The sequence below is a fragment of the Ceratotherium simum genome, chromosome 2 (assembly GCF_057802395.1).
Source record: "Ceratotherium simum simum isolate JZ-2026a chromosome 2, ASM5780239v1, whole genome shotgun sequence".
In the NCBI taxonomy this organism is placed as follows: domain Eukaryota; kingdom Metazoa; phylum Chordata; class Mammalia; order Perissodactyla; family Rhinocerotidae; genus Ceratotherium; species Ceratotherium simum.
Window position 1 is genome coordinate 39459050 of NC_141901.1, and position 62706 is coordinate 39521755.

General features: G+C 42.2%; 1 protein-coding gene across 2 annotated transcripts; it reads right to left on the minus strand.

Annotated features, from left to right (window-relative positions):
• Window positions 1-9981: 9981 nt before the first annotated feature.
• LOC147917915 (SLAM family member 9-like) lies at window positions 9982-28693 on the minus strand. Of its 2 annotated transcripts, none has more exons than XM_087441315.1 (5): window positions 28589-28693; window positions 22793-23176; window positions 16027-16323; window positions 13714-13805; window positions 9982-13448 (listed from the first exon to the last, which is right to left on the minus strand). In XM_087441315.1, exons 1-5 carry the CDS (start codon window positions 28659-28661, stop codon window positions 13356-13358), a joined length of 939 nt encoding a protein of 312 aa, XP_087297441.1. In that variant the 5' UTR covers window positions 28662-28693; the 3' UTR covers window positions 9982-13355. The 2 variants fall into 2 exon arrangements, with proteins under 2 accessions (XP_087297441.1, XP_087297449.1); XM_087441323.1 differs by lacking the exon at window positions 13714-13805 and adding an exon at window positions 14007-14141 and having other exon boundaries at window positions 9982-13415.
• Between the last annotated feature and the right edge of the window lie 34013 nt (window positions 28694-62706).

A 62706-nucleotide genomic window follows, 5' to 3' on the forward strand; every position in this document is an offset into this window, starting at 1 on the left:
AATAAACATAAAACTATATATAAATGTGCCATGCTTATAGCTTTTATACTATAAACCAAAAAATGTTATAGAGTAAATAAAAACAAAACAGTAAAACAATAACGCAACGGTTATTCAAACTAATATTCAAACTTACAACTTTGGTGTAGTGGGTGTGTTTGTTTTGCTGAAACTAAATCATTAATGTTGGGATTATAGGGAAAAAATGTAAGTTCACATCAGGCTCGATATTTAATTTATTTTTTTTACTTTAATACAAAGAATGCTAGTGCATATACATTTATTGTACAACACTTGATTAACGTCTTTGTTCACCAGTTCAAGATAGTCAACTTCGTTCTTAACCAAAACTCTGCCAGGTGACAATTGATAGATCTGTAAAATTGTTTTCTTCACCTGAAAAAAAACTAACATTACAGTATTAAGGAAATCTTCATTGAACGTATCTATCTACTTACTACTGAAATCCTAGATCAAAAAAATTTTTCATTGGGAATTTGCTACCATGGTGGGTATTTACCACATTATCACTAATGAAGCTTTGTAAGTTGTTACTACAAAGCTAGAATCCCATATCTTAGCTTGCAAGTCAGATATGCCCCTGACAGCTACACAGCAGGAACTTTTGAGCTTGAAGTGCCTGTTTGAGAAGCGCTGAGGGCCAATTCAGTGAATGGTCAAGTCATCAAAATGATCAAGTCTATCCATTAACCATTAACTTCTTTCTTTTAACTATGTATAAATCTTAAAGCAATTCATATTGGATAGAACAATTTAACAGCTTTTGAAGATTCTGTTATTTTCCTTGACAGGTTTTCATTATATCCTCCTAAAAGCCCCTAAAACAATGTTTGATTTTTCTCTACTCAGCTCCTTGCTAGGAGAAAGAAAGAGAAGTCAGTTCATAAGACAGCCTGAATTGGCGATGCCTGCAAGGGGGAGATTGGGGGCCAGAGAGATGAAGAGACTGACAGAGAGAGAGAAGGGGAGACTGAGGGCCAGGGAGTCTGAAGCCAGAACCCTGGAGTCATTGGTCCACAAACATCTCATAGGCCCTGTTATCCCATCTGATTCAAATAGTTATAAACTTTATCCATAATTGATAGAAATAAATATTTTATCAATTTAGCAAATTCAGCAAATTGATCGTTGAGTGATTTGTTCATTTAGAAAAGGAATCTTCTGTAAACTGTTTTTGAGAAAAGTAGTTTTAGATGAACTGACCTTAGGGCAAATTGATGTGAGCATTACTGCTTAAAGGGTAAGAAATTTGGCTCTGTGTCCAAGCTGCCTGCGTTAAGCCCTCACTCCACTTTCTGGTTGTATACTCTTGAGCAGGGACTTGACGTCCCAGTGCCTCAGTCTCCCATCTATAAAAGGGGAGTAATAAAAGACTTCCCTCACAGAGTTGTTGGAAGAGTCAGTGAGTTAACACACTCACAGCACTCAGAGCAGCGCAGGCATCGCCAGCACTCAGTGCATGTTACTACTGTCCTTCTGCCCTGCCCCACCTGATGACCCATCCGCCCACCTGTCTCCTCTACGTGAACCACGCACTGGGTAGTCCCCATCAGGGCCACACTCTGTGTCATCATCTGGTCCTTCTGTGAAGATGCTTTAACACAAAAGCAAGCAGAGGCCTGAAAATGCCTTTGTTATAATGTGGTCACTTACAGTATCGAGAATGTGCACATGTTAATGTTCAGATTCTTATCAAAATGAAAACATTGAATATAAAAATTCTAATGGAACACTTGCAGGCCCCTGAGACTGCCAAGCACACCAAATTGGGAAACACCATTCTAGGAGCAAAAGACCCAGACAGGAAAGGCAGCAGACAAAAGAACAGGAGGGGCGGAGGTTGGGGGAAGCCTATGAAACACAGGGATGTCACACCACATAGCTGGCCCAGGCTGATGGGAGGAGGGGAAAAGGAATGGAATCCCACAGGGCATTCCTCGTGGAACAGGAAGACCCCACTCAGTGGAGACTGTTTCTATGTGGTTTTCACAGAACTGGAGCAGATGGAGCAGCCAGGGTTCTTGACTCCTATTGCCAGTCCATGCTCCTCCTACCCTGCCCAGGCCACTATGAGACCAAACAAAGAATATAAGCCACTATATCTAGTTCTCTGACTCCTGTGCTAAGAGTTCAGTGTCCTCACACAAAGCAAATTCAAAAGGAATCCAAATACATGTTTGTTGAGGCAAACAGCAAAACAAATAGAAAGACCTCAATCAAAGATGAAAAAGGAGAAAAGCAAAAACCAATATGAGACCTACACAAATAATTGGTCCTCCAAAATAAAGGAAAGGAACAACAAAAGACAGATGAAACCAGAGCTGAAAGATGAACTAAGATATCAGAATGTGAGTGGGGGGAGGAGCTAAGAAAATAATGGAGGGGAAAAGCAAATCTTTTGCAGAATTTAAAAATGCAAAGTGATGGGGGCCGGCCCTGTGGTGTAGCCTTTAAGTTCACAGGCTCCGCTTTGGCAGCCCGGGGTTCACGGGTTCAGATCCTGGGCATGGACCTACACACTGTTTATCAAGCCATGCTGTGACAGTGTCCCATATAAGTAAAGGAAGATGGGCACGGATGTTAGCCCAGGGCCAATCTTCCTGAGCAAAAGAAAGAGGAGGATTGGCAACAGATGTTAGCTCATGGCTAATCTTCCTCACCAAAAAGAAAAAAAAAAGCAAAGTGATGAATAAATGACAAGCAATAGGATGGATCAGAGTACATGAGGAAAAGATGTGGTTTAAAATTAATTTGGCCTGACCGTTTTTTTCTAGAAAGGCCTGACATGGCCTCTTGAACATGCTTTGTACATCTTCTTTAACCATTTACAATGTCCCAAAGCCAAGAATGATGCCCTTAAAGATAGGGAGCTGGATACTAATCAACACTACAGGAAATCATGTCAGTGATGTGGAAGACAGGATGAGAAAATAATATAAAAAACAAGAGGGAAGCAATTAGAACCAAGTAGAGCAATGTAGACTGACAATGGAGATCAAATATATAGATGACTAGTGTCCTCCAAGAAGAGATAAAAGGAATGGAGAGGGACAAATAGTGTGATCAACACTATTGATTTCCAACCCCCAGGCCATTACTAACAGAAGACTACATGGTTCAGCTGTCAAAAGCCAGTATCAGGGATAGGGTGGGGAGATTCCCATGATCTCATGGCAAGTCCAGGAGCCAGGCATTTTCTTCTCAGACATCAACAAAGGACAGCTCTTCTAAAACCACAATCAAAACCAAAAAACCCTGAATGCACTGTCTGGAGAGAACTCAGCAGCTTGTGTGGGTATAGGCGCCTCAGGAAAGCCCTCCTCATTTTGACATTTAGGGGTTCCCCAGCATAAAAGCCAGCTCTCTACCCCCACCCTAAGGTGGATCCTGATTGCCCACAGAGCTACTTGGCTCATTTATAAATATAAGAGGAAAACCAAGGACACCAGGAACAGCCACCTGTACCTGGCCCCTGGTTGTGAGGCTGCCCCTGAGCCAGCCAAACATCAGCCTCACCTGTGTGGTCAGCAACCATGTGGACCACAAAACTGCCACCAGTAACATTGGGGAAGTCTATTGGGATAAAGTGCCATCAGGGTAAATGTGCCCAGCTCCTGAGACTCCTTTCCCAAGAGATGGGGGTTGCAGGAATTTGGTGCTCACCATCCCCAGGGAATGCGATATCCAACATCCCCAGCCCTTGGGACAATACCAGAGGAGATGAATCAGAGACAGTAAAGGTTGGCATGTGACCCTGGAAACTGTGGGAGATGGTGGAATCAGGGCTTTTAGGAAGAGCAAAGAACAGGTATGCCAGGCACTGGTGTTTCTCTCTGCTCTGCTCTAAATCCCAATTGAAGGGCCGTTGAATGGACAAGGAGTCATATTGGTAATAAGTGACCTCAAGATGGAAGCTTGAAGATAAAGAAAGGGAGGATTTGACTCAATATTAGAGGAGAGTTTTCTGTAGTTAGAGTCATCCAAAAAAGGAATAGAAGCTTTGGGACACAGTGAGGTCCCTGTCACTGGTGGAATGTAACCACAGGCAAAGTCACCTGGTGGGTTGTTATAAAATGTAGGATGGAATAGGACTCCACAGTGAGTTTGCTTCCAACATGGATATTCTCAGATTCTAGGAAACTCTCTGTGGCAAAATCAAATAGGATTATTCCAAACCCCAGAGTCTCAGTTTCCCTGGAACCATCAGGTGGAATAGAGTGTCTGCACTGAGCCAGCCCACTGCAGAGAGTGTGGCCAGTCCCAGGATCCATCACCCTGAAGCCTCTCACTCTCTGTTCTGTTTCTGACCCAACTGTGACGAGAACGCTATTCTTATCCCCAGTACTGTGGACAAGACTGGCAAAAGGCCTTTGCTTCTCAGGATCCTTGAGAAGCTGGGAGTTCAGCTCACAAACAGGGTTTCCAGAAGAAGAAGGGAAGTGAAAGGTGCCCAAGAAACTGAGACAACTGGACTGGGACCTTATTTCTTTTCTTCTGCTTTGTCAAGTTTTCTAAATCATAAATGGATACTTTCTATACTCTGCCAAGTTGTAAAACATGTTTGTTAGCACAAAAATTTTTTATTTTTTAAGGTTTGCAGGAATCCACCTAAGATAATGTGGTCTTTATGCCCTTAAGGAGAAAATACTTACGTAAGTTTTACAATATTTTCTGTGTTGATTTTTTGAGGTTTATACACACATGTAAATCAATTTTAGCAATTCACACTCTTCTAGAAATTATCCGTTTCATGAAGATTTTTAAATTGAATAGATGTTAATTACGTATTACATTCTCTTAGAGTTTTTCTAGTTGTTGTTGTTGTTTTGCTGCTTTAAATAGGAGAGGATCTTACTGGAAGGCTAAGTTATAAATTAAGTGATGATTCTGGCCCTGAGAGCTATGGAATCTCATTATTCAGTTCACGGCTTCTCTTCTTGGGTCTGTTTGCAAAAGCAGGTTGGTGGTTCAGCTGGTGGAATGTGGTGTATTGAAGGGGTGTCCCCTCCCTCAATTATGACTTGGAAAAAGGAGATGTGTGGGTATTTCTTTATTTATTTGGTTTTTGGAGATCAAATAAAACATCACATACCTGGATCACAGGAGAGGTATAGAGATTCCAGATCAGAGACTAAGGCAGGGCTTAATCTCACAAATGAACATGACCAAAGGAAAATATGTCAATCCAAAGGAGGCTAACATGAAATGGAGCATAAAGAGAGCTGAGGGACAGAGACAAGTGAAGTTCTGTCAGGCTGGCAGGAGAATCCCACACCCCACGCCAATAAATCCAACGTGGAGATGAAGAGCTCAGATGAGAAAGCCATTGGCATCCACACCAGCACCGTCTACTCACCTGCCCTGACTCAGGCTCCCCAAGCAGCCTAGTGACACCTTGTTTCCCGTGTGGCCTGTCTCTGGGAGACGACACACTGGCCAGGCTCATGGGACTATCCATCCCAGTTAGCAAGTGTGCTTCTTACTGTAAATTAATAAAGCAGCATTCTGGTTTTGCCTTTCAGTGTCTTTTGACATTTGGTGGTAAGATTTTGCATCCCCAAGGCAAATCACACAGGGCAATGGGTGAAATGGGGCATCTGGGCTCAGGCTCAGAGTCTACGTGTCAGGCTCTGAACCTTGGTGAACACACGAAAGTAATTCCGACCTGTGGGGTCTTGTCATTCACTCGTTGTTTCACTCAACCAACATTTCCTGCACTGTGTGCTGAGCACACACTGAGAACCCTCTTGGAGATAAACACTCAGTCTCTCCTTGCCATGTACATTCCCATTTGAATGTTATGAAGACTCCACGTAGAACCAAAGGTCTCAGTTCTCAACCATGATCATACATCAGAATCACCTATTGGGTTTTTAAAATACAGATGATACCAAGTTTGGGTGAGAGATTTTCACATATTGAGGTATATGGGGTAACTATTTGGGTTCAAAACTGATTCAGCTTGAACCAAAAAGCCTGACTTATGGCATATCAAACATGTATTTTACATCTGCTTAACCATTAAAGAATACACTCTCAAGATAAGAATGCATACTTCCCCTCCTACCCTCTGTTGGTAACGTCCTATTTGTAACACCTGGATTAGTCCCTGTCTCGACATCATGGTCACTTTGACCTGCTAATTTGCAATGGAATACCTCTTTGAAATTTTGATACAAATGCATCCTGGGTGTGTTTAATGTATGTTCTTTGTTCTAAAAAGATATAGGACTGTACTGAAAAACATGTTTCTCCAGAACGCTTTCTAAGGCCTTCCCGGGATATAATCCTCACTCTGGCTCAAGTAAACTCACCTTGTTTCTCTTGCATATAGAATGGTTATTGGTTATTTTGCATTGACCTGGGGATAGGGTCCGAGTTTCTGTTCTTAAAAGTTCTCCAGTTGATCTGATGAACAGCCAGGGTTGTGACCTGGGTCATGGGAAGACTCCATATGAATCAATTAGACCAAAATTTTCACTTTGCCTGTACTGTGCAGACAGATCCAGAGATATCTGGGATTATTTCAATAAAGATTCTTAAGGCATCAATTCAACACAACAGAAAGTGAAAATGAGCATAAATACTTTAACGAGTTTCTAAGATGATAAGCTTCCTGTTGGCATATATTTGACTTTATCTTTTCAAAACACTGCTCTGTTCATGTCACTACTCTCCTCAAAAACTTTAGTAGCTTGGGCCGGCTCCGTGGCTTAGCGGTTAAGTGCGCGCGCTCTGATGCTGGCGGCCCGGGTTCGGATCCCGGGCGCGCCCCGAGGCACCACTTCTCCGTCCAACCCGGGGCCGAGTCCCACGTACAGCAACTAGAAGGATGCGGACCTATGACGTACAACTATCTACTGGGGCTTTGGGGGGAAAAAAATGAATAAATAAAATCTTTAAAAAAAAAAAAAAAAAAAACTTTAGTAGCTAATATTTTTTCTTATAAGTGTTACAGAGAATCTGATGATCCAGAAAAAGAGACATCTTCCAAAAGATATTCACTGTTCCAGAAGATAATAACTTCTTGACATATCAGCTTTTTGTCTTCCTTTATGCCGACATAAACACATGCTTATATATATTTATAATACAGGATAATACTATACATACCATCCAATAATTCATTTAATATTTCAGGTACAATTTCCCACTTAAATGTATACAGATGTAATTTACCCTTCTTATTACATCTATAGTATTCCATCATGTGGATAGACTATACTTTATTGAACCCGTATATAGCTGTTAAGACTGTGGGTTTTAATTAAAAAATGGGCAAAAGACCTGAACAGACATTTCTCCAAAGAAGATATACAGATGGCCAACAGACACATGAAAAGATGTTCAAAATCACTAACTATCAGGGAAATGCAAATCAAAACTACAATGAGATATCACCTCACGCCTGTCAGAATGGCTATAATTAACAAGACAGGAAACAACATGTGTTGGAGAGGTTGTGGAGAGAAGGGAACTCTCATACACTGCTGGTGGGAGTGCAAACTGGTGCAGCCACTATGGAAAACAGTATGGAGATTCCTCAAAAAATCAACGATAGAACTACCATATGATCCAGCTATTCCACTGTTGGGTATTTATCCAAAGAACTTGAAAACACCAATTTGCAAAGGTACATGCACCCCTGTGTTCATTGCAGCCTTATTCACAATAGCCAAGACTTGGAAGCAACCTAAGTGCCCATCAAGGGACGAATGGATAAAGAAGCTGTGGTATATATACACAATGGAATACTACTCAGCCATAAGAAACAACGAAATCCAGCCATTTGTGACAACATGGATGGACATTGAGGGTATAATGCAAAGTGAAATAAGTCAGAGGGAGAAGGTCAAATACCGTATGATTTCCTTCATTAAGTAGTAGATAATAACAACAATAAACAAACACATAGGGACAGAGATTGGATTGGTGGTTACCAGAGGGAAGGGGGAGGAAGGAGGGTGAAAGGGATAATTCGGTACATGTGTGTGGTGATGGGTTGTAATTAGTATTTTGGTGGTGAACATGATGTAGTCCATGCAGAAATAGAAGTACAATGATGTACACCTGAAATTTTTACAATGTTATAAACCAATGTTACTGCAATAAACAAAAAAAAAAAAAAAAAAAAAAAAAAAAAAAAAAAAAGACTGTGGGTTTTAGAATCTGACTCCAAAATTTCATCCCAGCTCTGCCACTTTTTAGTTCTTTGACCTGGAGCAAGTTCATTACCTTATCAGTGTTGCAGTGTCCTAGGAATAATAATGGTATTTGCATAATAGGATTTGCAGTTTATACTTGGAGGCCTCAATTGCCACGTTTTTTTGAAACTACAACCCAGATTAAATGCTCCCTGACTCACAACCTTTTGAAGTACTATGAAGATAAATAGAGCACAGAAGAAGGAGGATGGCACCTGGAGCAGTTTGCAGCTTTAAGTAGGGAAGTCAGGGTAGACCTTACTGAGAAGATAACATTTGTACAAATGCCTGAAGGACATCAGGAAATGAGACATGCAGATACAAGGAGGAAGAGAATTTTAGGCAGAGCAAAGGCCCTGAGGCAGGAGCATGCACGCTGTATTGAAGGAAAGGCAAAAAGCCCAGGGTCTTAGAGTGAACTGAGGGAGGAGGGGAGCACGAGAGATAAGGTCAGATGGTACAGGGCCTTGCAGATAAAGTGGACCCACGGGGGAGTTCTGAGCTAAGGAGCAATGTGATGCAGCTTAAGTTTTGAAAAGATCACTCTGGATGACATTTTGAAGACAGGCATTAAGAGGTAGGAGAAAAGTAGGGAGACTGATGCTACTACAATAATCCAAGTGAGAAATTATGGTCCTGTTGGACCAGGGAGACGGTGGGAGGTATTTTGTTATGAATATATATGTTTATATGTAAATAAATATATATGTAAATAAATATTTGACTATATATACTGAATGAAAAGATAGCAGTATTTCCTGACATAGTGTGGAGTATGAGAAAAAGAATGAAGTCAAAGATGACAAGGTTTTGTGGTACAAGAACAAATGGAAGATTGAAGTGACATTTTTTGGGATGGGAAACTGTACGGGCAGCATGTTTGGGGAGTTTGAATTTAGACATGTGAAGCTGGAGATGCCTGTTATACTCCAAGTGGAGATGGCAGGTAAACAGTTGGATATTTATAATGTGGAGTCCAGGAAAGGAACTGCATCTGTAAGTCCCTTTTGCCACGTTAGGTCATACGGTCACAGATTCCAGCAATTAGTGCACGGCCATAACATCAGATGAGAATGAGTGTAGATAGTGAAGACAGCTGGTCTGGGTGGTTTCGTTATGAAATCTGGGATATTCCAAATCTTAGAGGTTGGAGAGGTGGGAAAGAAACTGATAAAGGAAACTAAGGAACAACAACTGAGTAGGAGGGAAGGAAAGGTGAGTGGGGAATGCAAGGTGAAGACAGTGTTTCAAGGGAGTATAGGTCCATTGCTGCTGAGAGTTCACTGGAAATGAGGACTGAGAATTGACCACTGGATTCAACAACATGGCATTTCCTGATGACGTGGACAAGAGCAGATTCAATGGAGTGATGGGGGCAATGCAGGAGAAGAGAAAATTCTAGAGAAAGATGTTTCTTCAAGTAAGGTATAAAAATGGTCAATATGCACATGAAAGATGTTCAACATCATTAATCATTAAGGAAATAAAATTCATAACCACAACAGATACATCTAGACCCGCATTAGAATGGCTACAATCAAAAAATAATAACGGGGCTGGCCCCGTGGCCGAGTGGTTAAAGTTCAGCACGCTCCACTTCAGCGGCTCAGGTTCGTGGGTTTGGATCCCAGGCGCAGACCTACACCACTCATCAGCCATGCTATGGTGGTGTCCCACATACAAAGTAGAGGAAGATTGGCACAGATGTTAGCTCAGGGTTAATCTTCCTCAAGTAAAAAAAGAGGAAGATTGGCAACAGATGTTAGCCTGGGGCAAATCCTCCTCAGCAAAAAAATTAAAATAAAAAATACTAAAAGTTGGAGAGGATGTGGAGAAATCCTCATACATTGCTGGCAGAAATGTAAAATTTTTGCAAGTGGAAGATAGGAATAAAAGATAAGAGGAGGATGGAATACAAGAAGTGTTATGGGGGATAACCCAATAGAAGATGGTAACTGGTTGTGTGTCTGGGATGAGGGAGAAGGCAAAATGGGTGAAATTATGATCTTTGTCCACCCAAATCATGCCTACATCACTTAAACTCAGGAGAACTTGGGTGAGGTACTTAACATCTCTGGATTTTATTTTTCCATCTGTGCAAAGGGGATTTCTGTCTCATAGAATGGTTGAAGGCTTAAATGAGAAACTTATAAAAGTTATTGAATGAAGTTATGAATAATAATGCAAACAGGAGCTGCTTTGAGGATGGAGATGCTGAAATCCACAGCACACCTTGTATGAGAGGAAAGAACTCCCACAAGAATCAAGAGAGAGAAGCATCTTTTCATCTCCTCTGAGCCAGAGTGCAAGGTCTCTCATTCCACGTCTCCTGCCTACCAAGGCCCCCTTGTTGACTTAAGGAACAATTTCTCTTTCAACCATCAACTCTCCAACTATCATCTAGATGAGCTCACCCCGAGTTGGGGCACCTGAGTCAGAAGACAAGGATCCTTGAGAGGAAAGAATGGAGGATATTCCCATCAAAATATTCCAGGATGCCAAGTTCTTCAGTGACCATATGGTAAAGGGTAAGATGTGAATGCTGGAATCTTCCTGTGTTGGATTTAAGGCATTGCTCTGCCATGAACTAGTTTTGGGCATTGGTTACTTGTCCTGCAATATGGGGATAATAAGACGTACCCTAGAGAGTTTTTGAAAGAATTAGAAGAAATAATATTTGTAAAATGCCTAGGACAAAAAAGCTAGCCCTGGTGGTCTAGTTCTCCACTGTGGCCTGGATTTGTTTTCGGGTCAAGGAACCACTCCATTCATCTGTCGGTTGTCATACTGTGGCGGCTGCATGTTGCTGTGATGGTGAAAGCTATGTCACTGGTATTTCACATATCAGCAAGGTCACCCACGGTGGGCAAGGGTCAGCGGGTCTTCCAGTCTAAGACAGATTAGAAAGAAGGACGTGGCCACCCACTCCTCCCCAAAAATGGCCATAAAAACGCTATGAATAGCAGTGGCACATTGGCTGATACAGCGCCACAAGATGAAAGGATGGTACAAAAAGACTAGGCAGGGTTCTGCTCTGCTCTAGGAGTCAGAATCAGCTCAGTGACACTAATAACAAAGGACAAAACCTGGTTCATAAACAAACTTTGTAAGCCCACTTCCCCTCCTTGTTTTTTTAATTCCTTGCTTTAGGTAGGATGGGAAGGGTCAATGGGTGGTCACTGCTCCTGGGCTGATGGGCATTGACACCCAACCATGACCAGTCACCTGGGATGCCAGTAAGGAGATGTCATCTTTTTCTCTCTCAGCTTTCTGCTCAGCCTGAGGCAAAAGAGGTCAGAAACAGCCTTATTATGGATCCCTCTACTCCTCGCTTATCCGTGCACCATCCAGTAGGCTCCTAGCATTGCTTCATAACGCTCAAGCCTGTACTCAGAACTTTGCTTTCTGAGGTCAGGGATGAAGAGCTGAGCTGAGCTGAGCTGGGAGGGGAACGAAGAAACCCAAGAATCTAGGTCATCAGACAAGTTACCACAGTTCCAAGTAACAATTAGTCCATCTCTGACCAGAGCTGGGATCCAAGGCAGGAGGCAGAGGCTTTGAGGAAGTGAGGACCTTCATGGAGGGAGAAGCTCCCATACACCACAGTGAAGGCTGCATCAGGTCCTCAGGCAATGTGAGGCTGGAGGTGGGTGAGGAAGTCCCCACCTCATATCTCTGAGCCAGAGAGAGTCATGAGAGGTCGTTGGCAGGGTCATGGGGGTTCATGTCCATTCTTGCTTCCACCACCAGAAGACCTTCAGCAGCCTCTGTGCCCTTGGTCTCAGTCTGCTCCACCCTGTGGGAGAAAGGGTGGCACAGATCCTTCACAGAGAGAGGTGCTTGTCTTCTTGGTCCTGGCCTCCTACAGCCCCTAAACCCTTCTGAGGGATCCCTAGGTTAGTACTGCAGGGATGACTCATGACTAATCCAGGGAAGACTGCGGCAGTGGCCTTCGTTATGTCCAAGGTATTTTAAAAAGTCAGATGTGGGAGAGACCATTTCTAAACCTTTGGGAACCAGAAAGGATAGATGGAATATATGACTTGGAAGGGGATTTTAGACAGGATGGTAGTATTTCAACAGGCAGGCGTAGTAGCAAAGGACAGGGAGAGGGCACTGTCATTCTAGATGGAGGGACGCCAGTAAGCAAAGAAGAGCTGACTTAGGATCTGAGGCCAGCATGGTTGTGGGGGGCTGATGGTGAGCAGAAGAGTCTGGAGAGGGCTGATTCAGACCTTCCCACAAACTTCACCCCTCACCCCCCACAGCAGCTCCGCCAAGGTTGTGGGAGTACACTGCACATCCATTGTAACCACCAAGGGCCCGTCTCCAAGACAGAGCAAGAGTTGAAGCTGTTTTCCTAAGAATGCAACTCCAACTTTGGGCCTCTGGGGTCATTCTCTGAGAAATAGAAGACTTGAAGGGGTTTGAAATAGTAAAAATTCCTCTTCCCACTCCATAGGAAGGTGGATTTGGGACCCATGGGCTGATGCTGAGGCCAAGGTCCAGGTTAGCACAAGTGGCTAAGAACAGTGGCTCTAGATAGTGTTTAATGTAGACTAGAAACTCCTCCCGAAAAATGCACACAGCACACACAGAGTGCCCCAGACCCCCGAGGGAACCGTACACAAGGTGCAAAGGAAGCCTTGGGCCAGTCTCTTTGTGGGCTCCCACCAACCTGTGCTGCCTCCATTGACCCCCAACTCAGCATCCAGCACCAAGTGCCTCATTCCCTCCTTTGTGGCGTGGTCAACACCTCTACACAGTCCCCACGATTGGCCTCATGTTCTCAAAATGACACACAGAAAAGGCTGTGGGGATTAACAGGAGTACAGTCAGGAGAGTCCACTTTGGGAGGTTTCAGAAGGAGAGGGGTCAAGAGCCAAGTCAATGACAGAGGAAGAGCACTAGACCTGCAGAGGTGAGGGTCATGAGTGGGAGGGCAGCTTGGGGAGGTGTCAGAGGAAGTGACAAGGCCACATGTGCCCAGAGAATTGAGGACACGAGGGTCAGAGTAACACAGACTGGGGGCAGCTGGAGCTGGACCAGAGCTGGAAGAGGCGGGTGTCTGCAGGCATCAAGCTCAGCGTGGAGCTGTCCTAGGAATGCTGATTCTCCTGCTTTCTGCAATTAAATCATCTTCATGGCCAGGCCTGGCCTCTGGACCGCACTGTAGACAGTAGTGAGAGGCTCCTTTTCTTCTAGATGTCTTTCAACCATACCCTAGGAATGCAAGACAGAGGGTTCCTAGAACAGCTGAGGGATAGAGAGGTCCCAGAGGGACACACATGGAACCAATGCTGCTGACATGAACTTCATGTGAATTCCCCAAAGTGCTCAGCACTACACTGGCCCCAGTTGTAAATTCTTTTCATAAATACCAATGACTATCTGGAAAAAGTTAAAGAGACAGCAGGGGCAGAAATGCCCAGACCCAGGCACAGAGGAACCCGGGAGAGCCCAGTGAGGCACTTCTCCCAGATCTCACCTTGTCCCAGCCCTCTCGAGACTCCTGCTGTCTCAGCTCCCCACTCTGGATGTCACCATCCTGGTTCCTGTGTTCCTCCTGCAATTCTGCACCTGAGACAAACACAGAGTGGAGCTTGAATCCGGGCCTTGGAAACCTGTACCATCCCCCTGTGCTATGAACCCCAAGGCCATGTCTACACACCATCCCCTCCTCAGGGACATTCCCTGAGCAGCAAAATGCAGGAAGAAGGGACCCGAGGGCCCAGTGGGGGAAAGGAGGTATCTGGGCCAGGAAGGAGAAGGGCAACCTGCCTCTTCCAATCTCCATCTTCTTCTTCTTCTCATGTGTCTTCCAAAGGTACAGTCCAACCCCGAGGATCAACAGCACAGCCACGATGGCCCCTAAGACAGCTCGCAGAGGGCCTGCCAGGGACTGTCCATCTGAATCTGTTTCCCTCACACAGAGAGAGTGAAGAAGATTCAGGCAAGAGGGACTATGAGATACAAATTGCCAAGGAGAGATAGAGAGAGCATGTGGAGAAGTCTGACGGTCCTGGTTCAGAAGCTGAAGAGGGAAGAGTTTGAAGCTTCATTCATGGAACCAGTTCCTGAGCTCCTGCTTGGTGCCAGGGATATTGTGATGAACAAGACTTGGTCCACTCCCTTGAAGCTCATCAGCCAGAAGGGAAGACTGAGACAATAACAGTCTGCCAGCCAGAGGTATCTCAGTGCAATAGAGGTCTACACCTTGTACACGGGTCTTCAGGGAGGACCTCCCAGAGGAGGTGATAGGTAACCTGATTCTTGAGGGAGGAATAGGAGATTACCAGATATTCAGGGTGGGCACGGCATTCCAGGAGGGAGGAGAACCACGTGCAGGAAATAGCTGTGTCAAAAAGCCAGCCCCTGGGAGTTACCAGCACCTCACTGTGGCACGCAGGAGGGGGACAGGGCAGGGAGGATCTGGGCAAAGGAAGGTCAGAGGGAGGCAGGAATCTGTGTTCAGAGGGTCTTGTGGGTCACGCTGAGTGTTGAACTCTATCTGAGGCTCCAGTCCGGGGGTTGAAGGGAGGATAACAGGGGGTTTTAGTGATGCTGACACATCCGATCCCTCCAGCAGCTCATGGATGATAGGTTAGAGGGGCGAGGCTGCACACAGAGGTACCAGGTCATTCATTCAGTCATTGAAACACTGTGAACAAACTGTTCCAGATGCTGTGCTTGGCACAGGGATTCAAAGGAGAACAAGACATGGCCCCTGCCCTCAAAGTGTTCCAGGCTACGGAGGAGACAAGTACAGAAACAGAGCATTGCCACTCAGTGTGGGGCCAGGGACGCTCCTTACAGGTGATGCCTGAGGGCAGGACAGCTACAACCTCTGCAGGTCCCTGTGCAAAATGAGAATAAGGAGCCCTTTGTTCAAAATTTTTTAGAAATTTCAAGATGGCCACTGCAGAGCTTTAAACCCAGCACATGGCCCTGTGTGACAACATGGGTCATGTGTTACCGAAGTCAAGTGGGCCTGAGGGAAACCCTTCAATAAGAATAAGGCAACAGGGGCAGGCCCAGTGGTGTACTGGTTCAGATCACGAGTTCCGCTTCAGTAGCCTGGGGTTCTCCAGTTTGGATCCTGGGCCCGGACCTACTCACTGCTCATGAAGCCATGCTGAGGCTATGTCCCACGTGGAAGATCTAGAGGGACCTACAACTAGGATATACAACTATGTACAGGGGCTTTGGGGATAAGAAAGAAAAAGAGGAAGATTGGCAACAGATGGTAGCTCAGGGCCAATATTCCCTAAAAAAAAAAAAAGAAAAAAAGAATAAGGCAGGAAATGAAGGGAAAGGTGGGAGGAATGATGGTAGAGGAAACAGCATATCCAGAGGACCAATAGCTGGCAATAGCAGAATGTGTTTGGGAACCCCAAGCAAGCAGGGTTGTATGAAGAGGCCAAAACCATAGGCAGAGGAGCCTCTGAACTCTGAATCCTACAGGGAGTCACTGGAGATCAGATCCTGCTGGCAATACAGATAAATAACACAATCCAGTTGCTTTTCCAAAAGACCACTCTGGACTCATCGTGGATGATGTGTGGGATGGGGAGAGGTACTGTACAGCTGCTGCCTACCAGCAGGGGGATGAGAGGAGAGGCAGATACCTGAGAAACATTTAAAAGCAGGAACAAGTTGGATGTGCCTCCCAGACTCCTGTGTGTGGTGAGCAGGTAGAGGTGTGCTGACAAACATGGTGGGGAGAAAAGCCCAGAGTCTTCAGACCCCAGTGCTCCCTGAGCTCCAAGAGCGCCCCTCCCCTCTGGCAGGTTGCACTCACCATGGGCACAGACCTCCTGAAGGGCTGAGGTGACATTTTTCTGGTCCTTGGGGTTGCTGACCTCACAGGTGAGGTTGGCATTGGGCTGACTCAGAGGCAGGCTCACAGTCAGGGTCCAGGAGTTGGTGGTTGGTCCCAGCATCCCTCTTTCTTTCAGCTCCCTAGGGAGGCCCTTGCTCTCCCAAGTCACGTTCAGGTCACCTGTGACATCCGCAGCCCTGCAATCCAGGGTGACGTTGCACCAGCCGGTTGTGATGGAGAGTGACCGGACCAGGATCTGAGGATGGGGCACTGGCTCTCGGGTGGGAAGGACAAGAGAATGGAGCCTCACATGAGTGGAGATCATTACAGTTGGCACATTCTCATCCATTATCTCATTGAAGCTCTGGCTTCCTCCCTCTATGGAAGGTGAGACATTTTATACTAAAATAGATCTTGCTCAAAGCTAAATATATAGCAAGAGACAAGAAGGAAGGGAGCCACTGACTTAAGACTTATGTGATTTCACTAGATTGAGAAAGTCTTCAAAATCTCCCACAAGAAAATAAAGCCTGCACTCCACCTACCCAAGGCCCATTATTTTTAGAAATTGGGTCTTTTCTAGAAGGAGAAGTAGTCGGGAATGAAGGACTTGTCTTGGTCCAGGGCCCTCACCCTGCTTATCCTGCCAAGATGATGCCCGGGACTGCACAGCCCATGATGAAGAAGGACATCTGACCAGCTCTGGGAGTCCAGAGAAAGGCCCCACGTGCCCAAAAGTAGAGATGTTTGTGGGAGATGCAGTGGTAGCGACCAGGAATGACAGCCCCAAGTGAGGTTAGAACATGCCACTGAATTGTGGTACAGAAAGGAAGAGAAATGACAGATTTACAAGCCAGTCATAGAAATCCCACAGGGACCTAAAGCTATCAAAGCCACTCTCTCCATAGCCGGATATTTCTCTATGCAGAGGAACTATAGGGAAAGAAATGGTTGCTAAATGAGTTTCTTAAGAAGTGTGACAGGGTAAACTTTCTCCCACATCTATGGAGGCTCTTCGGGCTGGATTTTGTGAGTGAGGCTGGCCTTGGGCTGGGGCTGAGTAAGAGCAGAGGGGGCAAGGAGGATGAACTATACAAGGATTTCTGAATTATGGTAGGCAGAATAGTGCACCCCACCCTGTAGGACAAAGATGTCCATGTCCTAATCCTCAGAACTTTTGTATATGTTAGGTCGGTGGCAAACAGGAATTGAGGTAATAGATAGAATTAAGGTTGCTAATCAGCTAACATTAAAATAGTGAGATTATTCTGGATTATCTGGAGGGGACCAATGTAATCACAAAGGTCCTTAAAAGTGGAAGAAGGAAGGAGAGGAGTTCAGAAGGATGCACTGTGAGGAGGACTCATCCCACCATTGCTGGCTGTGAAGACAGAGGAATGTGGCTGAGAGCTAGGAATGCAGGCAGTCATTAGGAGGTGGAAAAGGCAAGAAAATCTTTCTCCCCTGGCTCCTCCATGAAGGAACACGGCCCTGCCAACGCATTGACTTTAGCCCAGTGAGACCCGTATCTGACTTCTGACCTACATACAGCACAGTAAGCTCATAAATTTGTGTTGATTTAAGTTTGTAGTACAGTAGTCCCTCCTCATCTGGGGTTTCACATTCGGTAGTTTCAGTTACCACTGGTCAACCATGGTCTGACAATATTAAATGGAAAATTCCAGAAATAAACAATTCATGTTTTAAATTACACAGTGTTCTGAGTAGTGTTTTGAAATCTCGCATCATCCCACCCAATCCACCTGGGAAGTGAATCATCCCTTTGTCCGGTGTATGCACTACCCATCCATTAGTCGCTTACTAGCCAGCTGGGTTATCAGATCTACCGTGGTGTTATCACAGTGCTTGTGTTCAGGTAACCCTTATTTTACTTAATAATGATCCCAAAGAGAAAGAAAGTGATGCTGGCAATTCAAATATGTCAAAGAGAAGCAGTAAAGTGCTTCCATTAAGTGATAAGGTGAAAGTTCTTGACTTAATAAGGAAAAGAAAACATCATATGCTGATACGGTGGCTGACTGCTTTAAAAAAACAAGACCTATATCTATGCTGCATACAAGAGACACACTTAAGACCTAAAGACACTCACAAATTGAAAGTAAAGGGATGGAGAAAGATACTCCATGCAAATGGCAATGAAAAGAAAGCTGGGGTAGCAATGCTTAGATCAGACAAAATAGACTTTAAAACAAAAACTATAACAAAAGACAAAGAAGGGCACTACAGAATGATAAAAGAAACAATCCAACAAGAGGATATAACACTTGTAAATATCTATGCATTCAACATAGGAGCACCTCAATATATAAAGCCATTGTTAACAGACATAAAAGGAGAAATAGACAGTAACACAATAATAGTCAGGGACTTTAACACTCCACTTATACACCAATGGATGGATCATCCAAATGATCCAAACTGATTAGGATCATTCCAAATCAATAAGGAAACATTGGCCATAAAAGACACATTAGACCAGATGGACTTAGTAGACATATACAGAACACTCCATCCAAAAGCTGAAGAATACACATTCTTTTCAAATGCACATGGAACATTCCCCAGGATTGATCACATATTAAGCCATAAAACAAGTCTCGATAAATTTAAGATTGAAATAATATCAAGCATCCTTTCTGACTACAAAAGCATGAAACTAGAAATCAACTACAAGAAGAAAATCAAAAAAGCCACAAATGTGTGGAGATTAAACAAAAAGCTACTGAACAATGATTGCGCCAATGAAGAAATCAAAGGAGAAATCAAACAATACCTGGAGACAAATGAAAATGAAAATACGACATGCCGGAATTTATGGGATACAGCAAAAGCAGTTCTAAGAAGTAAGTTTATAGCAATACAAGCCTACATCAACAAACAAGACAGATCTCAAATAAAGAATCTCACAGTGCACCTAAGGGAACTGGAAAAAGAAGAACAAACAAAAAAGCACAAAATCAGTAGAAGGAAGGAAATATTAAAAATCAGAGCAGAAATAAATAAAATAGAGACTAAAAGAACAATAGAAAACATCAATGAAACCAAAAGATGTTTCTTTGAAAAGATAAACAAAATTGGCAAACCTTTAGCTAGACTCACCAAGAAAAAAAGAGAGAAGGCTGAGATGAATACAATCACGACTGAAAGAGGAGAAATTACAATGGATGCATCATAAATACAAAAGATTATAAGACAATACTACAAAAAGCTGTATACAAAAAAATGGATAACCTAGAAGAAATAGATAAATTCTTAGAATCATACAACCTTCCAAAATTGAATCAAGAAGAAACAGAGAATTTGAGTAGACCAATCACCAGTAAAGAGATCAAAATAATAATCAAAAACCTCCCCCAAAATAAAAGTCCAGGACCAAACAGCTTCCCTAGTGAAATCTACCAAACATTGAAAGAAGACTTAATACCTATCCTTCTCAAACTCTTCCAAAAAATTGAAGAGGAGGAGAAGCTCCCTAACTCATTCTACAAAGCCAACATTACCCTGATACCAAAACCAGACAAGGACAACACAAAAAAAGAAAATTACAGGCCAATATCACTGATGAACATCAATGCAAAAATCCTTAACAAAATACGAGCAAATTGAATAGAACAATACATTTAAAAGATTACACACGATGATCAAGTGGGATTTATTCCAGGTATGCAGGGATGGTTCAACATATGCAAATCAATCAACGTAATACACCACCTTAATAAAATGAAGAATAAAAATCACAGGATGATCTCAATAGATGCAGAGAAAGCATTTGACAAGATACAGCATCCATTTATGATAAAGACTCAGAATAAAATGGGTTTGGAAGGAAAGCACCTCAATAATAAAGGTCATATATGACAAACACACAGCTAATATCATTGTCAATGGAGAAAAACTGAAAGCTATCCCTCTAAGAACAGGAACCAGACAAGGATGCCCACTTTCACCACTCTTATTTAACATAGTATTGGAAGTCCTAGCCAGAGCAATCAGGCAAGAAAAAGAAATAAAAGGGATCCAAATCAGAAAGGAAGAAGTGAAACTGTCACTATTTGCAGATGACATGATTCTATATATAGAAAACCCTAAAGAATCCACCAAGAAACATTTAGAAATAATAAATGAATGCGGTAAAGTTGCGAGACACAAAATCAACATACAAAAATCAGTTGTGCTTCTATACACTAACAATGAAGTAGCAGAAAGAGAAATTAAGAATACAATCCCACTTACAATTGCAACAAAAAGAGTAAAATATCTAAGAATAAACTTAACCAAAGAGGTGAAAGATCTGCACACTGAAAACTATAAAACATTTTTGAAAGAAATTGAAGGAGACACAAAGAAATGGAAAGATATTCCATGATCTTGGATTGGAAGAATTAACGTAGGTAAAATGTTCATACTTCCTAAAGCAATCTACAGATTCAATGCAATCCTTATCAAAGTTCCAACAACACTTTCACAGAAATAGAACAAAGAACACTAAAATTTATATGGAACAAGAAAAGACCCCAAATAGCTAAAGGAATCCTGAGAAAAAAGAACAAAGCTGGAGGTATCACACTTCCTGATTTCAAAATATGCTACAAAGCTATAGAAACCAAAACAGCATGGTACTGGCACAAAAACAGACACACAGATCAATGGAACAGAATCAAGAGCCCAGAAATAAACCCACACATCTACGGACAGCTAATTTTCAAAAAGGAATCCAAGAACATACAATGGAGAAAGGAAAGTCTCTTCAATAAATGGCATTGGGAAAATTGGACAGCCACATGCGAAAGAATGAAAATAGACCATTAGCTTACACCATACACAGAAATTAACTCAAAATGGATTAAAGACTTGAATGTAAGACCTGAAAACATGAAACTTCTAGAAGAAAATAGAGGCAGTACTCTCTTCGACATCTGTTTTAGCAGCATATTTTCGAGTACCGTGTCTGACTGGGCAAGGAAACAATAGAAAAAATGAACAAATGACACTACATCAAACTAAAAAGCTTCTGCACAGCAAAGGACACCAACTAAATGAAAAGACAATCTAACAATTGGGAGAAGATATTTGCAAGCCATATATCTGATAAGGGATTAACCTCCAAAATATATAAAGAATTCATACATCTCAACAACAAAAAAACTAACAACCCAATTAAAAAAGGGGAGAAGATCTGAACAGGCATTTCTCCAAAGAAGATATACAGATAGCCAACAGGCATATGAAAAGATGTTCAACATCATTAACTATCGGGGAAATGCAAATCAAAACTACAATATCACTTCACGCCTTTCAGAATGGCTATAATTAACAAGACAGGAAACAACAGATGTTGGAGAGGGTGTGGAGAGAAGGGAACTCTCATACACTGCTGGTGGGAGTGCAAACTGGTGCAGCCACTATGGAAAATAGTATGGAGATTCCTCAAAAAATTAAGAATAGAACTACCACCTGATCCAGCTATTCCACTGCTGCGTATATATCCCAAGAACATGAAAACATGAATGCATAAAGATATATGCACCCCTATGTTCATGGCAGCATTATTCACTATAGCCAAGTCTTGGAAGCAACCTAAGTGCCCATCAAGGGACAAAAGGATAAAGAAGGTGTGGTACGGAATGCTACTCAGCCATAAGAAACAATGAAATCTGGACATTTGTGACAACATGGATGGACATTGAGAATATTCTGCTAAGCGAAATAAGTCAGAGGGATTAAGTCAAATACAGTATGATCTCACTCATAAGTAGAAGGTAAAAACAACAACAAACAATTACATAGAGACAGAGATCGGATTGGTGGTTATCAGAGGGGAAGAGGAATGGGAGGAGGGCGAAAGGGATGATTAGGCACATGTGTGTGGTGATGGATTGTAATTAGTATTTGGGTGGTGAACATGATGTAATCTACACAGAAATCAAATTATAATGATGTACATTTGAAATTTATTTAATGTTATAAACCAATGTTACTGCAAAAAAAGAAAAGTCTGTACATGTTCAGTACAGACACAACCATTGTAGGCCTTTTGACCCAAGGTTGGTTGAATCTGTGGATGCATAACCTATGGATACCGAGGGCTGACTATAGTTATATTTCTCTGTTTATGAAATAATAATTACCAATAAAAACAAATATTCCATAGACTCAGAAAAAAAATCATATGCCAGCTTGCTAAGATCACAGCAAATTTTATTATAGTATATCGTTATAATTCTTCTATTTTACTATTAGTTACTTTAAATCTCTTACTGTGTCTGATTTATAAATTAAACTTTATCATAGGTATGTATGAATATGAAAAAACATAGTATATGTACAACTCAATACTATTCACGGTTCCAGGCATCCACTGAGGGTCTTGAAACATACCCCCATGGATAAGGGGGGACTACTGTAATTTGTTATAGCAGCAATAGAAAACTGATACACAAATCAAGTCAACTTATCCTCTAAAGAACAATAAGTGTTATGGCAAAAGTTCCATTTCCCCCAAATTTCCACTTTCCTCTCCCAAAACACTGAAGTGATTTTATCCCTGGTGTGAATCTCAGCTCTGCTCTCCACTTGTGGTGAACCCACTTATCATAATTTCAAGGGAGAAAATAGAGCCTGAAGGCTGGCATCTGGAAAGAGTCCTTAAATGAGGCCTATGTGACACTTATAGGTACAAAAGAAAGCCATAGCCATGGGATTGAGGTGAGGGGGTGTCACGTACCATAGACAATGAGGTGGAAAATCTGGCTAGATTCCACTCCTCCAGTGAAGCTGACTCGAGCCCGGTAGGGCCCACTGTCCTCACGGGTCAAGTTCTCGATCCTCAGGGTTGTCATGGTGGCCACGTGGACCCTCTGCTTGTACTTGTCCTGGAGGCTGACCCAGGTTGGAGTCCCTTCTGACCCATTATGGACTCGCAGCATGACTCTGTATTTTAAGTCAGGGCCAAAGCCCCATGAGATCTCCTTCAGCTCAGTTCCTGGCTCCTTGATCACGTGAAACAACACAGAACCTCCTTGAATCCCCTTCAGATGAACGTGGACTCCAGAATCCTGAATTCCAGAACCATGTGCTCCAGAAGTCTTGACCTCAGTGCTACAGACACCTAGGGCATTGGAAGATGGGAATGTGAGTGTTTTTTGATCAAGAATGAGAGAGGGCCGGCCTGGTGGCGTAGTGGCTAGGTTCACACGCTCAGCTTTGGTGGCCTGGGGTTCGCAGGTTCCGATCCCTGGCACAGACTCATGCACTGCTCATCATCCCATGCTGTGGTGGCATCACATATACAAAATAGAGGAAGATGGACACAGATGCTAGCTAAGGACCAATCTTCCTTAGCAAAAAGAGGAGGATTGGCAATGGATGTTAGCTCAGGACTAATCTTGCTCACTCAAAAAAAAAAACGTATTAAAGAGAGAGACCTGCAGAACCCATCTTTTTAATGAAATCCATCCAATATACTCCTTCAATTCTTAAAAAGCAGCCTAGTATAATGAATTTGGAGCAATTCTGGAATCAATTCCTGGTTCTAGTGAGTGTAACCTTGAGCAGGTTACTTAAACTTGCTAACTTGCTGTTTCCTTACCTGCCTCAAAATGATAGTATGAATTAAATGAGATCAAGGATCAAAAGCACCAGCACATTTTCTGGCACATACTAAGTGGGTATTTGTAGGAGGCACCTCCTAAAGTGGGTCCAAAGATACGCCCCCCTCATGTTTACACCCTTTGTAACCCTCTCCTCTGGAGTGTGGTCTCTACCTAGTGACTTTCTTCTAAGGAACAGGGTACAGCAAAGGTGATGGGATGTCACTTAGCGATGGGAGGTTACACAAGACTGTGACCCGTCTTGCTCCCACTCTCTCTTCCTCCATCTGATGAAGCCAGCTGCCATGCTGTCAGCTGCTCTGTGGAGAGGCCCACATGGTGAGGAACCGAGAGCAGCCTCAGGCCAACAGTCACAGGAACTGCATCCTATTAGCAATCACACGAGTGACCTTGGAAGTGGATTCTTGAGTCTTGAGCTGAGTCTTGAGCTGACTGCAGCCCCAGCCAAGACCTTGATTCCAGTCTGAGAGACCCTGAGCCAGAGGACCCAGCCACACCACCCCTGGATCCTGACCCTCAGAAGCTGTGATACTATACATTGTGTTGTTTTAAGGCACTAACTTTTCGAGTAACCGGTTACACAGCAATAGATAACTAATACAGTAATGAATGTTGCTCTCCCTTCCCTCTCCTTCTAGGCAGTGCAGTCAGGATGGGCTGGCTCTTCTGTGGCAACAAATAATTACAATACCCCAGGGTCTTAGAACAAGGGGAGTTTATATCCCACACCACACATCCCATGGGAGAGGGAGGGAGGGGGCCTGTCACACGTGGCGGAGGCTCCACCACCTTGTAGCTGCACCACACAAAACCCACAGCATCCTCACAGCCTCTCAGTTCCACTTCAAAGTGTGTTTTTATTGAGATGGACTAAGGTGTCAGACTGGGTGACCTAGTGTAACAAAGCGGTCTAAAGCTTGGACTTTAGAGGCAGCAAGACTTGAATTGAGGCCAGGTCCTCCATTTTCTGGCTGTGTGGACTTGCGCTGTTATTTAACCTCTCGGCCTTCAGCCTTCTCATCTGTGAAATGGAAATAACAATAGTGCTTACCTCATAGAATTATCATGGGGATTTAAGAAGATGAAAGCTTTCAGCACAGTGTTCAATAATTGTTCCATAAATGTGTTCCTTTTCATTGTGATGACGATTATCCTCGACCAAGCCTACCTGGGATCAGAACCAGACATTCCCAGGTCCCAGGGTGGTGCCCTTGCCACTCCACCAGCTGCCTCTCTCAAGGGTCTCCTCCTGGGTACAGGCCTGGGCTCCAGGGAGTCAGGCACCCGTGGATGCAATCCCATAGGTGGTTGTAGGGAGTCAAAGTCCAACCAGGGCCTTCTTGTTTACCAAAGCCCTGAGATTGAAAGGAAATTTATTGCTGTGTCCCCAGCAGCCGGCTTCCATGGCCACTGTCAACTTCCATGTTACCAAGTACCTGAGGACATCCGTGCTGCCGGGAGAGTGGTAAAGATGGAGGGAAGGACAGGCTACAAGTTATCTCAAGCTTGGGTTGAAAAAATTTATATTATCACGTCTATTTGGTGTGGGCATTTTCCCCTTTCTTTAGTGAGTTGCTTTGTAATGTAAAAGTATTACATGTTCATAAAAATCTATTATGTGGATTACGGAATTGATTCAAGTAAAAGTTCGAAGAGTGACTCCACCCAGAGATAAGCACTGTTATTGACGTGGATCCTTCCAGACCTTTCTCTATGTAGCCACAAATGCCATAAACTCTGTAAACACAGAGCATCTGTTTGTAAATTCTTTCCAGCGTTCCTGATGGCCTGTGTGTGTGTGGTCTCTGACTTTTCCTTTGAACAAGTTGTAATAGGCTACTGGTTCCCTCATTAAAAAATGACTGAAATAAAAATATTCTTTAACACTCAGTCCATCATGGCATTCAGAGTTAATCTCCTGTTGAAATATGCAATTATGGGTACAGCAATGGACACTAATCAGAAGTACTCTATTTAAACTGGGGCTCAAAGAAACAGCCCTGTTCCAATGGGGAAACGTGCAGGTGGACTTATTGAGAGACAGCATTTCAGCCTCCAGTGTGGCCCCTTCCTAAAGGATTTTCACCAGTAATTCTGACCAACAAAATTTGTCTATTTCCCCCTACCATTGGTAAGAGGGGGTCAGCACCAGGGGAACAGAGAGAAAGAAGCTGGTATTTTCTGCTAAACAGACAGAAACTGAGAAGCTCTGGCCGAGGTTCTCAGGTAGCTGCTCTGAACACACAGCTATAGCGTGCTTTCCTGAGCAGGATTTGCAGACCAAGTTTCCACACTCTGGGGGAAGGAGATGATGTCCTTCCAGGTGGTCTGGTGACCACTCTCAGGAACAGAGACAAGAGAGAACAGAGGGCCAGGCTAGATCCCAAAGACAAGGCTTGAAGAGGAGGATGCCCTCCCTCCATGGAGGGCTGAGTGCGTGACCACAGGGACTGCCAGGGGTCTTCTCTTTGAAGGTGCCATAAACAGGCTCACCAGCTGGCAGTATCTGTCAGGACACAGGAATAGGACAGCACAGATGAAGAGAGAGAGCAGAGGCCTTGAAGTAGCCACAGGAGTCTTGTCTGGGTGGAGGCTCGAATCATAGAATGTCAGAGCTGGGGGGCAGCCTTGGAGGGGATCTGTCCAAGCCCCTCTTTTCACAGAGGAGGAGGCTACCTGGTGGGTGACCTTGTCCTAGGTCACACAGGGCAGAGCCAGACCTGGAGCCTGGGTCTCCTCTCATCCTGCCCTGTGCTTCTCCTCTGCAGGCAGTTGCCCATCAGCTCTCCCACCCTTTCCCTGCCCTCCCCAGGGCTCCTCCCTCCCAGCACTGTTGTCTGATCACCAGGATCTGAGCAGATCCTGGAGTCTCATCCTCCAACTTCCCTCTTCTGGGAAAGGGAAAGCAAGTACTTAGAGGGATTACCGGAACCAGGACTTCTGGCTAGGGGAGGGTTAAACAGCAGCCCAGCCAGACTCCTCACTTTCTAGAGAGGAGGGAACTAGGGATAGAGGAGGCTCAGCCCTCAGGCTGCAGGGGAGGATCTGCCCCAGAATCTGGGTGGTGAGCACCAAATGTGAGGAAAATGGAAGAAAACTTAGAAAGAGAAGAAAGGCAGCAAGAGCTCTCTAGTTTACAAAAGATCTAATCCTGAAGAAGAAAATAAAGCCTGGGGAGGACATGGTAGTAAACAAGATAGAGTTAAAATTCATTTAAATGACATGACATTTAACACTCAAAAATCATCATAAAATGTCCATTTTTCTGACCCTTCCTCCTTTTATTCTCCCTCCCTCCCTCCCTCCCTCTCTCTCTCTCTCTCTCTCTCTCTCTCTCTCTCTTTCTTATATAATCTTACAACCCCAGGGCTATGGAGAAAAGTCTATATAATTTAACATATTTCTCCATTTAAATAAAATTGAAGAAGTGGAGAAAGCCTACATTTACTGTGGACACAAAGTTATCTAGTTAGAGGGGTCTAATGCATAGCTCATTGTTAATTCAAGACATCCTGTGTACAAATGCTCTCTAATCCACTACTTCATAAAATTCCCTGCAACTTCATGTAGTGGCTGGGATATTAGAACAAAAAAATACAACAATGAGAGCTTTCACAGTTTTCACCTGAATTCATAATTCACTAGTTGTTATCATATTCCCATTAGTTCTTTATTTAATTTCGTTATACGTAAACATAAAATCTCCAATAAAGTCATAGATGAGATATTCAACCTTCCTTAGGACAGTCTTTCTTTCAGTTCCCTTTTTGCTTAACTCTCCCCTCATTTCTACTTCCCCCTCCTCTCTCTCCTCCTCAAGTTCACCTTCTCTTGGAAACCACATTAGCAGACTACTGTTTCCTTCCACATTTTCTCCACTTATAAACAGATGGGTACACAGACACCCTTAAATTTTGAAGACTCCTGTTCATTTACAAAATTAGAATTTCATTGTATTCAGTCTCCTGCATCTTGCTCATGAATATCCATGCATCTGACATCATGGAAATTGGAAATCCCACCCGGACAGATGGTACATTTGTTTTTTATATCCCCCATATTATTCCATGGTAAAGATACTCCTCAATTAGTTCAATCATTCCCGAACTGATGGGTACCTCCTTTGTATCCAGGGATTTTCTCTAAAACAGTGCTTTCAGTCTGGGGTCTCCAGGACCTGAGCAGCATTTGGCAGTGGAGGGAGATGCAACCCACAGGCATGAAAAAGGGCATCCCCCTAGAGGATTCACTTTACCCAAAGATAAATACTTCTTAACTTTTTAAGATGAAAACTAAGACTCTAGTGAAATGCAAAATTCACAAGTAATTTTAAGTTAAATATGAGACTTCCAAACACTCTCTTCTTTGTGCTTGGAGCTGAGCCCCAAACCCGGGCAAGAGTGCTCCTTCACTCTCCGTTTTCAGTGGAGAAGCCCAAGAGGCCCAGACTAGAGTTGATTCCTCCAGCTCAGACACGGGGTGCCAGGTCAGCCCCTCCTCCACATGACAGCTGCAGACACTGTCAGGTCCCCTCTGAGTTCTAGGCCAGGGGTGCCCCGTTCCCATCCCTCTCTCCCCAGGAGGAGCTTCTTTGTCTCCATCCCTCTCCCCAGGCAGCTCCAGGCTCTCCTGCCTTCACTGCTATTGCAGCAGAAGTGGCCTCACCTCCTTGTTAATGGTTCCCTTAATGCAGCCCAGCCGCCCAGAGCTCAGGGTTCCCAGCCTCCCCACAGCCAACAGGCCATTTGTTCTTTCTATTCAACCCTGGACTCTAAACCAAATGCAGTGCATTTGCTAAGTTATAAGAGTTGTTTAGTCCTTTTGTTCAGCGAAGACAGCAGACAGAGAAGGAGACCCTGCCTCCCTGCTCCACCCAACTGCCCTCCCTCCCAGGAGCCCGGGCCACTCACTGAGGAGGAGGCTGGTGAATCCCAGGAGCCAAGAGGCCCAGCAGAGGTGGGGGTCTGCCGAGCAGGACCCCATCGCAGGCTGCCTGCCAGCCTGTTCAGCCCGAGAGGAAATATCTAGCAGGCAGAGACAAAAGCAGAGGAAAAGCTTCACTCAGAAAAGCCCCTTACACTTCCCCACCCCAAGGGCGGAGCTAACTATTAGTTCTGGGATCACAGCCCCATAGTTAGAGTCAGCCATTCAGATCTTCCACATTATCCCCAGCACCTACAGGAAGACCTCGATAATAATTGCAGGATAAATTATAAACAACCTCAGTCTATGATGTGCCTGGCACTGTGTTGGAGAGCTAGCCTCCCTGTGAAAAAATCAGCTTAGTGATCTCACACTTTCCACCCCTACACCCACTTGAAACCCTTACCTGCTTCTCTTGGTTAATAGCCTGCCTCAGGGGCCCTTGCCCACCGATGCCAGCCTATGGTCAGCTCAGAGGTCACTCTATTACAGCCAGGCTGGGCTAAGCCTCTCCTGTCCTCTGTCCCTACACCATTTAATGAGTCAAATTTCCATTCATATTTTCCACAAATTTCAACTATCAGTTCCCTAAATAAGAAGCTGTGAGCAAAGCAACAAAGTTCTTTGTGGGAAATGTAAAATCCCTACACCACCAATGCAAATATTGGCATTTACCTATTGCTGGCACCTATATGGCTTTCTCAGCTGCCACTAGTGCTACTAATGCTCCCTACACACAAGGTGAAGCCAGACCCCCACAGAAACTGACAGGCTCTTAGCTGCATCACAATCAAGCATTTTCCTCTAAGCCTCTGCCAGCCCTGCTGCTGCTGTCACAGAGTGGCAGGCAAGGAGATCTATACAAGCCTCCTGGCCACAGCCTCAGCTGCCTCAGACTCATTGACACCTGCTTAAGGTCAGGCTCTGGACTCTTCTCCCCAGACTGGATACTCCGCAACATCTGAGAACTCTTTCCTCCCATAACCTAGGAGAGCAGCACCATCTTCCTAACCCCCAGGCAGTGCTCCCTTCTACTCCCCATTGAGGCTTTGCCCACAGCTGCTCAGGTAGGGCACCTCAAGTCTGGATCTGCAGGACTGGCCCCATGACCATGCACTCAAGGTAGTCAGGGCACTGTGTGGTAAACCCATTTTATGTATGTGAACCCCAAGTCCTAAGAGGTTGCGCAACCTGCAAAAGGTCACACAGCGAATCAAGGGTCCGGGTCCGGACTCTTTAACAACACACTTGAGAAAAAAATCCCCAAGATCACAACTGCAGTCCAATCCTACTGTGTGGCCTCAAGTAAGTCACCTGAGTCCAGTCTGTGCATCCCTTAAACTGCTCTGCAGCATCCCAGACAACAGAATATTCAACACTGGCTTGATTGCCCCAACCCCACCTAGTAAAGAGGAAATTACTTCAAAGTCAGTCCTTGAGTCCTATTGTCAGAACCTTCTTGTTTGGAGTCAAAATCCAGGCAGCTCATCCACTGGTCACTCTCAAGGTGATGGGGAGCAAGTATCATATGTTCCCCTCCTCTATGTCCCTACACCTCTTGTGAGAGCACTTCGTGTGAGAACTGTTGGGTTATAAAATCATTTGCTTAAGGGGAGTGGAGAGGAGGAGCCTAGAGAGAGGGAACCAGCAATGTGGGTGCAGGCCAGGGACACTGCAGAGAGTCAGACAGTAGACTTTTTCATGCTGGGAAAATGTCAGGGACTTTTCAAAAATCCAGATGTCTAACTTTATTTCTATATCCCAGCCACCCTGTGCCAAGGCATAACACACAAATAAGCACACACGCCAGCCACAGAACCTTTGGTAAGAGTGTGCTACACACAACTACCTGATGACAGGAATGTTGTGCTACACACAACTACCTGATGACAGGAATGTTTTGGAAATTAAAGGAAGGCACACCTGAATTTACAGCAGCTTAAAGTGTGGGTCAGGAAGGGCTAGATAGAAGAGAAATGTAGAGTTCAGTGAGCTGGGGGACACGGGAAGAACATGAGACCTGAGAGGTGACCAAGAGAATGTAAGTTCCTAGGAAGTCACAGAAATTGTGGGGAATTCTCTGGACCTCCAAGGGACTTGGTGGGTGGTCATGTCTATTTTATTTGAATTCCAAAGGGCGGGACACCCCAGTTGAGAGAGGGTTATGTGAAGAACACATTGAGTATCTACTCTTTACCAGAGGGTTTACATGTGTTACTTCAGCTAATCCACAATATATGATTAATTAAATCCTCAAAACATCATATTATCTAAGTGTTATGTGCGCTAAGGAAGGAGCATCCTGAAAGTCCAAAGAGATTAAATAACTTGTCATATTTTAAGTAAATGGCAAAGTGCTCATGAGCCAACAATATCATCCCAGCCATGGATATGCCCAAGAGTAAAAGGGGAGTGTAGATTCTGAGAAATTCAAGTCATGACTGTGAAAGACCCTGGAAAGAAAGAGATTGGCTGCTTTATGATTTGAGGAGAAACTGTATCCCCAGGAGGAGGGCTAGGTGTTTAGGTAAAGAAAGGTTTGGAAGAGACAATCTGAAATATGCTCTTTTCCCTGACCACCCTGCCTGGGTGAAAGAGAAGAGCTGCCAGCCCAGCCATGAATGGTTTGCACCAGAGCAGCTGGGCAGCCCCAGATCTGGACTGGAGAGAGGAGGAGACAGCAGCAGGTGCAGACTGGTCATCGCTATCCATTGTTTCTTCCTTTCTCTTTATCTATAATCCAACTAACTATTTTCTGGTAAAAAATATATTATAATGAATATTATTATTAAAAATAAATAGAGCTCAAACTTTAGAAAGTAATAACAGGATAATGTTTGGTTTCAATGGCTCATTCAGGGAGAAGTATATAAATGCTGAGCAACTTTAGCCATAATTAGAAAAAACTATTAATAATTTACAACGTATGTTAAAATGTGAAGGGTAGAAAATGTCAGAGTAAGGACCTTCAAAAACCCTCTCCTCGTAAAAGCAGTGAAAAAACTGAACTACTTTTTGAGAACGTTTTCACAACACTGGAAATTAACTAATGGCTTGCAGTATGGCGTAAGCTCAATAAGAACAGGGAGCTTTGTTGTGTTTTAACTTTCCCAAGTCACTTCTCTGCTCTCCAGCAGCACTGTATAAATGCCTATATTCTTGGTGAACACCACCAGCCTTGCAGCCACCAGAGAGAACCCTTTCAAAGCCCCCTTCCAAGTAAATTGTTATGACTTGACATGTCTGGGGGTACCCCTGAAGACCCCAGTTGTAACAGAGTCTGTATCTGACTTAACTTGGAGCTCTCCCATTGTGAGCAGCCCTTTACCCAGCAGAATTTGACAAAAGCAATTACAGGCAACTGTCTGACTTCAGGGCTGCCTGAGGTAGTGGATAGCAGTTGATGCAGATAGGCTAACTAAAACCTAGCAAGGGAAACCTGGGGAATGAGCTATTAGTAGAAGCTTTGCAAAGCTTTGACATACTCCTGGTATTTAGACATCTGGGCACATGCATATGGCTGAGTGCATGCTCAGAAAAGGCCTTAGAAGGCCAGTATCCCTGCCTATAGCTAACACTGGGGCTCTGTGCAAGCAGGAATTGAAGGCGAAAGGTACAGTTGTCAAATGCTTGGATGAGTATGGAAGACAAGATCAACATGCACACAGAGACCTTCCCTCAGCTAAGACTGGGAGATTTATTGGGTCCAGGTATTTAAGGAAATCTCTGCACATTAGCTGACTACTAGGCTAAATGAGTAGAAATATTAGTAGCCACACACAACAAAGAATGCAAATGAGCAGAATTAGTGCACAAATGGATCTAAACAAACAAGAAAAACTCCAACAAACAGCAACAGAAAGAAAATCTGGAAAAGGAAAGAATTTTATTTTCAAAGTTGCCACTTTATACTATTTTAAATGACCAGTTTTGAGAAAAAAAAATTTATAAGATATGCAATGAAACAAGAATATATGATACATTCACAAGGGGAGAAAAAATATCCGTGGAGAAGTGCAATCATTGGACTTACTTGAGAAAGAATTTAAGTCAGCTGTTTTAAATATGTTCAAAGAACTAAAGGAAATCATGTATGAAAAACTAAAGAAAAGTATAAGATCAATGCATCAAATAGAGAATATCAACAAAGATATAGAAATTGTAAGAAAGGACCAAATAGAAATTCTGGAGTTGGAGAATGCAATAACTACAGTGAAAAATTCACTGGAAGAGCTCCACAGCAGATATGAGCAGACAGAAAAGTGAACAATGAACTTGACGATATATAAATTTATATTATCCACGTTTGGGACTACAAAGAAAAAATAAATAAGAACAATAAAAAGACAATCAGAGACCTATTGGACATCATCAAGCATAACACCAAATACTAATGGATTTCTAGAAATAGAGGAGAAAGAGAAAGGAGCAGAAAAAATAAAGAAATATTGGCAGGATGAACATGATGTACTTTGTACAGAAATTGAAATATAATGATGTACACCTGAAATTTAATAATGTTATAAACCAATGTTACCACAATAAAAAAAACAAAACAAAAAAGATTGCAAATGTTTGCTATAAGAAAATAAAAAAAGAAATATTGGCAGTAAATTTCCCAAATTTTATTTTTAAAAAACCATCTAAACTACAGTCAAGAAAGTCAATGAAGTCCAAGTAGGTTAAACTCAAAGAGATCTATATCTAGGCCTATTAGAAACAGATTATCAAAAGATAAAAATAAGTCCAGTTCAAGATAGTGATGTAAGAGGATCCTGAAGTCACATCCTCACATGGACACACCAAATCTACGTCTACATATGAACCAATTTCCTCCAAAATAAAAATAAAAATAAAAAACTAGCTGAATGGCTCCTAAACATTGGAGGAAGGAGAAAAATCCACATAGAAGTGAGGGAGAGGCTGAGTCACAATCTCATATAAACCCCACCCCTGCGTGGTAACCCATGGTCAGGAGGGAACTCACAACCGGGAGCTTCTCCCTGAGGAGTGAAGGGTTTGAACCCCACATCTGGAACCCTAACTTTAAGACTTTCACCTGACAAATAAGCCCTAAAATATCTAACTTTGAAAGCCAACAGGGCTTGCATCCATGATCCACAATGCTGTAGGGAACTGAGAAATTGTTCTCAAAGGGCTTGTGCACAAGGACTTATATCCCCCAGGGCCCAGCACAGAAGTAGCTAATTGAAAAGTGGTTCTTTCTATGAAAAAGGCTTATTTGCTTATCTAAAAGCATTGGCTTGAGAGGCAGGCATCTAATTAAACATACATCTAAGGGCAAACTGTAAAGCTCTCTAGAGAGCTTGGAGGGCAGTTGTTACCTTTGCACTCCCCTCTATCGTGCTCCAGAGCTCTGGTATCTCCCAGAGGGGAGCTTGTACATGCATCTGTTCCCAGTTTGTACATCTGGCACCTAGTCTTTGTGGCTGCTGCCCAGGGCACACCCCTTGATTACCTGGCTCTGATGGCGAGCGGGGCTTGCATTTGTGGTCTTATTAGACTATAACAAAGGAAGAGTCAGTTTTAGGTCTACTACCAACCCCAGGGCACAGCACAGAGATAGTGGACTGAAAGTGACCCCAGTCTTTCTGTGAAAGAAATCTATTTACCATCCTTGCAATTTCAGCTGGAGGGGCAGGTTTCAGGTCTGGCACACATCTAGAGGCCTAACTAAGGTGCTCTCCAGGAATGGACGCTGGATGGTGCCATCTTTGCACTTTCCCTCTGCCTCACTCCAGGTCTCTGGTATCTCCTATAGGGGATCTTATGCCCTTGTCTGGCACCCCAATTTTTGCACCTGCCACCCAGGGGATGCCTCTTGATCACCTGGCTCCGGTGGACTGCGAGCCTTGCACTTATATCTCACGTAGGACTAGCAAAAAATGGAAAAACAGTTCTTAAACTGCTATGCGCCCCAGGACACCACATACAGACAGCAGATTGAAATACACTCCCAGTGTTTTTGTGAAAGAGGCTTATTAGCTTATCTTCATAGCTGTGGCCTGAGGGGCAGTCTTCTAATTAAACACATATCTAGGGGCTGACTAGACTACGATCCTCTCCAGAGACCAAGGAGGCTGGTGGGCACTATCTTCATGCTCTCCCTCTGCCCCCACCCCCCCCCCCGCCAGGTTGTCGGTGTCTCCAAGATACTAGCTTGTGTACACGTCTGGCACATTGGCTTTTGTGTCTGCTGCCCAGAGGATGCATTCATTGATAGCCTGGCTCTGGTGGCCAATGGGGCTTGTGTCCACATGTTCAACAGGACAGTAGTGAAGAAAGAAATAGTTCTTAACAGGCTATCACCCCAAGGCTCAGTGCAGCGGGAGCAGACAGAAGTGCCCTTCTCCCAGTCTTCTACTGAAAGAGGCATATTTTCATACTTTAAAAGCTGTTGCCTGAAAGTTGGTCTTCCAATCAGCATGAATCTAGGTGCTGACTGAGATCCTCCCCTTTGGGACACTGACAGGACTTGGCACACACTCAATTATTGGAAGTCGCTAAAAATATAGGCTACTGGGACATCACAAATGTTTAAGAGACAGGAAAGAGCAAGGGCAGGGTTGAATGACAAAGCTCATCTCATCATGAGTTTGATTTCACACCAACAGCAGATGGACAAAAGCAAAAGTAAAAAGTGGGACTACATCAAACTAAAAGGCTTCTGCACAGCAAAGGAAACTATCAACAAAATGGAAAGGCAACCTACAGAATGGGATATAATTTTGCAAGTCAATGATCTGGTAAGGGGTTAATATCCAAAATATATAAAGAACTCATACAACTCAATAGCAAAAAAAACACAAACAATTCAATTAAAATATGGGCGGTGGAACTAAATAGAGATTTTTCCAAAAAAAAATATAGAAATGGCCAACAGGTACATGAAAAGGAGCTCAACATCACAAATTATTAGGGAAATGCAAATCAAAACCACAATGAGGTATCATCTCACACCTGTTAAAATGGCTATTATCAAAAAGGCAAGAAATAACAAGTGTTGGTGAGGATGTGGAGAAAAAGGAACCCATGTGCACTGTTGTTGGGAAGATAAATTGGTATAGCCATGACGGAAATACTATGGAGGTTCCTCAAAGTATTAAGAATACTACTACAATATGATACAGCAATCCCACTTTTGAGTATTTACCCAAGGAAAAAGAAAACACTAACTCAAAAGATATATGAACTTCCATGTTCACTGTAGCCCTATTTACAATAACCAAGACATGGAAGCAACCTAAGTGTCTATCGGCAACGAATGGATAAAAAAGATGTGGTGTATATATACAGTGGAATGTTGTTCAGTCATAAAAAAGAGGGAAATCTTGCCATATGCAACAACATAAATGGACCTTGAGGGCACTATGCTAGGTAAAATACATCAGGTAGAGAAATACAAATACTGTATGATCTCTCTTATATATGGAATGTAAAAAAGAAAAAAGAACTCATCAATACAAAGAACAGATTGGTGGTTGCCAGAGGTGGGAAATTGGGGGTGGATGAAATGGGAGAGGGTGGTCAAAAGGTACAAACTAGGTATAAAATAAATAAGTCTGGGGGAGCCAGCCTAGTGGCATAGTGGTTAAGTTCACACACTCCACCTTGGCAGCCTGGGGTTCACAGGTTTTGATCCTGGGCATGGACTTATGCATTGCTTATCAAGCAATGCTGTGGCAGGCACCCCACATATAAAGTAGAGAAAGATGGGCACGGATGTTAGCTCAGGGCCGATCTTCCTCAGTAAAAAGAGGAGGATTGGCAACAGATGTTAGCTCATGGCATTCTTCCTCACCAAAAACAAAACAAAATAATAAGTAAATAAATAAGTCTGGGGATGTAATGTACAGCATGCTGAATATAGTTAATAGTACTGTATTGTATATTTGAAACTTGCTAAGAGAGAAGATCTTAAAAGTTCTCATCACAAAAAAAATTTGTAACTATGTGTGGTGACGGATGCTAACTAGATTTATTGTGGTGATCATTTCACAATATACATGAATATTGTATCATTATGTTGTACACATGAAACTTATGTTACATGTCAATTATATCTCAATTTTTAGAAAGACAAAAGACAAGCAAAGATTCTTAAAAGCAGAAATAAAGAAGTTACTCACCATATACAAAGGATTACCGGTGAGATTAACAGCTCATTTCAGAAACCATGGAGACCAGAAGGCACTGGGATGACATATGTGAACTTTTGAGAGAAAAAACACTGTCAAACTTGAATTTATTATCTAGCAAAATTATCCTTCCAAAATGAAGGAGATATTAAGACATACCCAGATAAACAAAAACTGAGAATTTGTCACTAGCATACCTGCCGTATAACAAATACTAAAGGGAGTCATTCAGGCTGAAGTGAAAGGACAGTAGTCAGTAAATAGCATGCATATCAACAAATAAATAGCACCAGTAAAGGCCGTTAAATAGATAAACAAAAAAGAAAATATGAATGGGTTTTTTCTTGTTGTTGTTGTTTTTTGTTATAGTCTTTTCTCTTAACTGACATAAAAGAAATTTGCATAATGCAAAAATTATAAATCTGTGTTAATGGGCACAGGAGGTAAAAGATGGAATTTGTGTAAGAATAACAGCACAAAGCAGGATGAAACAGCTATGTAGGATCACAGTTTTTTTTACTATTTAAATTAAGTTACTATTAATCTAGTAGAGATTGAATAAATTAGGAAATTAATTTAATCCACACAAATAAAAAAATATTATGAGGAAATGCTGCAAATAATTCTATGAAAAAATTACATATATTATATTATGCACAAATTCCTAGAAATACACAACTATCAAAACTGACTTAAGAATAAATTGAATATCTATACAAACTTATGACAAGTAAAGAGAATGAATTGGTAATCAAAACACTTCCTCAAAGTAAGCCAGGATGGCTTCATCTTGAATTGTACCAGACATTTGAAGGAGAACTAATGTCAATCCTTCACAGATGCTTCCAAGACATGTAATAGGAAATGGCACTTAGGGACTTACCAACTCATTCTATGAAGCCAGAATTACCCTGATATCAAAACAAGACAATGACAACACAAGAAAACTACAGACAAATATCCTCATGACTATACATGCAAAAATCCTCCACAAAATACTAGCAGACTGAAACCATCAGCATATAAAAAAGGATTATACAACATGACCAAGTGAGATTCATCTCAGAAATGCAAGATTGGCTCAAGACAAGAAAATTAAACACTGTAATATGAGATATTAGTAGATGAAAGGGGAAAAAACCCTGTGATCACCTCAGTAGAGAAAAAAAGAGTATTTGACAAAAGTCAATGTGCTTTCATGAAAAAAGTCACTCAACAAGTAGGAATTGAGGAGAACTTCCTCAACTTGATAGAAGGTATTTATGAAAAGTCCACAGCTAGCATCTTATTTAATGACGAAAAACTGAAAGCTTTCTCCATAAGATAAAAAAAAAAAAAAAAAAAGAGTCTCTGGTCAAGGGAACCCATAAGAAACTATTAGACCTAATAAGCAAGTTCAGTAAGGTTTCAGGACACAAGATAAACTGGCAAAAACTAGTCATTTGTATACAGTAGCAACAAACAATCCAAAAATAAATTAAGAAAACAACTCCATTACAAAAGAATCGCAGAGAAAAAAATACTTAGCAATAAATTTAGCAAAAGAAATGAAAGACTAGTGTACTGAAAACTGCAAAACATCACTGAAAGAATTTAAAGAGCACCTAAATAAATAGAAAGACATACAATGTTCATGAATTAGTGATTAATATTGTTAAGTTGGCTATACTCTCCAAATTCAACTACATATTCAATGCAATCCCCATCAAAATACCATCTGGATATTTTTGGCAGAAATTCATAAGCCAATGCTAAAATTCATATGGAAATAAGGGAGACCTGGAATACCCAAAACAATCTTGAAAAACAGGAGTAAAGTTGGAAGACTCACACTTCATGGTTTCAAAATTGACTACAAAGCTAAAGAATCAAGACAATGTAATATAGACAGGAGGATAGATCACTGGAATAAAATTTGAAAGAACATAAATAAACCCACACATCACTGGTCAATTGATTTTCAACAAGGGTGCCAAGACAAGTCAATTGGGGAAAGAATAGTGTTTCCAACAAATGCTGCTGGGAAGACTGGATATCCACATGCAAAAGAATGAAGTTGTACCCTTACCTCACATCATATACAAAAATTAACTCAAAGTTAATCAAAGATGTAAGTAGGAGAGCTAAATGTATAAAACTTTTTAAAGAAACATAAGTGAAATTTCATGACATTGGATTAGGCAATAGTTTCTTAGATATGACAATTAAAATACATTGGAGACATTGGAACCCTCACTCAATTGCTGATGGGCATGTAAAATGGTGCAGCCAGTTTGGAAAACAGTTTACCAGTCCCACAAAATGTTCATCACACAGCTACTGTATGACCCAGCATTCCACTCATAGGTATACTCCAAAGAAAATTTAAAACATGTTCATACAAAAACCTGGCATTGTTTATGATAGTCAAAAAGTGCAAAAAGGGGGCCGGGCTAGTGGCACAGTGGTTAAGCACACACGCTCTGCTTTGCTGGCCTGGGGATCGCAGGTTTGGATGCCAGGCATGAACTGATGGACGGCTTGTCAAGCCATGCTGTGGTGACACCCCACATAAAGTAGAGGAAGATGGGCACAGATGTTAGACCAGGGCCAATCTTTCTCAGCAAAGAAGAGGAGGACTTGCATTGGATGTTAGCTCAGGACTGACGTTCCTCACCAAAAAAAAAAAAAAAAAAAAAGGTGCAAATAAGTGAAATGTTCATCACCTGATAAATGGATAATCAAAATGTGGTATATCCATTCAACCAAATATTTAATCTTAATTATTTTACATTATTGATTTAAGTCTTTCTTCTCTTTTAATATAGGCATTTATAGCTATAAATTTTCCTTTAAGTACTGCTTTTAATATATCCCATAAGTTGGGGTATGTTGTGTTTCCAGTTTTTCCATCCCAAAGTAGATTCTAATTCCTTTGTGATGTGTTCTTTTTCTTTGTTGTTGAAGATTGTGTTATTTAATCTCCACGTGTTTGTGAGTTTGCCATATTTCCTGTTGTTGAATTCTGATTTCATTTCATTGAGGTTGGAGAACATACTTTGTATAATTTCCATCTTTTTAAGCTTAACAAAGCTTATTTTATGGCCAAATATATTGTGATTTCCAGAGAATGTTCCATGTATACTTGAAAAGAATGTGTAAACCACTAAAGAGTGAGCAATTCAATAGATGGAGTGTGGAGTGTTCAATAGGAGTCTGTTAGGTCTAATTGTTTTCATTTTTGTTTTATTGAGCTAACATTAGATTATAACATTATATAGCTTTGGGGTGTACATCATTATAATTCGACTTCTGTATACACTACATTGTGTTCACCACCAAGAGTCTAGGTTCCCTCTGTCACTGTACAAATGTGTCCCTTTACCCTTCTCACCCTCCCTGCACCCCCTGCCCTCTGGTAACCACCAATCTGTTCTCTGTATCTATGTGTTTGTTTGTTTGTTGTTGTCTTGTATCTCCCACATATGAGTAAAATCATATGATATTTGTCTTTTTCTGCCTGACTTATTGCACTTAGCATAATACCCTCAAGTCCATCTATGTTTTCACAAATGGCAAGATTTCATCTTTTTTGTGGCTCAGTAGTATTTAATGCTATGCTACATCTTCTTTATCCATCCATCCATCTATGGGCACTTAGGTTGTTTCTGTGTCTTGGCTCTTGTAAGTGATGCTTCAATGAACATAGGGGTGCGTAGTTTTATTGAATTAGTATTTTTGCATTTTTTGGATAAATACCAAATAGTGGCATAGTTGGATCATATGGTAGTTCTATTCTTAATTTTTTGAGAAATCTCCATATTGTTTTCCATAGTGGCTGCACCAATTTACATCCCCAGCAGCAGTGTATGAGGGTTCCCTTTTCTTTACATCCTCTCCAAAACTTATTATTTCTTGTCTTTAATAATAGCCTTTCTGACAGGCATGAAGTGATATCTCATTGTGGTTTTGATTTGCATTTCCCTAATAATTAGTGATGCTGAAAACCTTTTCATGTGCCTGTTGGCTATCTGTATGTCTTCTTTGGAAAAATGTCTATTCAGATCCTCTGCCCATTTTTTAATTGGGTTGTTTGCATTGTTGTTGTTGAGTTGTATGAGTTCTTTATATATTTTGGATATTAACCCCTTATCAGATGTATGATTTTCATATACCCTCTCCCCATTGCGAGATTGTTTTTTCATTTTGTTGATAATTTCCTGTGCTCTGTAGAAGCTTTTTAGTTTGATGTGGTCCCATTTATTTTTGCTTCTGTTTCCCTTGCCTGAGGAGACACATTCGAAGACATACTGCTAAGACCAATGTCAAAGAGTGTACTGACTATGTTTTCTTCTACAAGTCTTATGGTTTCAGGTCTTACATTCATAATTCACTTTGAGTTAATTTTTATATATGGTGTAAGATAGTGCTGTAGTTTCATTCTTTTGCATGTGGCTGTCCACTAATTGTTTTATATATTCTATTGTCTTCTATTTCCTTGTTGATGCTCTCACTAGATTTTCTATCCATTACTAAAATTGAGATATTGAAGTCTCCATATATTACTGTTGAATTGTGCATTTCTAACTTGTGTTCTGTCATTTTTTGCCTCCTGTATTTTGGGGCTCATTTTGAAGGTTCATATAGGTTTATAATTTTTATATCTTCTTGATGGATAGACTGTATTCTCATTATAAAATATACTTCTTTGTTCTAGTAACAATTTTTGTCCTAAAATCTATTTTGTCTGAAATTAGGATATCCACTGTAGCTCTTTTAGTTATTGTTTGCATGGCATATCTTTTCTCATCTTTTTGTTTTCAGTCTATTTGTATCTTTGAATCTAAAGTATGTCCCATGTTGGCAGCATATAGATGGATCATGTTTTTTTATTTTATTTATTCTGTCAACCTTTGTCTTTTAACTAGAACTATTGATCTATTTACATTGAATGTAAAAATTAACAGAAAGTTTAGCTCTGCTATTTGTAACATTTATATCTCCCATTTTTCTATTAACTATGTGTCATATATTTTTTGTTTCTCTATTCTGCCATTGCTATCTTCGTCATATTAAACAGTTATTTTATACCATACTATTTTATTTTCTTGTCATTTCTTTTACTATACATTTTTCCATTATTTTCTAACTGGTGGTACTTTAGGTTACAATAAATATTAACTTATAAATATCTAGTTTGTATTAATACCAACATAATATAAATATTAATACTATTATAACATACATAATATTTATACAGAATTCAAAAAATAGGCTGAAATTATGATCAACATATCAAAATTAATATGCGGTAATACATCAGTTATAACCAAACAGAAATATAATTCAAGGAAAAATGTTATAATTCACAACTCTAAAATGATGGCTGTGATTAAATGTGGTAAATAATTTGCCTTAACTGAAAACTGTCTCTCCCCTTGCAGATCATTATCTCTCCCTGAACTCCCCTGAACCTCTCAAGAAGAGGATGATCACTTTATCACACCATACCTTAGGATAGAGAGGTGGTCAAGCCTTCCCTGCTTCTCCCTGTTGTAAGCAGGTCACAATTCCTCCACCACATGTTCATTCCCCAGTGCTTTGAGGACATATCTGGCTATATTACACACTAACAGCCACATCACAGTCATCTGTCAACCATCCTTCTGATCACCTCTCATCAAAAACAGATCAGATATTTTCTTCAGCCAAATTCCTGCACTCACTCAGCATGACATCAGTACCCATGTGTGTATCAATTAGGATGCTTGGCTGCAAGTAATAGAATGCCTCAGCTGTGATACAGCAGTCAAGAAGCCACCACAAGCATTGTTGGATGAAGAGCCATGTCTAACCCGCCAGATACACACTAGTAAAAAATCAATAGCCACCTATGAATATTGTGATGCAGAAAATCCAGTGACTTCATGACTGGCCTTAACACAGAAACAGCAGAAATAGCAAAGGGTGGCTTCTGTCTCACTGTCACCTTCCAAGCCCACCTCTGAAAATAATGCTCACATCACATCCAGAGCCCAAGCTGGAAGAGAGCCTGGGAAATGTGGGTTAGATCTCCTGCTCCTGCAATACAGGAATCCCATTGAGGGCCTGCATACCATATCCACCACAATTTCTTCACTACTCTGCTAAAATTCCATGGGTCAACTCATGAACACTCTGGCCAGTCTCCTAAATGCACTTTTCCCACTGTCACTCAGTGTCACTTATTTCATAAATTATAAACCTTGGATCGATCTAACTGTCCTCCACCTCTGCACAACATTCTCACTGCCTGACAAAATCACTGATCTTCCAAACAACACCATTGTAAACTCACAGTATCTAGCCTCAAACAGTCTTTAACACAACTCAGTAATCACAGATGTGCATGACAGCTGTTTAAATATAAACAATATAAATTTATAATAGCTCATATATTTTATATTTGTATAAATGTTTTAAATTTATAAAATCTAGCACTTATTGAGTTCTTGCTATGTGACATACACTGTTGTAATCATTCTGAATGCTTTAACTCATTTAATACTCATAAATACTGAGTGAAATAGGTATCATTACCCCCACTTTCCAGATGAGAAAACTGAGACGTGGAAACACTAAGTCATTTGTTTAAGTCCATATAGCTGGGAAGTATCAGAATCAAGATTCAAATAAGAGTAGTTTGTCTCAAAGCCCACCTTTTTCCATCATTGTGCCAACTGCCTCTCCCATTCAAAAACATCTATGAGCTATGGATGAAATTGTGTCCGCCTCAAATTCATTTAGCTCTAACTGCTGATGTGATGGTATTTGGAAATGGGGCCCTTGCGAAGATTTTAGGTTTTGATGAGGTCCATGAGGATTAGGCCTTCATGGTGAGATTAGTGTCATGAGACATCTCTCTCTCTCTCTCTGCTGTGTGAGGACACAGGGAAAAGTGACCATTTTTAAGCCAGGAAGTGATTGCAAGTGAGAGCATGATCTCTCACCAGAACCCAACCACCCTGACACTCTTATCTGTGATTTCCATCATCCAGAACCTTGAGAAAATTAATTTCTGTTGGTTAAGAAACCATCTATATTATCTTGTTACGGCAGCTGAGCAGAATAAGACATCCTACCTTATCACTCTTGTCAAATGACAGGGCCTCCTATTTCTCAGGGAAAAATAGACAGCAGAAAACGATGATCTCAACTTCCTACCACCCAAATTTTAACTGACCTGCATTTATTTATGTCTGTCCTAACTTTCTTTCCTGTCCCCATGGAAGACATTGAGCTCCTACTGTCTAAAGTGAACTTCAAGTTCCTAGTTCTAGTCCTAGTTCCTAGTCCTCCCACCTTTTTGGGAACTTGCCTTTCTAGTGTTTTTCTTCTTTCTTTGGTATGTTACGCTGATCCATCTCTGCACAATCCTTTCCTGCAGCCCTTGAATCTTCTCAGAACTCTCTCTTCTTAACATTCCCCTTAATCTCACAACCTCAACTGTTATCCTATTTCTCCCTCTTCCACATCACAGTCACACTTCTGCACTTTCCCCGAGACACCACTTCCTCACCTTTCTCTCCTAACACTCAGAACATCGGCAGATGACCTCTCCAGCAGTTGACATTATTGACCTCTCTCTCCCTCTTAAAACACTCTCTTCCTTTGGTTTCCTTGATGTCACACTCTCCTGGATCTCCCATTTCATATCTGCCATCCTCCTCAGGTTCTTTTCCTGGCTCCTCTTCCCCTACATCCATTCTTCCCTCAAATGTTGGTGCTTCTGAGGGTTTTGTCATAGCCTCCTTTTCATCTCATTTTTCATTCTGTCACTAGGAGGCCTACTCTGTGGGCTCCAATTCTCATTCATATGCTGCTGATGTCCAAGTTTATATCCCCACCCCACAACATCTGCTTAGCATCTTCAGACCCTGCATTCAACTCAACAGGATTCTCCACTGGGAGCTCACAGTCAACGTGTCCAATGCCTCATTTATTATCTACATTTCCAACCTATTTCTGTGTTCCCACTCTCACTCAATGGTCCACTTCAGAAACCTGGACTTTTCCTTGGCTCCATTCTGTCCCTCCACCCCCTAGAATGGTTGAACAAGTACCTACAACATGTCAGGTCTCGTGCTAAGACCCTACATGCAATGATTTTATTTTATTGTCACAACATTAAGAAAGAAAAAAAAATGGTGAAACGTTGACTGTGTCTAGCATTTATTGGTAAGGAAATTGAATCAGAATTCTCTAACTAGGGCAGACAGTAATATTATTGTTAACTACTCTTCAAACAGTCTGTGGGAGAAGTGCACAGCTTGAATTAAAAAATGTTTCATATTTTCAATTTAGACCTAATGGTAAGGTGAATGGATCAGGGACTGGAGGTGAGTACAAAAGATAACACTGACAGAGCCTAATGAGGATCCGGGCCAGAAGTGCCATGCCCCACCCTCTAATCTATTTTGTTGGGCTTGAATAGATTAATCTTCACCTCTGCACACTCCTTCAAAAACCTCAATACATTCCCCACAACATGGAATTCAAACTTTTTAACCTGGTGTTCATGTCTTTCATTAGTACATAGAAATACGACATTTTTCCTCTTGGGTTTCTTTCCTGTAGTCTTGTTAAATTCAATTATTAGTTCTGGAGCTTTCTCTACATAGACAAGCATGTTGTCTACAAATAATGATAGGTTTCCCCTGTCTTCTTCCAAATTTTTTACCTTTCATTTCTTTTTCTTGCCATAATGCACTAGCTAGGACTTCCAGTACAATGTTGAGTAGAACTGCTGAAATTGGACATCTTTTCTTATTTCCAATACCAGGGAAAAACCATTCAGTTTCTCCCCATTAAGACTGACTTAACTGTAGGTTTTGGGAATATATCTCTTTTCAGATTTATCATTTTCATTGGTTTCTGCTCTTATCTTTATTATTGCCTTCCTACTATTTGTTCTAGGTGTTTTTAATTTTCAAGTTTCAGAAGATGAGAGCTTAAATTATTTATGATATAGTCCTTTTCTCATATAAGCCTTAAATCCTACAATTTTTCTATAAGCACTGCATTAGCTTCATCCCACACATTTTGATATGTTTTATTTTCATTTTCACTTAGTTCAATTATTTCCAATTTCCTTGGAGACTTTCTCTTTGACCCTCAGACTATTTAGAAGAGTCTTCTGTGATTTCTAAGTGTTTGGAGATGTTTCTGTTTTCTATTATTAATCTCTAGTCTAATTCCATTATTGTCAGACAATATACTTTATATTTTTCAAATCTTTTAAATGTGTCAAGGTTTGTTTTATGACCCAGGACAGAACCTATCTTGTTGAATTTTCCATATGCTTTGGGAAAAATGCATAGCCTGCTGTTGATTGTTGGAATGTTCTAAAATGACAATTGAGTCAAGTTGGTTGATGGTGTTGTTCAATTCTTCTATATTCTTTTTTTTGTGTGTGTGTGTGTGAGGAAGATTAGCCCTGAGCTAACATCTGTTGCCAATCCTCCTCTTTTTACTGAGGAAGATCAGCCCTGGGCTAACACCTGTGTGCATCTTCGCCTCCCTTTTTTATATGTGGGACACCTGCCTCAGCATGGCTTGATAAGCAGTGCACAGGTCTGCACCTGGGATCCAAGCCTGCAAATCCCAGGCTGCCTAAGCTGAGCAAATGAATTTAACCTCTACACCACTGGGCCACACCCTATATTCTTGATGATTTTCTACCTACTACTTCCGCCTCTGAGAGAGGAGTATAACAGTCTCTGTCTATAATAGTGGATTTGTTTCTTTCTCCTTTCAGTTCTGTCAGTTTTTGCTTCATGTGTTTTGAAGGTCTGTTGTTAGGTGAATACACATTTAGGAATGTTATCTCTTCTTTGTGAATTGACTCCTTCATCACTATGTAATACTGTGATATTGTGATTTATAATACAAATATATAATTAGTCTTCCTTCCATTTATGGCACAGAGCTCCTAAAACCCTTAGAATTTCCTGTGATGAGACAGATAATGGTGCCTTTTGTTATGTGAATGAGGTGACTTTTGGAATGCACCTAAGGATGGGGGCTGGTTGCCAGTGGAGCCAGCCATGTGATTAGAGGGTTGGAACATTGAGTTGCACCTCCCAACCTCTGGGAAGGGGAGAGGAGCTGGAGATTGAGTTCAAAACCCAATGGTCAATGACTTAATCAATCATGCCTGTATAATGAAGCCTCCACAAAAACCTAACAGGACAGAGTTCAGAGAGCTTCCATGTTGGTGAACCCCTGGAGATTTGGGGAGAGTGATGCACTCTGAGTGCAAGGAAGCTCCACACACTTTCCCCATACCTTGCCCTATGCATCTCTTCCATCTGGCTGTTCCTGAGTTATATCCTTTTATAATAAACTGGTAATCTAGCAAAATATTTCTGTGAGTTCTGTGAGCCAATCTAGAAAATTGATAGAACCCAAGGAGGGTGTCATGGGAACCTCTGATTTATAGCCAGTCAGTCAGCAGTACAGGTAAAAACCTGGGCTTACGACTGGTGTCTGTAATGGAGAGGGGACAGTCTGGTAGGACTGAACAATAAAATGGTGGAATCTGATGCTATCTCCATGGAGATAGTGTCAGAATTGAGTTGAATTGTAGAATACACAGGTAATGTCCAAGAATTGATTGTTGGCATAAGGAAACAACCCCCACAGGCCCACATTGAAATTGGTACCACAACCGTATTACATAGCCATCATTTCTGGTAATTTTTCTGTTCTGAAGTCTACTTTCTCTGTTAAATAGCCATTCCAGTTTTCTTTGTATTAGTGTTTGCATGTTATATCTGTTTCGCTTCTCTTACTTTTAACCTATGTGTATCATTAACTTTAAGGACAAATCAGATGGAGAATGGTGATTCCTGAGTGATCAGAGCCCTTTAGTACTGTGTCTTATTGCCTGCTCCCCCAGACAAGGTGCCCCCTCGGCCATCCTGTGCCTCTTCCTGTTCCTCCCCGCCAGGGTCCTTGTTAAAGGCCCCACACGTATTGCATTGCCCCATTATCCATGCAGACCCTTTGGTTTTCCTGACTGCTGATGTTTCTGAGATCCCCTCTCTCAACCCTCTTTTCTTCCTACCTTCTCTCCATTCTCACTTACTGTCACACTGAGTATCATGTTTTTCTTGCTATCACAGGGACCATACAGCCTGAGACGGTTCCCAGGGCCCCACCTACTCCTATCTCCCTGCCCCAGTGGGGCTGCATCCAGTGTATGACGATGATAATGGTTTCTTTTGTGCTAAAGTTCCAGAACTGGACCCAGGAGGGATGGGGGAAGACACCACGAGGAAAGAACTGGAGGGTCCCCCTCACGATTCCAGCCCCTGCTGAGGTCCTAAGAAGAAGAATACTGACAACAATTTACAGTGGTGTCTCTCATCAGAGATGATTTCCCTTTCATGAATTAAAAAAAAAAATGCTATAAAAAATGAGTCGAGGGAACAACGGTAAAAGGAGAGAAAGATTGTCAAATATGGACAAGCCTCCACCAACAGCCATGGTTCACATGTGGCAGGACAATCATTGACAGTACAGGCCAAGAGCAGGTGAGGGAGGACATGGGACAATAGAGGTGCAAACTCTCTGAAGAGACAGTTCCCATTTTAAAAATTCACTTTCTTTTATTCTAGGTATAAAATGTTGAACATGTTAAGTTCCTCAAAACCTGGCTCTGCTCCTGCCTCTTATCCCCTCTGACACATTGTTTTATCAATTATTCCCTCCCTAGTCTTATGTCAACTTCTCCCTCTCTCCTGAGTCTGTTCTCTAATCCTAAAAATATGACTGAACCTCTTCCACTAAAGAAAATCAAAAACTTACTAAATCTTATGACCTCCCTCCTGATCCATCTCTTTCTTGCTCATCACAGGCAAGCTTCTTGGAATAAAAACCTACATTTTTTGTTTCCACTTCTTCAGTTCTTACCCACGTCTCTCCCTGACTCTCACTGGGCTCACTGCTATAATGAGGTAGGAAAGTTTCACTCACCAGAATTCCCCAGGGGGATGCTGATGAGGGCTGGAAGCCTGTTGAAGCTGCTCTCTCAGAGAATGAACTAAAATAAGGGACAGTGGCTTATACACCCCAGAGGACATTACAAGGCAGGAGAGTTGTCTTGTATGAGGACGACAGGCTTTAGAGGGAGGCAGTGATGAAGGTGATGGCAAAGGGGGGAAAGTCTGTGTGATGCCAATGAGATTTGATACCTCCCTGTGATAGACCAAAGTCTACAGTTATGTCAACACCTTCTTGGCTCAACTGGGTTTTTTTCGTGGAAACCAGGGTAGAGAAGAACCAAAAGAGCAGGTGTGAAAGCAGGCATGAAGGGGTTAATGTTGGAGGGAAAGGAAGAGGGGGGACTATGAGATGGTAAAGTTGTGTATTTCAGAAGGCACAGGGGGACTTGTGTCAAACACCGAAAAGGGTCACACCAAGTTCAATCACTTCTTTGAGGACAAGATTGGCAGATACCATGAACTGGCTCATCCAATGCCCATTAAGTCCCTGATGAAGGATGCCTTCCTGTACTGCAGGGGATGAAAAGCCAAGAACTACATTTTCCAGATTCCTTACGACTAAGGTCCCAGCAATCGTTTTTGCACACACAAGGCTTTTATTTGAGACTGAGTTACACGGGATCCAGGAGGGTGCAGAGCATCTGTTTTGCTGGCATGGAATGCTGGCAGAGATAGAAACATTACAAACCAGCAGCTCCTGATCCTGCAGCTTCCTATTCACGGCAGAGGCAGCAGCTATCTTAGCAGCCAAATTCTGCAGTATGGTTCTGGAAGTCAAATCAGGGATCTGACTTGAGTTTGTTTCTTCGGCCTTAATAAAATACTGTTGACTTAATATATAGCATTTGGTAAACATTTTTCTTCTTGGAGTAGCTGAAGAGAATACTGAGTCTACAACTGAAAATTTGACAAATACAATAAATAACATCAAAAATAGTTCTTGGCAAAATAATCTAAAGGAAAATAATATGGAATTCTCTATCTGACGATGGTGGGAAGGAAGCTAGAAGGATGCAGTATATTTTATTTCATTGATTTTCTATAGTATCAAAAGAGAAAAGAAAAATAGCTGCACAGTTCTGTGTGAGACAGTTTTCAAATATCTCCATTTTGTGAGGCTGGGCAGCCTAATAAACACTATTCTTGGGGTGAGGGTCCTCCAATGTTGGGCGATGGGAGCTCCTGTGCTCAGGTCACTGAACTAGGACACTGTGTCCATGGCAATAAGGTGGCAGCCCTGCCCAGGGCTAAGTTCTAGAGAGTTCAGGATGGGAGAAGTCTGAATGATCGACAAATGGGGGCACTGCTTAACCTGTCCTTGCTGAATCTACATAACAGACATTCCCATGGTCTCCAGTCAGTCAGGGGCAGCCAGAGAGCTAAATCATCGTCAACACCTCCGCTTGTCTAGCACTTTCCAGTTTACAAAGCACTTGCACCTGTGAGAGACAAGTATCATTAGGATTACTTTCCCATTTTACAGATGAGAAAACCGGGGATCCAAGGAAGTTCATTAATAAACCCAAGGTCAGGAAGCCAGTAGGTGACAAAGCCAAGCCTACAACCAGGACTCTAGCCTTTCAGACCAATGTTCTTTCCAGATCCAAGACCCTCTCAGGGAAATGAATCTCCCACACTAAGATCTCTTCAGACCTTGAGAAGCCACACTGAGGGGGAGGTAGGCCTGTCCGACAGCGGCCTCTCACCTCCCTCACCCCACCCCCAGGCAGGGGAACAAAGGCCTGTGGCTGCATCTCACAGTCTCTGAAAACCAAGGCGGCCCCTGGCCAACCACAGCCGCCTCCCCCTACACTCTGTGCATCACAAATGGGCCTGCGCCTCCAGCCCAGCCCACACCTGCAAAGGCAGCTGGCCTGAGAAGCCTCAGCTGATCTCCCACCAGGGCCCGGGACCCTCACATCTGTGAGCTGGAGGCTGGTGAACCCTCCTCCCTCCCTGGGGCAGTGGACACTGTCCTCCTAGGGAGTGTCTCATTCCAGCTTTCACAAGGTCTTTTCACTTTACTCTTAACCATCCCATCAGTCATGCCAATTACATTACCTTTTAAACCTGGAGAAGCCCCACTGGTGGAAGCTGCTCCTGTCACCGCCTGGGCCCAGCTCCCTTGCAGGGCTCCCGACTAACGTCACTTTGTCGGTGACATTCACCCCGACCACATCAGTTGGTCCCTTTCTGCTGGACTTCCTTTGTCACAAAGTTTCCCTTTTGGGTCTTGGCTGGACGGGTTCCCAGCATCTCTCTTCTGTCCAGTAGGGGAGGACAGAACACGGCACCAAGTACAACTTTCTGCCCACCCCGGGCCTCAGGCCACACCACTCCACCCCACAGGGCAGAGGGTGGGCTCCGCAGATCCCACACACAGACCCTGAGAACATGCCATCGGACCTTTGTGACCCCTTCCCAACAGGGACACAGAGGGGAGGGAGAGCCCCAGCAGGAGCAGTTAACTGGAAAAAACCTCTCCATTTATAGCGTCAATCCTCATCCCCTGTGGACCTAAGAAAGGACACCCCATCAGCCTCCAGCCTGTGTGCCTGCTCCCGCTCCCTGGAGCAGGACCCTTCCCTCCTGTCCCCTGTCACATGTCTGCTGACCCTTCCAGAAGCAGCTCAAATGGCCTCCCTGGAAGGCTGTCTTGTCTCAGACAGAATTAGGTACTTTCTGTGCTGGGCTTACAGCCCTTTGCCAAGTTGTTAGTCATTTGTGACATCAACAGGCATCACTGGCTCTTGCCCTCCCCCTTCTGATGCAGGACCCAGGCCCTGTGAACAGGTGAGGTGAGGAGGCCGCTCAGGTTGGTGCAAGTGCAGATCGGCACCTGAGAGTGGAGGTCTCATTGTCTCAACCCTGCCTGTGAGGACCCTGGAGTGTCACATATGCTCTCGAACAAAACAAGCAGCTCTCAGCTAAACTACACATGAGAGCCATCACTGGTTTCCATTTAGCAAATATTTACTGAGCACACCTGTGTCTCGGCGTTGCCAGGACCTTCCCTTCCTGTCCCGGTCACCATCTGCTGCTTCACTGAGCTCCGAGGTGGCTTCACAGGAGCATGACCTCACCTACCACCTACCCTTCTGACAGACACTCAGCCACCGAGGGCCCACACCACAGCGTTCTGTGGGAAAATAACAGTGAGCTCCTCTCTGCTAGTTGTCCCCACAGACCCTGAGCAGTCACGTGTGTGCTGTCCTTCCCCAGCTGACACCACAGCCCACCCCGTCCTGGGTGGGTGCCCCACCTCCCTAGGACCCAGGCATGACTCCATCATGGGTTTGGCTCAAAGACAACTTCCAGTGTCAGCCATCTTGCTTTCCAGTGGAGACAGCATATGCATCTTTTACTACTCAAATTCAGTTATTTGCCCTCAATAACAAAATAGAAGGAGAAAAAAATAGAAACTTAAATTGTGCAGCAATTCTATTCTAATAGAACTACTCTCTTCAAAAGCTGAAGGACTTGGAGTGAGCTTGAGATGGAAGCTGTAAATCCATGGGTTCCCTTGGGATCCCTTTGTCCATTTCTCTGCTCCCACCAGCCTTTCCTAGTGGGCAGTGGTGTGCTGGTAACTGCCTAACAGCTGACTCTTCAGGAGGAAGGAGCCCTGGTCTCTAACATTTGACAATTTCTGTGGTGTAAATACACCTAAAAGGGCTCATTTCAAACTACCAACACGATGACACCGAACACAGAGTTGGGCAAAGATGCATGAAAGCAGCTCTCACAAGCCAGTTCCAGGTGGCTCCAGCACACCACTGTCTGTGGGGGAATCTGATGTTTCAATATGCAGGACACATGTTTCCTACAGCATGGTCCCTAATACCAGCCAATGGTTTCATCAGGAAGAAAAGGCATCTCTTCCAGAGCAGGAGGAAAACCTTGCTGAGGGTGGTAGGTCAGCCTGCAATACAGCAGCATCCTAAGGGATTCATAAGAGTAGTATTACCTGTAATTTTTCCCACATTAAAACCTATTTCTCCCCTTCAATAACCAAAGCTAAAGCTTGGGAACCCCTCAGCAACCATCCTCCTTCACTAGACAGTCCTGGCCCAAACTCAAGTGGGGTCCCCACACACCCCACTACCTCCCCATGAAGCTGTGTATGCTAAGGGCACAGAATGACTTTTTCTGTGGGAGCCCAGCATGCTTGGATGCAAGACTTTGGGGACAAACAGATGTTGATTCCATTCCTGCTTCTACCACTTAGCTGTGTAATTATGGGTAGATCCTCAAAGGCGTCATCTGTAAAATGGGATATTACCTACTTCACAGGGTTGTTGGGAGGACTAAATAAATATAGTACTAGAAGCAGTCAGCACAGGGCAACACCAACAGGTACACCACTACCTCCCTCGTTCATCTCCCCAGGGGAGTGGGGCCTGAGTCATAATCAGACAATGTCGCCACTCAGTGGCTGAGCTCAGAGTTGCCCAAAGGCCTGCAGGTGTTCCTAGATTTAAGGAAAACTGCATAGAAAAGAGAAGGGAGTTTTCATAGATTTTCTGGAATAGACATTTCTTTTGCTGTTTGTCCAAAGGACCATTTCCAGAGGCTTTAATTTTTTTTTAATAATTTTACCAGTTTCACTGGGGGGTAGGTCAACTTGTATCACGCCAGAAGTCAATCAATCCTTCCAATACTATTTTGATTGCTTTTATCACTAGGCCTTTATAATACCATCAGTGCTATAGCTATTACTTAGCTAGTCCTGCAACAAGCCATAGACCCTCAGTCTGTTTTCCTTGCCTAATAATCAACTTTTTCGTATTTTTTTGGACCAAATGGCATTTGCTTTAGTGGCTTTTATTTTAACTACTTTTACTTCTAAAGATGCTTGTGATAATTTCCTGACCCCTTTGTGCCATTAAAGACTACTCATTTCCAAAAAAGCAGGACTATAACGAGGCCTGTGGATTTGGGTGGAATCTGTGTCTATGGATGAGAAATCTCATTCTCAATTCCTGACACTTGAAAAAGTGCTACCACCTCAAGTAGCACCAAGCAGAACCAGTGCCCAGATCTTAGTTTCTAAGACGATTCCTCAATAAGAAGAACTAGAGCTCTTTGGAGAAATGGCTGAGCCTACAAATCCAGCACTTCCACTGCTGGGTGTATAACTGAAGGAAATGAAATCAGGATCTTGAAGAGAATCTGTCCATCCACCCCCACATTCATTGCAGCGTTATTTACAGTAGCCAAGACATGGAAACACCCAAATGTCCATCGATGGACGAGTGGATAAAGAAAATGTGGCACGTATATACACAATGGAATATTGTTGGGCCATAAAAGGAAAGAAATTTTGCCTTTTTCAAGATGTATGGACCTTGAGGGCCATATGCTAGGTGAAATAGACAGAGAAACGCAAATACTCTATGTTCTCACTTACATGTGAAATCTAAAAAAGCTGAACTCATAGGAATAGAGAGTAGACTGGTGGTTGCCAGGGCTGAGGACTGGGGGAGATGGGGAGATGTTGGTCAAAGAGTACAAACTTCCAGTTGTAAAAGGAATAAGTTCTGGGGATCTCGTGTACAGCATGGTGACTATAATTAACAACACTGTATTATGCACTTGAAATTTGTTAAAAGAGTAAATTCTAAATGTTATCATCACACATGCAAAAAAAATGGTAATTATGTGAGGGGATGGAGATGCTAACTCTCCTCATCGTGGTAATTATTTTGCAATATACACGTGTGTCAAATCATCACGTTGTACATCTTAAACTTACATAAGTTATATGTCAATAATATCTCAGTAAAGCTGGGGGAGAAGAATGTTTATGGTGGTTAGCTTTGTGAGGTGTGATAACAGGTGATATTTATTCTTCTGTACAATTTTCTATGTTTTCCAAATTTTATAAAATCAGCATGGATTATTATCAGGAAAAAAATACCCTTATTTTTAAAAATTTGTATGTCCTTAGCCTCAACATGCAAGGAGAGAGTGTGCTGAGATTCAAGACTAGAGTGGGGATGGGAGGGGGCGGGGGCGGGGAGAGGAGGAGCCAGGGACTAACCTCCCTCACCCAGCAGTCATGGACTCCTTAGGCAGCATCTGGTTCCCCTGCCAGACCCTGATGCTCCAAATCAGCCTCATTCTAGGTGAGTAGCAGAACAGGTGGGGCTGCTCCAGGGAGGGTGTGGCGGGAGGCTGAGGAGTCAGGTGTGAGTCGGACTGGTGGGCAGCTGTGGCTTCCATGGTGTTAACATCCCAATTCCTCAAGCATCTTTGAGGGTTGAGTGGGAGGGAAAAATGACTAGGGCTTTCTGCGATGCCTGCTAATTCCTCAGGACAGGAAAACCTCCATCAAACCTCTAGTTCAAAAGGCAATTATTTGCCCTGCTGTGGTGGGCTGCTGCCGCTGAGAAGTCAGAGCAGGGAGTTATTTTCCAGTGTCCTTTTGGCAGGCACAATCTCCACAATCTCAGGTCCTTGTCTCCATCCCCCAGTATCCTTTATTCTTCTAATCCCAGGCAGAGGAGGGCACATGTGGTGAGTGAGGGGCCAGGACAGCTTCCCACTGCCCCATCATTAGGGACAGCTGAGCTGCGGCACCATCTGCAGAGGCAGGGGAGGCGGAGGCAGCCAGGGGGAAGTGGGACCTTCCCCTCTCACTCTGCTGGTGACCTTTCTGTGTGGTTACAAGTTGTTTCCAAGCTCTCCAAGGAGGTTAGGGGTCATGCTGCTGGTCCTGCCTCATTGGAACCAGGCTCTGACTTGGTGGCCTTCTGCCCCACCCTTGTCCCCAAAACGTCCTTGTGGTGGAAAGAGGGGCTGAGCTCTGCAGTCACAAATGCTGCTTCAGCCACATATTGGCCATAAAATTTTGGACAGATTGTAGATACCCTGGAAAAGTGGCTTTGTCTTTCTGAGCTTCAATTTCCTTACCTGTAAAATGGATAGAATAATACCTAAATCGAGGTGTTATTTGGGAGATTAACTGAATTAGTGCACTTTCCAGCCTGCGTCTGACACAGGGACACAGATTACTCATGTATGTAGCATTATACTTTTCTTACTTGATGAAAAACTTGGAAATAAACAATGTAAAAGAAAAAAATGATGTTGTTTCCTTGTTTCATAACTGACAGTTTTATCATGATCCAACAGTATAAAAACAGGAAAGGATTTTTTCTGTGAAGAGAGGTAGTTGTGGTGACACAGTGATTGCACACTTTCCTATGCTCCCCGCTCCCCCTCCACCTTCTACACAATGGGGAACATTGTAGGAATCTTTAAAAAAAGTCCCTTCCCCCTTGCAAGTCAATAAATGAAATACAACCACAATTGTTGATTAATGAACAGAGAATATGAACAGATGAAGCATCAAGAAAAAATAGATAAAATACATGAAAGGTAATCATCCTCACAGGTAATCCAAGAAATGCAAATTAAGAAAATTGGATATCATATTTCACCTATCAAATTAGCACAGGTGTATTTTTAATGTGAATACTCTGTATGGCAGGGGGACAGTGCAACAGGCACTCTCGTATATTATACACAGCTTTTTAAATGAGTAAAAAGCTTCTTGGTAGTTCATTTGATGTCTCAGAAACATTTAACCATTGAAAATATTTATACCTTCTCCTTGGTAATTCCACTTCTGGGATTTACCCCAAGGAAAAATCCTTCATGCAGAAGAAGCTTATGCACAAAGATATTCATTTTGGTCTCTTTATAGTTTTATTTATTTATTTTCCCCCCAAAGCCCCAGTAGATAGCTGTATGTCATAGTTGCACATCCTTCTAGTTGCTGTATGTGGGACGCGGCCTCAGCGTGGCCGGAGAAGTGGTGCGTCGGCGCGCGCCCGGGATCCGAACCCGGGCCGCCAGCAGCGGAGCGCGCGCACTTAACCGCTAAGCCACTGGGCCGGCCCCATTTTGGTCTCTTTATAACAATGAAAATATTGGAACCCAATAAGGGTAAATGACATAGGGGCATGTTACAAGGTGGCAGCAGTGACTGCTCTAGGTAGGCAGTGTTGGCTGGGTGACTGAGAAGATGAAGAGGACTTGCTCAGAAGGAAGGCAGGAATGAACACATGTTGAGCATCTACCGTATGCAAGATCTATACTCGGAGCGTCACATACGTTCTCTCATTTCAGCCTCACATCACCATGTGTTTCCTGTGGGGCTGGGAAGGATAAGGTGGCAGGGAGACCAAGACAATGGAAGAACCCTTGCTAATCACCAGGCATTGTGACATATGACAGGAATCTGGCTTTCTATGTAGCCCCGTAGAGTAGATGACACTACCCTCGTTTTACATTTGAGGAAATCAAGGCTCAGAGAGGCCAATTAACTTGCCTGAGATCTCAGAACTACTAAGTCTCACACTAGGATTCTAATGGCTCCAAGGCCACATTCTGCCTCAGACTGCAGAGAGCTGGGGACTCAGGCTGCATTGCCCTCCTCTCCTAACCCTCCACCACCCACACTTCTACACCCAGACCTCTGAATTCTTAACTAAGGGGATAGGGGAGCCTCTGCTATTTGAAGGAAATTTCTCTCACAACTTCTGTCCCTCCCTACCCCAGCCTCTAGGAAAATGATTCCATTTATGTTTCTCAATAGGGAAACATAGCTGCTCCCTTAGGGTCTTCCCCCACCTGAATTCTCTCTCTTTTTTCTTTTTTTAATTATTTTATAGAAGTCATAATGGTTTATAACATTGTGAAATTTCAAATGTACATTCTTATTTATCAGTTTCTGTATACACTGCATCATGCTCACCACCAATAGTCTAATTTTTATCTGTCACCATACATATGTGCCCCTTTACCCCTTTCACCCAACCTCCAATCCCCTTCCCCTCTGGTAACCACTAACTGTTCTCTTTGTCCATGTATTTGTTTATCTTCCACATATGAGTGAAATCATGTGGTGTTTGCCTTTCTCTGTCTGCCTTATTTTGCTTAACAGAATACACTCAAGGTCCATCCCTGTTGTTGCAAATGGGATGATTTTGTCTTTTTTTATGACTGAGTAGTATTCCATTGTATGTATATACCACATCTTCTTTATCCATGCTTCCATTGATGGGCACTTGGGTTGCTTCCACATCTTGGCTATTGTGAATAATGCTGCCACAAAAATAGGGGTTCATAAGTCTCTCTGAATTGTTGATTTCAAGTTCTTTGGACAAATAACCCAGTAGCGGGTTAGCAGGGTATTATAGTATTTCTATTTTTAATTTTTTGAGAAATCTCCATACTGTTTTCCACAGTGGCTGTACCAGTTTGCGTTCCCACCAGCAGTGCATGAGGGTTCCCTCTTCTCCACATCCTTTCCAACATTTGTTATTTTTTGTCTTGGTGATTATAGCCATTCTAACAGGTATACGGTGATATCTCAGGGTAGTTTTGACTTGCATTTCCCTAATGACTAATGATTTTGAATATCTTTTTATGTGTCTGTTGGCCATGTATATACCTTCTTTGGAAAAATATCTGTTCATATCCTCTGCCCTTTTTTTGATTGAGTTTTTTGTTTTTTTGTTGTTGTTGTTGAATTGTATCAGTTCTTTATATATTTTGGAAATTAACCCCTTGCCGGATGTATGATTTGCAAATATTTTCTCCCAGATGGTGGGTTGTCTTTTTGTTTTGTTCACAGTTTCCTTTGCCTTGCAGAAGCTCATTAGTCTGATGTACTCACATTTGTTTATTTTTTCTTTTGTTTCCCATGCCTGAGAACACATGATATTCGAAAAGAGGCTGCCAAGACCGATGTCAAAGAGTGTACTGCCTATATCTTCTTCTAGGAGGTTTATGGTTTCACATCTTACTTTCAAGTCTTTAATCCATTTTGAGGTAATTTTTGTGTATGCCAAAAGATAATAGTCTACTATCATTCTTTTGTATGTGGCTGTCCAGTGTTCCCAACACCACGTATTGAAGAGACTTACCTTTCTCCATTATATGTTCTTGGCTCCTTTGTCGAAGATTAGCTGGCCCTAGATGTGTGGGTGTATTTCTCACCTCTCCATTCTGTTCCATTGATCTGTGTGTCTGCTTTTGTGCCAGTACCATGTTGTTTTGATTACTATAGCTTTGTAGCATATTTTGAAGTCAGGAATTGTGATGCCTCCAGCTTTGTTCTTTGTTCTCAGGATTGCTTTAGCTATTTGGGGCCTTTTGTTACCCAATATGAATCTTAGTCGTCTTTGTTCTATTTCAGTGAAGAATGTCATTGGGATTCTGATCGGGATTGCGTTTAATCTGGAGATTGCTTTACATAATATTGACATTTTAACTATGTTTATTCTTCCAAACCACGTGCATGGAATATCTTTCCATTCCTTTATGTCTTCTTTAATTTCTTTCAATAGTGTCTCATAGATTTCAGTGTGTAGATCTTTCACTTCCATGGTTAAATTTATTCCTAGATATTTTAATCTTTTTGTTGAGACTGTAAATGGGGTTGTATTCTTAAGTTCTCTTTCTGCTAGTTCATTATTAAAGTATAGAAATGGAACTGATTTTTGTACGCTGATTTACTAACCTGCAACTTGTTGTAGTTGATTATTTCTAATAGTTTTCTGATGGATTCTTTAGGGTTTTCTATATATAGAATCATGTCATCTGCAAACAGTAAGAGTTGCACTTCTTCTTTGCCAATTTAGATAACTTTTATTATACTTCTTGCCTAATTGCTCTGGCAAAAACCTCCAGTATTGTGTTGAATAAGAGTGGTGAGAGTGGGCAACCTTGTCTTGTTCCTATGCTCAGAGGGATGGCTTTCAGTTTTTCCCTGTTGAGTATGATATTGGCTGTAAGTTTGTCATATATGGCCTTTATTATGTTGAGGCACTTTCCTTCTATACCTATTTTATTGAGAGTTTTTTTCATAAATGGATGTTAGACCTTGTCAAATGCTTTCTCTGCATCTATTGAGATGCTCATGTGATTTTCGTTCCTCATGTGTGCATCACATTGATTGGCACATGTTGAACCTTCCATGTGTCCCTGGTATAAATCTTGCTTGATCATGGTGGATGATCCTTTTAACATATTACTGTATTCGGTTTGCCAATATTTTGTTCAGGATTTTTGCATCTATGTTCATCAGCAATATTAGCCTGTAATTTTCCTTCTTTGTGTTGTCTTTGTCTGGTTTGGGGATCAGGGTGATGTTGGCCTCACAGAATGAGTTTGGAAGCCTTCTGTCTTCTTCAATTTCTTGGAATAGTTTGAGAATGATAGGTTTTAATTCTTCTTGGAAGGTTTCGTAGAATTCTCCAGAGAAGTCATCTGGTCCTGGACTTTTCATTTTTGGGAGATTTTTGATTACTGTTTCAGTCTCTTTACTTGTGATAGGTATTTTCAGATTCTCTATTTCTTCTTAATTCAGTTTTGGGAGGTTGTATGAGCCTAGGAATTTATCCATTTCTTCTAGATTATCCAGTTTTTTGGCATATAATTTTTTGTAGTATTCTCTTATAATCTTTTGTATTTCTGTGGTATCCATTGTAATTTCTCCTCTTTCATTTCTAATTTTATTTATTTGAACCTTCTCTCTTTTTTTCTTAGCGAGTCTGGCTAAGGTTTTGTTAATTTTGTTTATCTTCTCAAAGAACCAGTTCTTAGTTTCCTGGGTCCTTTCTACTGATTTTGGTTTCTGTGTCACTTATTTCTGCTCTAACTTTTATTATTTCCCTCCTTTTGCTGACTTTGGGCTTTGCTTGTTCTTCTTTATCTAGCTCTGTTAGGTGTACTATAAGATTACTTATTTGACTGTATGATCTCCCTCATTAAGTAGTAGATAATAACAACAACAAACAAACACATAGAGACAGAAATTGGATTGGTGGTTACCAGACAGGAAGGGAGGAGGGACGAGGGCGAAAGGGATATTCGGCACATGTGTGTGGTGATGGGTTGTAATTAGTATTTGGGTGGTGAACATGATGTAATCTATGCAGAAATAGAAGTATAATGATGTACACCTGAAATTTATACAATGTTATAAACCAGTCTTACTGCAATAAACAAAAAATAAATAAATAGATAAATAAATAAGATTACTTATTTGAGATTTTTCTTGTTTGTTGAGGTGGGCCACTATTGCTATGAATTTTTCCCTCTTAGAACCACTTTTGCTGCATCCCATAAGAGTTGGTATCATGTATTTTCACTTTCATTTGTCTCTAGATATTTTTTGATTTCTCCTTTGATTTCTTTATTGATCCAATGGGTGTTCAGTAGCATGTTGTTTAGTCTCCACATATTTGTGACTTTCCCAGCTTTTTTCTTGTAGTTGATTTCTAGTTTCATAGCATTATTGTTGGAAAAGATGCTTAATGTGATTTCAATCTTATTAAATTTATTAAGGCTTGCCTTGTTTCTCAACATATGGTCTATCTTTCAGAATGTTCCATGTGCGCTTGAGAAGAACGTATATACTGCTGTTTTGGGATGAAATGTTCCATATACATATATTAAGTCCATCTGGTCTAGTTTTTCATTTAATTCTACTCTTTCCTTGTTCACTTTCTGTCTGGATGATCTATCCATGCATGTAAGTGTGGTGTTGATGTCTCCTACTATTATTGTGTTGCTGTTAATTTCTCCCTTTAGGTCTGTTAATAGTTGTTTTATGTGCTTTGGTGCTCCTGTGTTAAGCACATATATATTCATAAGTGTTATGTCCTCTTGGTGGAATGTCCCTTTTATCATTATTACTGCCCCTCTTTGTCTCTCATTGTCTTTTTGATCTTGAAGTCTGCATTCTCTGATACAAGTATGGCAACACTTGCTTTCTTTTGTTTGCCTTTTGCTTGGAGTACCATCTTCCATCCCTTCACTCTGAGCCTGTGTTTGTCTTTAGAGCTGAGATGTGTTTCCTGGAGGCAGCATATTCTTGGGTCTTGTTTTTCAATCCATCCAGCCACTCTGTGTCTTTTGATTGGAGAATTCAATACATCCACATTCAGAGTGATTATTGTTATATGAGGGCTTAATACTACCATTTTATCTCTTGTTTTCTGGTTGTTCAACATTTCCGTTGTTTCTCTTCCTGTGTATTTCTAACTGCCATTTCAGTTTGGTGGTTTTCTCTGATGGTTTTCACACTTTTCTCTTTATTTATCATTTCTGTCTTGTTTGGATTTTTTGTTTAGAGGTTGCCATGAGTTTTGTATAAAAGATCTCATAGATGTGATAGTCCATTTCTGATAGCCTCTAATCTCCACTAGCCTAAGCGGGTTACACTCCTTTCCTATTCTCCCTCTAAGCTATTGTTGTCAAGAATTATTCCATTTTGTGTTGTGAGTTTGTGATTAAAGTGAAGTGTTTATAGTTATTTTTAATGCTTTCGTTCCCCATATCTTTAATGTTACAATTGTTTGCCAGCCTGTTCTGATAGAGAGCTGAAATTTTCTGACTTTTTCTGGGTATTTATCTCCCTGCTCAAGGCTTTGTAAACCTTTTCCTTTTTGTTTCAGTTATGAGGGTATTCTTGATCATTTCTTGTGGTGATGAACTCCCTCAGCTTTTGTTTTTCTGGGAATGATTTTATTTCTCCATAGTACCTGAAGGATACTTTTGCTGGATAGAGTATTCTTGGCCGAAATTTTTTGTCTTTCAGTATTTTGAATATATAGTTCCACTCTCTCCTAGCTGTAAGGTTTCTGCTGAGAAGTCCACTGACGGGCCAGCCCCGTGGCTTAGCGGTTAAGTGCGCGCGCTCCGCTACTGGCGGCCTGGGTTCGCGGGCGCACACTGACGTACTGCTTCTCTGGCCATGCTGAGGCCGCGTCCCACATACAGCAACTAGAAGGATGTGCAACTATGACATACAACTATCTACTGGGGCTTTGGGGGGGGGGGAAGGAGGAGGATTGGCAGCAGATGTTAGCTGAAGAGCCGGTCTTCCTCAGCAAAAAGAGG

Excerpts from the sequence above, each read along its gene's own strand:
- LOC147917915 (XM_087441323.1), bottom strand. The coding sequence starts at position 28,661 with ATGGGGTCCTGCTCGGCAGACCCCCACCTCTGCTGGGCCTCTTGGCTC. Across the intron at positions 16,324-22,792 it reads TTTCCACCTCATTGTCTATG|AGCCAGTGCCCCATCCTCAG; the intron begins GTACGTGACACC and ends TTCCCACCCGAG. Across the intron at positions 14,142-16,026 it reads TCAGGAGGTCTGTGCCCATG|ATTCAGATGGACAGTCCCTG; the intron begins GTGAGTGCAACC and ends TGAGGGAAACAG.